Here is a 64,517-nt window from a genome sequence, read left to right on the forward strand (position 1 = left end):
GTGAGCTTCACTGTGTTCAGTGAGCTGAAAGCAACAATGATACAGAATAGAAGTATCAACAGTTATGTATCTTCAAAATACGACAAATTTTCAAAATTGAGCGCGAGGAAAGCACTTCCACAGAAATGCAAGTACAACAAGCAACATTCTATAACTTTCATGATCCTTAAGAGTACAAAAGCAAATAAGATAACTTTTCGATTTCCAGCAATACTAGCTGTATTCTTTTTCAGTCCCTAACATATCTGCAGTTCGACAAGATAAACCAAAATTCAGTGTTTTTGATGTACTCCAAAGCACAAAAGACAACAAAATTCTAATCTTTATATTATGTCATAAGACGGATCAGAAACAATAGACAATATATCTTCTGTCATTTAGATCATCCACTGAGATGTAACCATATCTGAAGTGTTATCTCCAGTCAAAACTCCTGAATGCACTAGTTTGTTTGGGTTCTATCCAAACCTCCCTGAAGGCTATGCAGTCTTAACTGAAAATGAAGAGTCCTGACACTTCCAAAACGTTTTCACCAAGATGGTCCAAAGTTAAGTTTATTCAAGTGTGGGCTCCACGGCTCCACCTATAAAAATCCTGGGAGTTAAAAGTCTTGAAAGACTCTGAACAGCTTGTTCCTCATCCAGTCATCCATGATAGCTACTCAGCTGCTCACTAAGTTAATAGATAACAGAATATAAGAGCTCCAGGAATTGAAGAGTTTCTCACAAACTAATGCACTACCTTTCTAACAGAACTTTACAATAACTTCACCAAGACTTCTCAGTGGCAATGAAAAGTGTGTTTTATACTCACTTAGGCTCATTAGGATAAGGAGTCATGTAGTTTAGATCATTTTAAATTGCATTCAGGGCATATTTGCATGCTTTTTATTTGCTTTGGTTTTCCTTGTATTTAATTCTAGGAGAAAATTTTCCTCCTCGTGTAGATTCAAGCTATAAGAAGTCATGCATTGGAAAAATTTGGAGGGTTTAAGGAGCCAAATTGGAAGAGGAAAAAGAAATGGATCATCTCATCATCAAAGTAGGAGGAAATAAGAGAAGAGAACCATCAGCTCATACCTTCCCATATGCAATCCAAATAAACAAATGAAAATCCCTTAGCCTAAGGGAAGCCAAGAAGAGATGACTAAGAGCAAAATGACCCTTCCGAGAGCCATTTTGGAAAAATAGAGCCAACAATTAAAGAAAACAACCATTTTCAGAGGAGTTGGTTGGCTTAGAAGAAATCACTAAGCTCAAAACAGTTGTTTCTCATGAAAAAGATTGTTTCATCCTGCTTCTTCTTCAACAGCTACTTTATGTTTTTCGGGATTTTCCCCCTCCCCTATAAATACCATTGTGTACCCTAGGGTTTAAGGAGAGCCTCTTTAGACATTTTTTACTGGTGTTAATTTTTTAGGTTAACACAAGTCACCTCAAGTAGTTTAGTTTTAGTTTCTAGTTTCAGTTTTCTTAAAATATGTATGTTTCTTTTCTTAATCTTCACGCACTTCAACCTTTTGTATTTCTAATCTTTGGGAGCCTTGATGTTTTCTTCATCAAATCATTCCAAGCAGATCATAAATATACAATTATAACTTTTGATTTTCCAGTGTTCACATTTATTATCAAAATTATACAATTACATCTTTTGATTTTCCATTGTTCACATTTATTTAGTTCATCTTAATTTTAAAAATCTTTACCTTTTTTGGCATTATATTCATCTTTTAGTTTGAAGTTCTTTCCCCAACATAATACTCCATATGCCAATTTATGCAATCTCATGCCAAGTTAAATAGTTTTCTTACATTATGTATGAGTAGTTCTCTTGGTCTAGGATTTGGATGACCCCTCATAGGGTTATGATGGTTATGCTTAGTTGATTTCTTGTTTAGCATTATACTTGCTTTGTGACTTGGTATGTTGAGATTGTGCCTTTATACTTCTTTTGTTGTATGTTTGAGACTTTGAGGTTGCCTAGTTGATCTATGTCAAATCTACATTGCTATGAGAAGATCTAAACACGTCAAACAGTAATCTAGAAGAAAAATCTAAAATCAGCATGATTAAGAAGTGCTAAAATTTGTAAACTACCCCATTACATGAAAATCATGCCTAGTCAAGGTACAATCATTTACATAATCATATACCAAAACAAACTGAAAAAGTGGGACCTAAAATGAGAAAATCATTACAATGACTATACTCATGCAAAGACTTCCATAAATTCTCTTAGTACAAGCATTCATGAATAACCCCATACATTATACGCAACTACATTGATGAATAATTTTACTACACTTTTGAATTTAGGAAAAATTGACATTTGCTACCACCGAAAGCACCCTGTGTCACATTTGCTACCCGTTTAAAAAAAAAAATTATTTTACTACCACCTAAAATCACATAATTAAAATTTCACCATCACTTAATGGAATCCGTCAAGATTCCGTTAAGTTAAAAAAAAAAAAAAAAACAAAGTAACCCAGCCACCCCTCCACCTCAACTGCCACCCCCTCCCCCTCCCCCCTACCGGCAGCCAGCGCCCAAAGCTTCGGCTGGCACCGGCGCGAACCCACCCCCCTCCTTTCCCCCACCCTACGCAACCAACCTCCATTAACGGAAACCACCATTTTTCCCCTCCCATCCATTAACGCCGAATTCAAAATCAAAAGCAATCCCAACAAAAACCCATTATACTGATAATGCATATGATCAACAATCAACAATGCAGGCGACCAAATAACCAAAATCCAGATCAATCTCCGCTTTAGTAATTCGATAAGTTGCATAGTGAAGAACAAAATCGGCAACAATCACTGTGATTCTCCGGAAATAAACGACGGAATCGGCCTTGTAATTGAAACCTTCATGAAGATCAACAATGGTGGGGTCAATTTTTGCGGCGAAAAGAGAGAGAAAGAGCCGGTGGTTTAGGGTGGTTTGGGTTGGTGGTTTAGGATTAGGGATGGCCGAAAGGGTAAGGGAAGGGGAGGGGGTCGATTTCGGTGGGGAGGATAGGGAGGGGGCGATTTCCGATGGGGGAAGGGAAAGGGGGTGGTTTCCGGTTCGGGGTGGGGGTCGGGGCAGCAAGAACAGGAAAAGGGAGGGGGGTTGGTTGCGTAGGTGGGGGGCGCCGGCGCCGGCAGGGGGGAGGGGGTGGCAGGTGAGGGGACGGGTGGCAGTGAAGTGGAGGGGTGGCTGCAAGGTGGTTGAATGGTGGCTAAACCCAACTAACGGAAACAGTAACGGCCTTAGTCATTAAGTAGTGAAATATATATTTTAGGGATTTGTGTGGTAGCAAAATAAAAAAAAAAATTTAAACGGGTAGCAAAGGTGACACATGATGCTTTCGGTGGTAGCAAATGTCAATTTTTCCTTGAATTTATCCTGACTTCTGTTTTGGGTAAAAAGTTTGGAGAGCATGACATCAGGTATGCTAGTTTCCTAGCTAAGGGCACAAATAAGCAACAGACAGACAGGTCCCGACAAAATGGGATCTTCAGAGTGAAAGGAGTGGATATATCACCCATCTTGAACACAGAAAAAATCCATACAATGGCTCTGTGCATTACTTCATTATTATTATATCAGTTATCAACAATACAGCTGAAATTAACTTATCAATTAGCTCATACGTTATCATGTCAGCTAAATGCCTAAGTTAATAATGCAGTTTAATTCATACAAAGGTTACCATAAAGCTTTCAAAATGTGGCACCACCATTCCGAGACTTTAGAACAACATTAACACCATTTCTATCCTCCTCAATATTGTAAATGAAACCATGTGCGCATGAAGTTGTACCTGCGCCTCCTTTATCACTGAACAATATCATTTGAGAAAGAACAGTGAGTGGCAGATTGGCAGTGAATGATAGCCCTCAACTCCAAACACAGCCAAATGTGTTCCACCTAATCCTGCAAGCACAACATAGATGCAAAGATTAACAAATGACAGTCCGCTGTAACCAAGTGTAGGCAATCAGGCTTTCTAGTTGAATCTAATTGTGTATACCTTTCAACAGAAGCAGATTCTCCCTTTGCTTTCTGAATTGCATCATGATCTATGGGTCTACAGGAGCTACCCATTTCGATCAATTAGCCAAGATTTTGACCGGAAACAAAATCACTGGTGTTCGATCTAGTGGTACTTTTATGGGGATTCTTTTTATTGCTGTAGGATCCCTATTCAAGATCACTGCAGTTCCTTTTCGGGCGGTTGTAGGACGGACGGCTGCCTATAAGTGGTAGCGTAGGGTGGGTGGTACCGCTCAGATTGCGGCCAATCTTCCTAACCGCGCGCAGGCCAGACCGGGCCGGGCTTAGAGCGCGTGAAACTCATCACTACCTCGTAAGGGCGTTGAGACCATAGCATGTTAAACGAAAGCGCCCCTTTCTCTCTAGTGTTGTCACACAGCTGCCCGCCTAGAAGAGCCACTACTCCATGTTGCCCTAATCTTGTTCAAATTAAAGCTTAAACCCAGCAGTCTTTGACATGTGAGACCTTCTGAGGTATGCCATTGTGCTGAGCTGCATTGCTACTGCAAATATTAAGGACTTGGTTAGTTCAAGCACTGATCATTAAAGCAGCACATTATCAAAAACAATCATACAGAAAACCACATCATCAATCTTAACCACAGCAAGATACACACAGAGGGACTGAAAAATGAAAGATGATGCATGTATGTTCAAGAAATCAATGCAAATTGCTGAATTTTCTTAGTCTCGTTAAAAATTTTGCCATTTCCACACTAAATTTGATTGTCTACGAGGATGAAAATCATGCCATTTAATTCTGATGTAATCAATCATTTCACATCGCCGGCAAGTGGTAGAAAGTTGAATTACCAAGCAATAGTTTTCTGATTGTTCTCCCTATAATTCAATCAAACTCGTGATTTTATATTTAATTTTCTGAACATATCTATCCCTAAGTAATACGAAATACTTCTCTTGGCTGTCCTTTTTTTTTTCTTTGGGTTCTTTTGCAGCCTATCATGATTCGGGATCAAAATTGTGACTTAATGATGATTAGTGATTGCCGTGTAATCAACACAAGTTTAGCACGTATAACATAGATAAATGACTGATTCAACAAATTATTCTTCTATTTTAGATAGGGGAGTCTAACAGTCATACAATGAATAAACCACAGTAATACACTTCAATGGGTGACCATTTCCAATTTTCCATCTCATAACAATCATTACTCCTAATCCACAGGAAGTCCACATTTGCAACAGCAAAACCACAGCAAATCTCATAATAATCAATCCTCGCTAAGAGATCCCTAATTTACCATAAAATTGGGAAAAAAAAAAAATTAACCAATCTTTTCATCAATAGCTCATCATCAAAACAATCCAACAATCATACCAACTCAATTAACAATTAACTCACTAAATACTAATTCACACAATCACCTCAATCAATCACTGGTTTTATTTGATAAACCAAAACCAAGCCCTAATTCTTAAACAAGTTCAGTGTTTGTAATTATTAACTAATCAATCAAAAAATTGAACCAAATAAATTACTAAGTAACTTACTAAACCAAATAAATTACTAAGTAACTTACTAAACCATCCAATTATCACAAAAAATTCACATCAAACCCTAGACAATCCCGTTATCACGAAACATTGAATTTAGCATAATTCAGAAGCTCTTCAACAACGAAAAATTAGGGGAAAAGGTTAAAGAATGAGTACTAACAGAAAATTGACGCCAATATACCAACCTTAATCCGATTTTCCGTATTCTCTATTCGTCGAAAGTTGCTGTTGATTGATTTTCGCTTGTTGTTCAACTTTGGAGGGAGAGTTCGATTTTCGCGCGCGTTTTTTTGAAAACATTTTATATACGTTCGTTTATTTCTAAGGTTCTACTTCTACTTATGAATTTATGATTTGTGAACTTGTGAGCTTATTGTGAGATCCATTGATGTAACAGGAAATATTTGGCAATCTTACAAGTTATTAAAAAGGGTTGTTGAAAGCTCGCATTTTACACGGCACCGCTCGTATTTTAATATGAAATTCCATACTTACCCCTCGTAAATAAATATTCACGACACTCACAACACTTATTTCTCATTTTTAAAACAACAACCCTCTCGTAACTTCACTCTCATTTCATCTCTCTAAAATTTTAAAAAAAAAAAAAGTAAAATAAAAAAACAAAAAGAGCCACAACATTGATCACAACAACAATAAAAATACTAATACTAATTACTCAATTAATCACAAAAATAATAATAATCATAATAAAAATTATAATAATAATACAAATATTACAGTAATAGATTTGATTAATTAATCAAAAAAAAAAATCGACATCCGTCCAAAAAATTTGGATCAATCTAGGTGGATCCACTTAAAATTTCCTATGGTAGATCAAATAAGGTGGTAGATCGAATATGGTGGGGTCGGATGTGGTGGTGTTGGGATTTTTTTTTTACCACATGGTAGTAAGTGGAGGGATCGGGAATGATATTATACCATTATATACTACAACTTACACAAAGGGCAATATCTTCCTTCCATGTCAAAAAGGTAGCGATGCCCTGTAAAATGGGAGCATTGTTTAGCAGTTCACGTTATGAATTCAACTAAATTTGGGTAACATTGCAAGGAATTTCTTTGACGAATGAAGGAGTAGACGCCTGAAAGTATAACGTCCTACTAAAAAGAAATTAATGGATGATATTTTTTTGTTATTTACACTAAACACAAAGTTGTAGTAGTGGGACATGGTCTAGTTGATTTCATATGTTATTTTAGATCCTTCTTAGTTAACTCGGTATTAACAATTACTTGTATATTTGAACCAAGGTTTGTACCATAGTTTACAATTTTTTCTATAACGTGTCGTGTTGTGTCATTCTTGTATTTGTGTTTAAAGTTAAAAGGGTTAGAGGATCTCAATTCTAACCCAACTCATTTAATCAACGTCTCATGTCATGTTGACATGTGTTAACTAACATGTGGGAAACTTTTAACACTAACCCGCTTTTTTCATGCTTAGTTCGTATTGCGTTGTCATGTCATAAGTAAAAGTGTTAGTCCCATTCAAAATATTTATTATAAATTCCATGTGGAGTATTTTATTGTTTATTTTTCCATAACCAAGTTGATTCATGTTAGTTTGTTGGAATTCTTAATACTAACCTAAATTGTTTAATTAGACGTGTTGTGCTATGTTAACCTATTAAATTAATTGTGTCGTAAACCTTGTCACTAACCCGATTTATTCGTGTCGTGGTAGCTAGGGTTTTCGAGTGTGGGGGAGGGCCGGTTAGGGTTTTCGAGGGTGAGGGGAGGGCTAACTAGGGTTTTCGATGGTGGGGGGATGTGCAGCTGGGGGTTTCGGGGTGGGGGAGGGGTTTATAGGGATTTTCGGTGGGGTAGGAGGCGAGGTAGGGAAGGAGGGGATAGGCTAGTCGTCGTTAGGCGTTGACATTGGGGGAGGAGGTGTGGGTACTGGCAAGGGGACGGAGGTGGTGCCGGTGGAGAGGAAGATTGGTTTTTTTCATTATTTTTAAAATAATTTAATTAATAAAATCTAACCATGTTTAATGATTTAAATAAAATAGTTATTATCTTTGGTAATTAATAATACAAGGTTAATAAAAATAATATTTCCTCTGTTTTTTTAGTTGACACCTTTCCATTATCACGCTTGCCAACACATGTTTTTAATGCTTAATAACTTCAATTATCAACACTGTAAAATTATAAAAAATAGATATTAATAAAATAGGGTGATGATATATACATAGCCCTAAGCATTAAATATACTTTTTAAAATGGATTTAAGTTGAGAATTCATGACAAAATCACGCGCAAATCGGTGTGATTAATGTAAAGTTAACCTTAATATTTCCTTTTTTAGCTCCTTATACATGCCCTAAGGGCTATGTTTATCATTTTCCAATAAAATATACATATAGACGATTCAAACAAGATCCCACATGACTATATTGTATTGTATCTATAAATCACAAAAGCGAGTTAAAGTGTAGTTTGTGAATAGTGTAAAAGCCAAACGGTGTCAACTAAAAAAAACGGAAGAAGTATATTTTTTTGCAATGTACCAAAGAGAAATATAAAAATTTTGCCAGTTTGATGTTACCAAAGAAAATTTGAAGAATAAAGATAACTTTTTGACAGTCAAATACCTTAATATGGAGATTAAAATTAAGCACAATCCATTAATAAAAGAATTGATTGGAAGTGATGTTAACTACGGATCTATCACGATCCCACATGGCTATATTTTTCATTATGTATAAAGTACAAAACATGGTCAAATACAAGTGTGTGAATAGTGCTAAATTCAAAACGTATCAACTAAAAAAACAAAGTAATATATTTGATCTAAGTCATGTAACTATCAAAGTGATGGTAGTTTTAGGGTGCTTCTACTTTAGAAACATTCTAATAATGCTTCTGTCAAAAAAAAAATTCTAATAATGCTGGTACTCCTAACTCCTCAAAATGAACTCAAACAAATTTCCCCAATTCTGAATTACACTCAACAAATACTCGCACCATATTCTAATTCTAATCTAAAATACAGACAATAGACACGCAATAACAGATAATCTCAGGCGACGCAGTAAATTAGGGTTTCTGATTCGAATAAATTTCCTTTAATTTAATTTCTGGGATTCAAATTGGGGAAGATCATAATTCAATCGAAGATAATATTTCCAAAATTAATTATATGCTTTTCAAATTCACTGAACAATATAGCAAAGGATGAGCGGAAACGAGTTCAGATTCTTCTTATCTTGCGATATTAATCTTCCTGTTACCTTCCGAATTGATCGTTTGGAAGGTACTTTGCCCCCTCTCAAATCTTCAACTTCAGGTACATAATTCTATATTTGTTTATTTTTGTTATTATTTTTTTTTGTTTGTAATTTTCTTCCAATTAGATTATTTAATTGCAGAATTCAATTGCTAAACTTCAGTCAAATTTGTTGAATTTCTATTTTTGTGTGGAAATTGGAGTACCCATCTTAATCAAGTTGTGTATGCGAACTAGGTTAGTTGGTTAAAGTATTAGGAGCGGAAATGAGTTCTTTGATCAAACATCAAATCCTGTCTAAATTACTGCCTTTATTCATAGAAGAAGCCTGAAAAATTTCATTCCTTTTTGGATTATGATACAATTTTAAAGCTCAATGCAAGGCATATTTATTAATTATTATGATACAATTTAGAACTTGTATTTGCTTTGAGATTATGGATATATTTGCGGAAGCAAGTAAAAGTTGTTTGATAAGTGATTTTGGTGGGGTTTATTGTAACGATTGCGAGCATTGTCTGTGTGTTTTTTATTAAAGCTGCTGTAGACACTGGTTATGCAGCTGAGGAGAGGAGGGGAGAGCTTTTTGTCGAATGTGCCTTGTACGTCGATGGTGCTCCTTTTGGACTTCCTATGAGAACCAGGTTTGACTGTCTTAATCTCTGATACAAAATTTAAGTCTTTATAGTCATCTTCATCAGTATTACAAATTTGGTTTATGTTACAAAAATTTGCATAGGGATGTTGAAGCTCCACTTGATGTTGTGTTGAATACTATAGAATGACCTGTAATGTTGCATTGATACCGTAGAGAAACATTTGTTAGTCTATATTATATACACCCTTAATTTTAAGCTCCAACATCCCTAACCAATTACTACAAAAACATTCCAGTATTCTTTGAACTAATCTTCCATAGTTACACAGAATTAATTCTGTTTACAATTATTTCTCAAATTATGTTCTGAATCTTCTTAAAGGCTGCGAATAAATTATGTCAAAACTCCGTTCATTTTTTTTTTGAAAAGAAGCTAATCATGTGAAACTGCATCTGTATATGACCATGTCAATAGTCATGGCATACCATGCTATTCTTGGATAGATGCATCTTACTATGCTGGGAGCCTGGAAATTGGCTGTGTAGCTTGGCTCAGCGCACATGAACTCCAATTGGGGCATGTGTTGCTTTATTGCTTTGCTTCTTTGCCTCGGGATCTTGAACCGTTGATGTCACTACATATTGAAGTCCATCTACATGTTTGGCTTGCTGTCCTGACTGACATGTCTTGTATGCTTGGTGAGAAAAGATGATGAGCCTTCTGATATGTTATTGATATGAAAATTTTGGTCATTTGGTGGATTATTCTGCAAGTTATTTAGTAGGGAGATTCAGTTAGCAATGATCTTGTTGGCATTTGCCAACTGGTTTGGACAACCTCTGATATAAGTATGATGTGATTTTGTTGCTATTCTTTGTCATCGAATAGCCTTCATTTGCTTACTTTTGTGAACTGCCAGTCTCTGTACCTTAGATTAAAACTCATTGCTTTTTAAAGGGTGATATACTATTGGCTCTAGGCAATAAAATAAGATGAGAGCTGAACGTATATTTACTTTCTAGGGTTTTATGTCATTCTCGGGTTTTGTTGAATTATATAACGAGTACTCTCAGTTTATTATTATTTTCCAAACCTTTTTTTTAATAGCTTATTCTAATAGATGCGAAGCAATATTGCATTCTGTTTGATGTTTATGCACATTGTTCTGTTACCTTTCTCTGTGAGCTAAACTGCAAATCTGAATTACTAAGATTTTAAATGCTCTTGTAGGGTGGAATCTGGACAATCTTTTTGCTGGAGTGAGCTAATCACATTGAGTACTAAATATCGAGACCTCACTGCTCACTCGCAACTTTCTTTCACGGTAATTTAGACCTTCCAATTTGCACACTTGATTGGTTTTAAGGAAAATTGTTATTGTGGTATGGTTGCTGTCATACTAAGTTTCTCACCTTCTCCTCTTTAATGCATAAGTGCATGCTTTTATATTCTGTGTATGCATTGGCGTTTGAGGAACCTTAAATGAGAACTGCAGATTTATATTATCTAGTTTGTACCTTTTTGCTTTTAAGTCAAATGTAACAAGGATTCGTGTCCTTCCAGGCTTTGCCATAGTCTTTTGTTTAGGATCAACCCAGCACGTTGTTTTGAATATTACACATCATTAGTTTGTGTAATGATGCTACTAAGTTTTAGCTCTTTTGAAGGTCAATCATTATAGTCATAGCTTGCAAGTTCGTTCATTGTTGAATTTCTAAATGCATTGCTTTATTTTTCATTAGGTCAAATTTCCTTTGTTGCACTTAGTCTTTTAGGTTTGGTGGTTAAATGGTTATTCTGTTTTCTCCCTTTGGTTCTTTGGAGAAGTATGCATTTCATTTTAATATGCCGTGGGTGTTCTTATCATTTACGTGAGATCTGTTTGCTTGTTGCTTTTTCTCAAAATGTAGGTATGGGATGTTTCTTGTTGCAAAGAGGAAGGGCTTATTGGTGGAGCAACCATTCTTCTTTTTAACAGCAAGAAGCAACTTAGAACTGGGAAGCAAAAACTCAGGCTTTGGCTGGGGAAAGAAGCTGACGGAGCATTTCCTTCTTCCACACCTGGAAAGGTTATCGATTTTATTCTGATTTGTATAAGTCACATGCTGTATTGTTTTTTTCTGTAAGAAGTTGACAATCTACAGAATTTATATTGCTTAGTGGAAAACCTGATCTTATAGGTACCAAGGCATGAGCGGGGGGAGTTGGAGCGCCTGGAGAAACTTATGAATAAATATGAAAGGGGACAAATTCCACGTGTTGATTGGCTAGATCGGCTCACATTTAAAGCAATGGAGAAGATCAAGGATCGTGAAAGTTGTGGAAGCAAGAGTTCCCAATTATATATTGTTGTTGATTTTTGCAGTTTCGAGCATCAGGTTGTCTTCCAGGTAAAAATCCTTAGTGCTGACTTTTGTTTTCATCCCTTTTGTTATTACTATGTCATATTGTCCGGAGTTTCGTTCTTTGCTTGAAGCTCTGTAAGTCTTCTTACTGAATGATACTGTCTTCTATTGACAGAATTCTGCTATGGTGGGCTGGAATGGCAAATTAATTACATGTCTATAAGCTTGCCTTTTCCAGTTTAAAACTTGTTTGGGGATGTTGCATTCCTTTCTCAGTAACACAACTAATTTGTTGGAAGAATACAATTATGGTTTGGAAATATTGTCTTGTCTTACACTCTTGTGAATTGATATATTCCTTGTTGTGCCCCAAAATTCGTCTTTCCATGTGACATATACTCCTGCCAGTTTTACATTATATATTAGGCACCCATATTTTTCAAGGTTTAATTTGGCCGGTTGATCTCTCTCAAACTACATTGACATAAATTATTAGATATTGATATCCCCAAGTGCCAAGTACATTTCATATTTTCAAAATTTATTTTTTTTGTATAAATTTAACAATATACAAGTATATTTTAAGAGAAACTAAAGGCTGTGACATTTTTTATATTCATGAAAGTGGTGGAGTCCGGCACTTCCTCAATATATTATATTAAAAATGGAAAAAAAAAAAAAAAGTAAATCACGAAATATCAGCTCTTTGCTTTTTAATTATGCTTGTTGCTTGTCATTGCTTTGTTGGATTTCTCTCAAGGGATTTTGCTATTATTATTTAAGAGCTTGAAATTTTTGTTAGCTGTTCAATAAATTCTGATGTTCCTTTTGACTGTTAAAGCTGAACGAGTAGTCTTGTACATTACTGTTTGTTAGTTTTTGGGCTCTGAGGCAACTTTAATCTTGATAGTTTCATCTTCATAACGGCCTAAAGAAGCTATTATGTCTTTTGGTTTTTAAAAATCACATTGTGGTTTCCTATAGTAAGAGTGTTGAGTTTATGAGATTTTAATTGTTTTTTTTCACTCGTAAATTTTATTTGTATATTCTTTCTGTTTATCACTTTACACATTTGTTCCCAACTTTTATTCAATCGATTGTTTTTCTATGCTCTTTTTCCTTTTTGGATGGTTCCTTATTACGATTCATGTTAGCCGACCCCAAATCATTTTGGGACTAAGACTTTGTTATTGTATAAGGAATATGACTGTACCCTTAAATAACAGTTGGTATGGTTTCCTTTCTTCATATGCAGGAATCTGGGCCAAATGTGTTTTTACCATCCCCAATTGGTGCAAATGAATTTGTTACTGTGTGGGATCCCGAAGTGGGAAAGATAAATCCTTCTGAACACAAGCAAATAAAACTTGCTAGAAGCTTAACTCGTGGTATTATTGATCGAGATCTGAAACCAAGCTCTATTGAAAGGAAGTAAGTTTTGATATCTGGATATTATTGTCAAGTGTATGAGTCTTTGTAATACATGTTGCTCTGAAAAGGAAGATATTGTGATACTTCCAATGCTTCATAGCTGTTCTTCCCTCCTCAAGGCAGGAAATTTTGTTTTGCACCCTCACTGCCATAACCATATAGCATCTGAATCTGGCTTGCAGCTGAAGAACCTAAAGATATACTACCTCTGTTTCACTTTGTTTGCAACTTAAAGGGTGCACGGACTCCTAGGCAAAATTTGTTTGTGAGTGTAAGATAGAGAGAGAAAGATAGGAATGCATGTGAATATGTGATGAGGAGAGAGATAGAGAGCAAGGAATGTCGGACTCGGGTATGGGTCCAAGTGTCGGACTCGGGTATGGGTCCAAGTGTCAGACTCGGAATATTATAAAATTAAGGATCCGCGGACACGTTTTAAAAGAGTCCATATTTTAAATTTGGACTCGGGGACATGGCAATTTTTTTTAAAGAAATTAGAGTTTAAGGTAAGTAAAAATAGGTCAAAGTAGAAGTTTAGAGTAGTATTTATTGTTCAGCTTTAAAAAAAATATAAAAGAAGTACTGTAAAAAAGAAAAGAAAGAAACAGTAAATAAATCACGTGAGTTTTCCACCCACCCCCACATTCACTATTTCAATTTTCAAGACTGCCTACCCCAACCACGTTAAAAAAATAAATAAAAGAAAACAGAAATTGCAGTTGAAGTTGAATGTTCGAGACTCAAAGAACCAGTTTCCCGTCGCCGGCAAAGAAATCCGGCAACTTCTTGGTGTCGGACTGCTCGTTTTTCACTTTCGATCAAAAACCCTAAGGTTTAGGCTCTTGGTTTGGTGAATCTGTCCTTCTATTTTAGATCTAGGGTTCAGATTGACGAGTCCACTTTTTCACCCAAGGGTTCGACACAGATTCCGTGTCCGCACCCGGGTCGCGTCGTGTCGACACCGGTACGGCTGGGTGGTTGGCCGAGTCCGAGCTTCGCAGATAGAGAGAAATGACAACCTAAAAAGGAAAGAAAACATTAGTTGCAAATAATGTCTAGTCTCCATTTTTGGCAAAAGTTGCAAAAAATATGAAACGGAGGTAGTGGTTGGCATTGTTGCTTGCAAAATAATTCTTCTGTATTTTCATTCTGATACTTGGCCATAATGTATACTATGCACATTTGAAAGTTTGCAGCACTGTGCTTCTATGTCCCTTTTTTTGTTGACACACATGGTAAAAATGTGCATTTATATGTATTAATTATACATGCTTTTTCTTACTTTTTTTTGGGTTTCTTACCTATTGCTCTTCTTATACACCCTTCATAACAAAATAAAAAAGGTTTATAACAATTTTTCTGTTTCTTTACATTAAGAGCAATACAAAGGATATTAAAATACCCACCAACAAGGACTCTTAGTGGAGATGAAAAGCAGCTTCTGTGGAAATTTCGTTTCTCACTGATGTCAGAGAAGAAAGCTCTCACAAAGTTTCTTAGGTGTGTTGAATGGAGTGATTTACAGGTCAGGACGCTGGGATCTGTGGCTTGTGTTAATCTGATGTTCTATCTTTAGATTGCCACATTCTACTATAGTATAGTAAGAATTAATCAGTCTCAGTGTTGGTGTGATTGATACATATTCAGGAAGCGAAGCAGACAGTTGAACTGATGGGAAGATGGGAGATGATAGATGTCTGTGATGCACTAGAGCTGCTGTCTCCTGTATTTGAAAGTGAAGAGGTCAGTGATGCCAATAGTTGATTTGTTTAGATATATAGATTTAGTTAAAACAATATCTGCCTTTTTTCAGATATACTCTAGGTCTCTAGGTCTCTCTTGATGTTGATGCATTCTTGTGGTACTACACACATAGGGTGGTTCCTTTTGTTTTTCTTTTATCATCTTATTACCTTGTCCCTCTTTCATTTGGGATAGGGGAGATTGGGTGTTTGCAGCCCATATTTATTTATTTATTTTTCTGTTTTTATTATTTTTTTTAATATTTTTTTCTACTTACATTAGTGAGCAACATTAAGCGTAATTGAACGAAGAGTGGAAGAGTGGGACCATAGAGGGGTTAAACGGGCAGAGAGAGAGACCGAAATTGACTTGGTTGGAAGAAGCTGGGAATATGAAGTATATGGATTTGCATGAGGATGAGGCTAGGGATGTCAATGGGGCGGGGCGAGGCGGGGCGGATGTTGGCCTTCCCATCCCCATCCCCACCTAATATTTTCATCCCCATCCCCATCCCCGCGGCGGGTTCAAAATTCATCCCCATCTCCGCCTCGGCGGGTACAACTCCAAACCATCCCCGCCCCCCCCCCCCCCACTTGGATATGCACCCCCGCATAGTCCCCACCAAAAACCCGCCTAATCCCCACCCAAGACTCGCCTAATATCCGCCTTTCAAATACACAATCCAACATAATTAATACGGATTACAATAAAAAAAAAATTCTTAATATTACTCACGTTTTTGTTTATAATATAAGTGTAGTACAAAGTATTATAATTAATATTTTATTTCACGTAATTATTTTATAAAATAGTATAAAAGTATATAATTTTGTTTTTAAAGATATATAAATGTGGGTGTTAGGTGGGGATGGGGCGGGTACAAAGTGGGGCGGGTACAAAGTGGGGCGGGTGGGGATGGAGCGGGTACAATTTAAAATCTACCCCCGCCCCATCACCCATAGCGGGGATGGGCGGGGATGGGGCAGGTCAAGTAGACGCCCCATTGACATCCCTAGATGAGGAGGAAATTTTTTGTCGATGACTACACGGAATAATCACTTTTGGTTCATGTCGCCGATTCCACTTATGGGATTAAGGCTTTGATTGATTAAGCGTAATTGATGTCTCTTAACAGGTTCGTGCTTATGCTGTGAGTGTTCTTGAAAGAGCTGATGATGATGAACTGCAGTGTTACCTTCTTCAGTTAGTCCAGGCCCTTCGTTTTGAGCGCTCAGATAGATCACACCTTTCTCAATTCCTTGTGCAGCGCTGTACTTTCTCGTCCTTCAATTTAGTTCTATGGATTATGTTTCTATTATGGATTGTTGACATGATTTGAAAATCTATTTGCAGCCCTGCGAAATATTGAGTTGGCTAGTTTTCTTCGCTGGTATGTGGCTGTGGAACTACATGATCCGGCATATGCAAAGCGCTTTTATTGTACTCACGAAATGCTGGAAGAGAATATGAAGGTAGGCATTTCTTGTTGTGAGAATAGTCAAATGCTTTGTAATCATACAGTTTTTGCACAAATAGCCATATATATATGAGCTGTCTTCATATGATTTACTACGAAGTATAAAGTTACAGAAAATTGGTGATTGGAAAGAATACCTTGTTATGATTTATATGAAGTTCCTTTTGTGAAAATCTTTGCATTTATGTAACCATCCTAAATATGTGGCTTTGGTAGAAATCTACGCTAGCAGTTCTTGAAAGACGTGTATGGCTGTACCAAAGATATATGTGCTTTTAATTATTTAAGATTTGAAGTATAGTCGAAAGAAATGCTTGTTCTGTGACTGATGTAGTATCTGTAAGCTGGTTGTGTTAATTATGTGCAATTTACAAGACCTAGAAATTATTGGCGTTCTCCTTAAGAAAGTGAGTTAAGTTTCAGGAAATGAGCTATGTAATATAAATCCTCTTTTTATTTTTAATCGGACCTTTTGGACTTTTTCATTCACATCCCTCTCTGACCATCTTTTGTGCTTTATCAGTAAGAAAAAATATAGTCGTGTGAGATCTTATTAGATTTGTCTTGTTTTATGCTTTTCTAATATCACTTTTTTAAAAAGTTTTTTACTAAATTCGAATTAAAGATATTAATGTCCGAAGTTTCGCATTTGCAATCGTGAAACTCCAAATAGTGCAACTAAAAAACAAGAAAGTATTTAGATATTATTGAATGTATGTGTCAGTGGGATTATGTGCTACATTATTTTGTAGACCGTTGTTACAATGTGGTAACTGGTAAGCAAGTTTTTGTATTCTTCTGGCTGGTTGTAATTACCCTTTATCATCTATGTGCTTGCAGCTATCAACTGCTGATACTGGAGGGGAGGATGGATTCAAGTTGTGGCAAAGTTTGGTTCGTGAAACAGAATTGACAGCTCAGCTGGGTTCTATAATGAGGGATGTTCGAAATGTGCGTGGTAGTACACAAAAGAAAATGCAAAAGCTTAGACAGCTTCTTTCAGGTCTTCTTTGTGAGCTTGCCTATTTTGATGAGGTATGAATTTAATTTCTTGGCAGAGCTTCTAATTTATAATCTTTGAAGCCTTGCGATTAATGTACCCATGTCAAAGCTAGCAGTTGCCTCTTTTGTTTAATACTGACATGCTTGTGTTGGTGATGAAGCCAATACGATCTCCGTTGCATCCCAAAGTGCTCATTACCGGGATTTTGCCAAATGAGTGTGGATTATTTAAAAGTCAGTTGCATCCGTTACGTCTGACTTTCCGAACATCTAGCGGAGAAAGCTGTAAAATTATATTTAAGAAGGGAGATGATATGCGGCAAGACCAATTGGTATACTACAGTTCTATTTTATTCTAAACCTTTAACTGATATATGAAGCTTATAATGTATGTACTATTTTGGAGGAATTATTGTTTTGCTGTTTCATTCTTATATTGTGATGTTACTTATTATTTTGTAGGTGATTCAAATGGTCTCTCTCATGGATCGATTGCTTAAATTGGAGAATCTCGACCTCCACCTTACTCCATATAGAGTCTTAGCAACTGGGCAAGATGAAGGCATGATGGAATTTATACCATCGCGTTCTTTAGCTCAGGTATTAAATCTTCCCATGTTTTTTTCCCTATGGCCGAGGAGCATGGCAATATGCTTATTCTGTATGTCTTTGTATTACTTGCGTGTTTGTAAACCATAATAGTTTAAACCTGCAATATAAAAATAAAAAGGCGCAAAAATATACGCAAACAATATATTTATTGATAATTCGTGGGGTTACAACTCTCATAGATCTATTGATTTCTCTCTCTAGAAAGGCTAGGGTTTTGATACATAATTATATAGTACAGGGCCTTGTTGACTTATTCCATACTATGTGCCTGCATGTTTGGTGGTAGGGAGGAGATGGGTTCTATGTGACTTTTTGTTCTATTTGAGCCTCCTAAACCCTAAGCAATCCTCTTTATATAGAGAGTTGTAGGTTAGAGGATAATAAAGTTATCACATATTCTCTGGGGTCGTAAAGTTATTGTCACATATTTGTGTGATATAATCTCCTTATTTTTACATGAATTTGACACCTACAATTGACAAACTTTCAGTGTCTACAGTGTTTTCCTGCATTTCGTAAGGCTCTGGGTTTTGTTACTTGAAATTTGAAACCTATTTAAAAAGTCTATTCTGTTTGATGTCCAGATTCTTTCGGAACATCGCAGTATCATTGGTTTTCTGCAGAAATTTCATCCTGATGAAGAGGGACCATTTGGAATAACTGCTACCTGTCTTGAAACGTTTATTAAGAGTTGTGCTGGTTATTCTGTTATCACATATATCCTTGGCGTCGGAGATAGGTAATTTATCAGCTTTAAAAAATTTTATTACAGCCTGAGCTATTAATTACCAGCTTTTAAATTTTTTTCATGTACTAGTTTATTCCTTGTGGTTTTGGCTGATATATACCTACTTTCTTGTAAGTGCTGTAACTTCTTTGGCTGTTCAGCTAAGTTTGGTTCGACAAGAAGCTGTTGGAAGCATAAAAGATTAAATTATTCCTTAATGAAGATTTTGTTTGTTCCCTTTTTTACGTTGAATATAGAAGTCTTAAACAGTAAAACCCTAAGCTTTGGGGCACTGTAATTATTTCAGGTTGTCCTATCCTGTGTTGTACATTCAGTGACTTGGTACTTTTTCTGTTGATGTTTCTCTTTCGTTACCTCTTTTTTTTATATATATATATATATATATATATATATATATATATATATATATATATATATATATATATATATTTTTTTTTTTATGGGTTATAAATTTATTGATATTTTTGCTTTGTAGGCATCTAGATAATCTTCTCTTGAGAGATGATGGACGACTGTTTCATGTAGATTTTGGCTTCATATTAGGTCGAGACCCTAAACCATTTCCACCACCAATGAAACTTTGTAAAGAAATGGTTGAGGCAATGGGTGGAGCTGAAAGGTATAAATTACATCTTTTTTACAAGTGCAAATTAATTTAATGCCAGTAAAACCAATCAAATGCAAACACATGCAATAGCTGTCTTGTGTTGGTGGCCTTCTTTTTGGTTCCATTGTCAAATTGGCCTACAAATTTAGTTTGCTGCTTTGCTATATATTTTTTGTCGCTTTAGGTTGAACTTTATGCATCAATATTTTTTAATCAGGGGTTAAAAATTTACACTATTTATTTTGTTCTTTCAGTCAATACTACACAAGATTCAAGCAATACTGTTGTGAAGCGTATAATATTCTTCGCAAATCCAGCAACTTAATTTTGAATTTGTTCCATTTGATGGCGGGTTCTAATATTCCTGACATTGCCTCGGATCCTGAAAAGGGTATTCTTAAGGTAACAATTGTTTCCATTTACTGTGTGGATCAACCTGATGGTAATTTCCTTACCAAGTTCTAAAGTTTCCATTGATGTTTCTAGCTGCAAGAGAAGTTCCGGTTGGACCTGGATGATGAAGCCAGCATACACTTTTTCCAAGATCTCATCAATGACAGTGTTAGTGCCTTGTTCCCACAAATGGTTGAGACGATTCATAGATGGGCTCAGTATTGGCGTTGATCTGTGTATTGATTGTGAGGCTAACAACATCAATGCAGATGCTAGGTAAGGTTCCTCAAGTTTTCCTCATCTATATAAATGCTGAACAAGATTCCTTGAGTTGGGCTCCTTAGGAATGAGGACCTAATTTGGTCTAGCAAATAATCCCATTTGAAAGAGAATCAATTTCCCAGACTTAGCCAGTTCTTAGTGGGGCTTTATTTATTTATTTCTTTTTTTTTTTTTGTGGGGTTGGGGGGGGGGGGGGGGATTTGAAACCTCTACTGTGTAATCCACTCACTCTTTTGGTTGAACCTGTCCTAAGCATATATGAATTAGTCAGCAACAGGACTCTATTAGTTTTATGGGCACTAGCTTGGCAACTCATTGGATCATCTCTGTCATGTCTCAGGAGAACGATCCTATGCAGTTAGATATTTGGTGCTGTCACTAGTGTTCAAAGCACACTCCTAGTGAGTTAAGACCATAATCAATTCCTGAACTTTGCCAAAAGTCAAGAGCTAGGTTCTTTTAATTAAGAGTTATATATTAAGTCCCTTTTGGATGAAAGTCAACGTTCGTTGCTGGGTTCATCCTTCATCCAAGTAGCTGTTTGTATACTTCATTGCCTCATTGGTACTTGTTCTTTCTAAGAAATTATAGATTTTCCTAGTTTTCACTATGTTCATTAAACTTCTGTAAAAACAACAATATTTACCTCAGTTGCCTAAAATTTAACTTCCTTGTCCAAGGATCATTGTCATCGTACTCAACAAATATTAACTTTGAATTCTTATTCAACTTTAGTTCTTCTTTCTTTCTTTTTTATTTTATTTTATTTGTTAAATACAAAACAGTCTTCTCTGTGATATGGAAATCTCAGGTTTCATTTAAACAGATCTACAAAGAAATCATTTCCAACCTGATGCCATTGAAACAAATCCAAATATAAAATTTCTTTAGCTCTAAGAAGCTATTTGGATACTTCAATGGGATATGGATTTCTTTCTTTTTCCTAGTTTTGCCCCAAGACTTGGTAAATTCCCTACTTTTGTGTCTTTAGAGGTGTGGTTGGTGGCTTTTGGTGTTTGATAAATGACTTTTAACCAAAATGAAAAAGCTTCTTGAAGTAGCCAAATCAAGTATTTTACTACATATATTGTAGGTTCAATTGATTCACTTTTTTCATTTTAAATTTGCAGCAAACAAATGGACTCGTAAAACTCTTGACAAATGGCTCAATTGCATTTTATCATTTAATGACGCATAGTGCCCATAGTACAGTATCAGTATTGGTTTTCATACTTGCAGTGCAGGATTCTAGATGATAATAACAGGGTATAACATTGTCCAAACTTTGATTCAACTCTTATTTCTAAAATGTTATGACTTCCATCCAAACATAAGACCTGACTCTGGCTTTTTAAAGTCAAAGGACCCAACCCTAACCCCGGCAAAGTACTTATATCATCTTAACTCCTCACCTAGTACACCTCATCTCCCATCCTCTTTGGTGATATTATCATCATACTTTCTTGTATCTGTCATATGTCAATGCATTTCTTGCAGATTAGATTGAATCTGTTTAAATATCTGTGTTTAATGGCTGGCTTGGGCTTTTCATGCTTCTCTAGATATCGGATTCATGCAAGATTTTCCGTCCTCTTCATATGGTAGATGGGATGCCAAGACGAGGAATGGAGGCAAATTTGTTCATAATTGTGCATTTACAGCAGGTGTTTTTATTCTTATTTAAAACTTTTTTCCCCCTCTTCATCTGCTTGTTCATCATTTGTACAGTTTAGCATAGCTGAATAGTTTGCTAATATTTTTAGAATGTAAAGAAAATCTTTGGTTCCATGTAAAAAGCTAATGAAAAAACATTTTAATCTTTTTGTCATGTGTAAATTTATAAGATCTTTTGGTGCTGTAAAGGTTATGAAATTTTCTACTCCGTACTTCTTCATAGATTGAAGATTGATGTATATAAACGAGTCCAGACTCAAATATTTTAGACTAACCATTTGTAACATTATTGAAGTTTTGGCATCTACTCCAATTTAACTTTTGCACATGACTAATCTAACATCAAATTCTGATTAAGGAAGTGATGAAGCTTCAATTTTTTTATTATTTTTTTTTAATTTTTATTTATTTATTTATTTATTTATTTTTTACGTTATATTTGATAAATTTTACAATATCGGATGTTATTTGTAAAACTTAAGATTATGAAAGTGCGGGTAGTTCAAGTGGTTAGACCTTCTCTTCTGATATTGTGAGATCTTAAGATTGATTCTCATCTCCACCCTTGTGGCTCTCTAAACACCAAAAAATTTAAGATTACATCTTGAGCTTATAATACAAGATTTAATCAAGTAAGAATTTTGATTCCTCAACTAGAACTTTGTAAATTTTAAACATATCAACTTTGACCATTAAGGGCTTGTTTCGATTTACTAAAAATAACTTAACTAATTGGGGCTGAACTGAATTGAATAGAGCTGAAATGAATTGTTTATGAGAGAAGGAAATTAGGAACTGAATAGAACTGAACTGATTGGAGTTGAACTGAACTGAATTGAAATTAAGTTGAATAGAACAGGCCCTAATACTAATTTTGATGAGATTTTTTATTTTTTGCAAAAGTAAGAAATTATACTCCATATTAATAACAATAAGAATCTATCACCAAGTTGCCCCTTCCATTTAAAAATTGTCACCATATATGCTTTGGTCCAAAGTAATAAAGATACTAGATTAAGCAACATCTACCAAAATATAATCCACATATTTTTAAATAACTAATATATAAAACTAAACTTTTAGTCAGGTTACGAGAAAGCGACTTGACATTTTAACTTTTCGCCAAGTGTCGCAACACGTAGGCAACAATTAATATTAGTTTTGACATATAGGATAAAAAAATTGGATAGATTTTATAAGATAAAAAAGTTAGTTTAGGATTATATTTTTGATAAAATTCCTATATTTCATATGTATAAATTAAATGATAAATTTCAATAAATATCATATAAATTCTTTAACTTCTCACCATGTTGCACACAATAATAAACATTAATATGACACATTGATATGTATAGTAGTCAACAAAATATAATTTTAGACAAAATAAAATCAAAATAAAAAAAAAGGTAGGTTACTAATTTAAGTTAAAGATGACTAATAGATTAGCAATATGGTGAAGGATATTGGAATACTTGGCTACAAAAGATTTCAGGTAAATATGAGGTTATACAAAAAGGATTTATACTTAAAAATGTTGAATTTTTTTTTTTTTTTAGGAAAATGTTACGGAGTACATATTTTTAAGCAAAGGTTGATAAAAGTTGTGAGTTGGGAGAAGCTACATACATTGCAATGGTACTAATAGTATAAAGTTAACAATCGATTGTTATATTGTACTTCACAATTATGGGTTATTTTGACGGTTTTGATTATAAATTAGCGAATTTCGATAAATTTATTAAGATTTATTATTATGATAAAAAAAAAATATATTTAGGATTTGGCTTAAGTAAGATAAAATATGGGATTCAAAAAAAAAATGTAAATGTACAAGGAGAATTAAATGTTTTATATATTTAAGAAATAAATAAATAAATAATAAATAAAAAAACACACAACTTATTAAGGCTCTAGGAGTCAATATAATCAAAACTTTATGAGTGATGGTAATACATTTTTTATTTTATAAATATGATTATCAGTAATCCATGAGTAGCAAATCCAAGAGTATATAGTATATAAATCTATAATATATATTGCGCTTCTACAAAAATCAACGGTATACAACGTCACAATATCCTAAATCAAAAGGGATAAATATATATATATAGAGATAAAATGTTTAACTTATTAATAAACAACACGGACATTGCCCAGGGCACAAAACTAGTGTAATTAAAAAAGTTTGAATCTTAATTTATGTCCGGTACTAAGCCCCGAAACCGAATTAGCCCAAAGGGTGAACCAAGAGGAACAATATATATATATATATATATATATATATATATATATATATATATATATATATATATATATATATATATATATATATATATATATATATATATATAGAATAATATTTTATATAATAAAAAATATGGAAAATATGTGAATATTTTTTTAGGAAGTATATCACAATTATATGAATTGGTAAATATTTTTTTTTTAAGGAAGTGAATTACAATTGTATAAAGAAATGATTTTTTTTAGGAAGTGAATAAATAAAATTAAAAAAAAAAGTTTGGAGGAAAAAACAACAGCACCAGAAAGTGACACGTTTCATTTCTGGTGCCTGTTTTAGTATTATGTTATATTGATTGATTTGGTGCTCGTTTTCCTCCAAGGGTTTAGAATGTAATCGTACATTTAGAGAAAATACAAGTTTATCAACATGATAACAAAAAGTGTTTATCAAGTGACAAAATTATAATTAAATCAACAATTTGTTTATAAAAAATGGGTCTTACAAATGTTTAATTACATAAGTGTTATGCTAACTAGATTTTTGTTGATTTATTTACCATTTCGCTACTTGATAAATAAATTTTTATCAAGGTGATAAATGGGGGTTTCCTCATGTATGAAATACTAAATAAATGTTTCTCTATATGGGGTCTGATTAGCTTATGTGCGTTTCATTTTTTCTTAAGAGATTGTTTTTAGGGTAAAATTAGACTGCATCAAGAAAATTAAGACTAACATATATGACAAGAAATATCTTGTTTTTTCGTAGACTAGTTCTTTCAGATTATATCATGTATTTTATTTTTGTACTTTTCACCAAATAATCAAATTAAAGTACATAATGCAAACTATTTGAAATCAAACAATGAATTGTTTTTTTTTTTTTTTTTTTTTTTTTTTTAAATTTTTAAATTTTTTAATTTTTATTATTATCTTGATATAACCTTAGAGCGTATTTGTATGAGTCTTTTCCCCCAAAAGTTTTTAAGTCTTGGCAAATCTTGATTTAATTTAATAAATTTTATACTATTTTTAAGAAGAATAAAAGAAATGTTTTTGATCTTTTTAAAAGTTAAAATTTAAAAAGTGGGCTGACATAATTAGCCACGTTTATCATTTCATGCTCAAGGCGACTAATTGGAACTGATTGCCCAAGCACATACAAGAATAAACAAACTAGGTAATCTAGTGCACAACCTAGTGCCACATAACATCTAGATCTACTACGTATAAGATATCAAATTAATTGTAGCTATAATGTGCTAAGTGTTAGAATCCAACTCCTGTTGATGTATTAGATGCCATTTAGGTGCTTTCCTAGATTATAGTTCTTTATTTTTTAGGCCTTAGGTCCCATATTGTGTTATTGTCAGTTTAGTGTTCACTAGGGATTTTATGCATGTACTACATTAAGCTCTTTAGAGGGCGAATGATTAATGAAATCTTCAAGCCTTCTACCAAGTGTTGTCTTGTTTTTATGCTTGTTTGTTGTTAGACCTTTATAGATATTGTGTCTTACTTGCATAATAGCTCCCCTCTACACCAACTTGATGCATTAAGAACTTGCGGTTCGGACCCGGTTATGTCCGCCTTGAAGTATTGGCCGTCACAAGCCCCGACCACCCGCACTCCGTCGCCCAAATAGACGAGAGTACTCCCGAGATTCAATTGCCTGCTTGTGTTGCTTCGTGCTCACAACCCCTCTTCCGCACAATGCTAGCGTTCTTGCCACACCACACCACACCAAACCAATCCAGTCGTCATATACAATATATCTAAATTCCAAACTTGAATCATCTTTGTGTTATTAAAAACCTCAATATTAGCTAATCAGTCTGCGATCCTATTACCCTCCCCGACATGGAACACATAGGAGAAAGTAGGCAAGTAGTAGTTATAACGTTCAAAGGTCAAAGAAAACAATAATAAAAAAAAAAAAAAAAAAAGTTCCAATACAAATCAAAGTTCAAATTGCATTGACCAATTGAGCACCTATCTAAGGCAGAGCTGACCTGAAATTGTCTTTCCATAACACAATTCCAACGTGACAACCATGTGAATATAATGACTATATTCTTAAATATAACCCAAGATCCCCCATTTATTTACCACCCTTCATTATTCCATCACATCTCTACAAATAATAAAAAACAAAATACAAAAAAAAAAAAAAAAAAAAAAAAATCACACATCAAGGGGCAATTCAGTAATTTCACACCAAATAATTCGGTACCCCTCCTCTTCTTATAATATCCCACCTCCCTCTCTTCTTCTCCTCCTCCTCTCTCACTCATATTCTACGCTATCTTTCTCTCTCTACACCATTTTCTCTCTCCTCGCTTCACAGGTTCGTTTCGATTTCCTTCTCTTTTGCATTCTTTTCGTTCTTCGATTTGATGTACTCGTTGTTTTGATCTTCGCATTGAATTTTTTAGGATTTGTAATTGGTTATTGTTCGAGAATTATTTAGGTTTTTGAGTGATTTAATAGATTTCTAATGTGATTATTGTTTCAGCATTTGATCTGATTTTCAGTATGTGTTGTTAGTGAATTTGTGAAATCATGCATTCTCATTGTTGGTTTAGATTTGAGAATTTCTCGTCTAGATGTTTGATTCTTAGTGTTGATTTTAGGATTTGTGATTTTGGATTGTTTATTTCAATGATCTGAGGATTTTGTGGTGTAAATCTTGTAGATCTGTAAATTTATTAGAATTTTGAAAATGGCGATTTAGTTTTGTTGTTTGCGAATTTGAATTTAGCTTGAAAATGATTTGCGATTTGGTAGTTATGACTTTAAATTGGTGAAAAACTTTCTGATTTCTGAGATCTTTAAGTAATGCGCAAATGTTCGTAGTTCCGAAGCTTAATTATGCTTGAATTATGTAATTTTATGGTGAAATCAGCTTGTTTTCTTTGATTTTTAGTACTTGCAAGCATTTTTGTTATGGCGATCTGACATATATGTTGCCTGAATCACATGGATCCGGGAACTTACAGCTAGATTTTGAATTTCGAACTCGTGATCAGAATTCCGGGTGATCTGTAGTGCCTGATACATTTTCACTTACATTGTTTTGTTAAATTATGCATCTGATTTTGTAAATGAGCCTGGTTTGTTTATTTCATATTGGTGCCGGAATATTGATGCATCTATTTTTACTGAATGTAGAAGTTAGTGACTAATTCAAGGGGAGAAATATGGGGCTTACATTCACTAAGCTGTTTAGCCGTCTCTTCGCGAAGAAGGAAATGAGAATTCTTATGGTGGGTCTCGATGCGGCTGGTAAGACCACCATTCTTTACAAGCTCAAGCTCGGTGAGATTGTCACTACTATCCCCACTATTGGTGAGTCCTCTCTCTTTCATCACATTTTTTCTTGATCTATGTTAAATTTAACTGTCATTTATGGTGTTAGATGGCCGTGGTTGAGTTAACTAGGTGTATCTTTTTTTGCGTGTCAATTCTGGTAGTATCGAATTGTGGATCCTGTGCAATCTGCATCCATCAATCATGAGTGGCTTTATTTGGGGGTGTTGGAAGCATATGATTGGGCTGGTTTACAATGATTTAACTACGTTGCTTGGACCTCTGAGATGCCAGTAGACTTTTATATCATGTGGGGCAGTCACTTAATAGCATTGGGTTTAATCGTATAAAATATCTATTTCCATGCAGCTTTTGTGATGTGTGTGGTGAAGTTTGCATGGGACTTATTATACACTATGTCTGTTGCTGTTGGTGCTAGGGTCTCTATATTGGTCACAATATTGCTAGAAATGGCCATTTTTACGCCTTGTAATACAAACCTGCTAGCTTCAATTGTACCTTTTAAACAACGTTTGTGATGAAGTCTTTTCAATCTCGACAATGTAATTTGTAACACAATTTTATGATAAATAAGTTTGAATGACGGAATATTTGAAGGTGGGAGACCATATTTGCCAAAGTACTTTCTGATACGTAGGAGTTGTGCACAGTTCCGAGTTCCTTCGGGAAGAATATTAGTGTTTTAGGCAGGTTGTGTTCCATGGTTGAAGGCCTCACAGCCCCTTTAGGTAAAATATTAAGAGGACACGTGATGACATTCTCTGCTGCATGTGTATGATAGATCCATATTCCATAATGTTTATACTGCACTACTGCAGTGTAATTGAAATGTCCTGTTCCTGAGCCTTGACTAAAAAAACTTGTGCCCCAAATCCCAAATTCCCAATACACTATAAGTTGTAGTCTGAGCAGTGAGAGGTCATGCTTTTGCCAGCCAAATAAGCAGGAGGCTAAACCTTTGTTTTACATGGGATAATAGTCATCAATTGCTTCAATTATTGGTACTTTCTAGTGTGATATATTATGATATTGGTATACTAGGGTATGTGCTAGTTTGCAAACTTTATTGATATATCTGGTATTTTCACAGCATTTACTACTTTTATAAAACCGTTTTGCTGCTTGTATGTTCAAAGAGGATGTCTATTTTTCCAGGATTTAACGTGGAAACTGTTGAATACAAAAACATCAGCTTCACTGTCTGGGATGTTGGGGGTCAAGACAAGGTTTGCATACTGCCTTTCACATACAGATTTTTGTTGATCAATTGTGCATTTAGTATCTATATATATGGATTGTATCGGCTTGCTAATTTACTGAAGAATAGGATTATCCCCCCTCCCCTTTTTTATCATCCTCCTCTCATTCCCTTCTTATAGTTAAAGACCTCTTAAGAGCTGTTTCTGACTAAACCAATGTTGCAGATCCGTCCATTGTGGAGGCATTACTTCCAAAACACTCAAGGGCTCATCTTCGTGGTTGATAGTAATGATAGAGACCGTGTTGTTGAGGCAAGAGATGAGTTGCACAGGATGTTGAATGAGGTATGACTGATTGATTCAATAGTAGTATCATAGATACATAGTATGTTATGGTAGGTGGAAGAGATTCTTTCACGCCAGTTTTGAAGTATATTATAATATAGATGCTCTCAAACATGTTGAGCAACTACCACATTATTTTAATTTTAAAACTTATTCTGCCCATTTTAAAAAAATGAATCTATGAAACTTGGATTAGACCTGAGTTGTGACATTTTTTGGCTCAGGATGAGTTGCGTGAAGCAGTGTTGCTTGTGTTTGCTAACAAGCAAGATCTTCCCAATGCAATGAATGCTGCTGAAATTACTGATAAGCTTGGCCTGCACTCTCTCCGACAGCGTCACTGGTAAAACTCTTTGAGGATCTGCTGCTTTACTGAATGCTATGTATGTGTACTTTAATTAAAGATTCATATCAAATGATTAAGCTGATTTTCTTCTGTTCTCAGGTATATCCAGAGCACTTGTGCCACCTCTGGTGAGGGACTTTATGAAGGATTGGATTGGCTTTCCAACAACATTGCAAACAAGGTAGATATGCCACTTTATTTATCTGATTGTTTTGGCTATTTTCAATGCTCTTTAACCATTTTGCGATTTGCAACGGATCATTTATTCCGGTTGTTTTAGGTATCTTTAAAAAAGTGACCATGATTTTAAAAGAAATAACTTTATTATTATTTTTTTTATTATTTTCTTGAATACTACCATGCTGTTTGGTTATTAATATCTGTTTGTTCTATTGATTTCAGGCTTAAGGAATTGAGATTTTGTCATGGACTGTTGGTCCTGGATGCAGGGGTGAACATTATCTATGTCGCTTCGTTTTTAACCATTTTTACCTTAGAGAACTCAGTTTGTGGTTTAATTTTGTGGACGGCAGCTATAAGCCTTTTGCTTAGAGCTTTGCAATATGGATATATGTTACTAAAAGTCTAATAGCGTTGAGCGTTTGTTTGTACTTCAAGATTCTTTGGGTTCCCATTTGTGAATTGCAATAGTTGTAACTGAAGTTAAATACTAGGCGTCTTTTCGTGGCTCCTTATAGTAGTGATCCAGCTTAGTGATTTTGTATTACTTTCCTTAAATCAGTCCACATTATTCGTTTAATCTTTTGCCAAGTAGTTTATTGGCTTTGTGCATCTGGATAATGCAATCTGTATTATCTGGAAAGTACAAGGCCAGTTAGCGATTGGTTAAGAATTTGCAATATTTTTTTTAGTGTTAATTTTGTTTTTCACTACATTGTTTGTGTTAGCGACTGAATTGTATGGCGTATCTTTTACAGATGTATGACATTTCTATGCATTTCAAAAGCTCTGTAATAATTGTTATGAAAGTTTTTCTGACTTCTGCGCTCAGGTAGTCTGTTGGTTGTTGCCATAGATTGATGCTTGAAGAACTTTTCATCATCTTCTGATTTCTGATGCCCAAATGTCTTTTGCGGTGCTTCTGGAATCAACAATTAACACAAGATCACTTTAAGTGTTTCTGTTTGTTGCGGCAGTAGCTATGGGATCTCACATAGTCGAATGTATCTAATACTAAGAGCAAATTGAGATCTTTTCCACTAACATTGACCACACCCCCAGCGCAGAACTGCTTCTTATAACCCGTGTCAGCTTCGAGGCAGCTAACTTGGCTATATTGCTAAAGCTAACTGAGCCCCATCATAGTGTCTCACATGTATCAAAGCAACAGCCCTGTATGGTTTATCAACCAGCCGACCACATCTCTGATCCCTCTTCTTTGCACAAGATAACACGTCATTATTGATTGTGCTTGCTCTCGTTCACTCCTCAAAAGTCGTCGCCCAAGGAATTCTACTGATTTATTGCTTGAGTTTTTGTGTTTCCACGATTACATTATTTCCACATTTCTCTGTTTAACAAAATTCAATTTTCTGTTCTACATAGGTTTTAAGCTCTAATATTCATCTATGCATATATAAAAATCTTAGTTGGTTATTCTACCAAGCACAATCAATGAAAGCTTTGATACCATAAGTGGGGTCGGCTATTCTCAAGTGCCCCTTTTGGAGCAAACAATGCAACCCTTGGGGGGTTATCTTTTCAGACTGAAATCCCTTGCCATTAGTCCAAACACTTGCAGTTCTGAAACGTACACCTGTACAGGTAGCTTACATATCTACTTGCATTATATACTATACGTTAAATGTATGAAATGTGTTGCATATCACACCACACAGACATCTTGTATTTCATTTAATCCAAACAAAGATAAGAGACTTCTTTAAGCATAGTACCTAGTTCTGTTGTAGTTTAAAAGCTGCAACATAACCTAAATTACTGAGAATCCTAGACAATAATAGATTTGAAAGGTTATAAAATACCATAGATGATTAGAAATCCATCAAATTGCAGCCATCTTCCTCACCTTCATCATATTCATCCATGTATTCTGGTTCTTGGAGATGATCATCTCCGAAAAGAAATGGTGCAGCTTCTCTGCATCTCAAGTTTGGTGGATTCCTGTCATTCATGTCAATGGCAGACATAATCTTGTCTTTTATGCACTTTTCTATGGTTTCTTCTTCAATGTTGTCCATCTGCATGCCAAGTAGACTGAAACATTCACTTTGAAAGGTGGTGTCATCTGAAGAAAGAATCAAGCCAGCAATGCTTCTTGCAAGATCAGGGGAATGATTGTGAATCTGAGAAACATAATATAGAAGACTAAAAGTGAGATTGTGTTCATTCAGCATGCTACTAGTAATTGAAATTTTTAGCTTTGCTTGTGTTCCAGAGATATGTGATGTTATATATGGTTAGCAACTGCTCTCATTAGGTAACATTGAGCAAATCCACTTTTATTTTAGTAATACTGGATCAAAATTTAGTCATACAAACGTATTTTTGGCTGCTACTAGAAAGGAAAAAAAAAAAAAAAAGAAAAAAAAAAAAAGAGTAGATCCAACAGTTGGGAGTGTTTGTAAAGGTACCTTGAGAGCATGGTCACTAAGAAGAGCTCCAGTATACCTTTCCTTCAAATCATCAAGTGCAAGACTAATGGCTTCCTTCACAAGCTTTGTCTCGAGTTGAGTTCCTTGCCTTAATGGTGGTACTTTTACCTTGGAAACAAGTCAAGGAACAACAGTATAAAGCATGATACATCACAAGTGATGCATGTAGCTTCTGATTACTATTGCCTAACATAACAACAAAAGTGCAACACATATTGCTTGTAATGGATATTGCTTATTATAACAATGAAGGGCAATGTCGATATGAGTATATGGTGGCAAGTTCTCCCATTCAAGTAATAGAGAGTTCTCTTCATCTGCAATTCTTCTAGGAGTCAGTCCATAGTTATTCCATTTGATGCTTCTGAATGCTTTGGAAGCTGACTGATGGATTGAACATGGCGAGAAGTCTCTGAAATATATAACCTGTCAAAGAGTTCGTGTTACACAAATGTTGTAAACCCGTCCTGCATTCAGCTCATAAGCCTAGACATACATACTTCTTTGTATCCACTACAAAATTACTAGAGATCTTCTATGACAGGATTTATAATAAAGCAGTAGTGGATTTTGAATTGATGTGTGAAACAGAAATTTCAGAGCATGTTTTCCATGATGTTTCAAAGTACATGTATCAGAAAATGATAATATTTGATATATTTTACAGTTGTTATGCAGTTGGACATCTATGAAATGTAATTGAAGGATTATTTACTCATAAAAGTACAGTGCTTTTTAGGAAACAACAGCCAAACTTCAACAACAAGCACGACAAAGTGAAAAACCAGATCAAAACTTCGCTTAGGATCTCCAAGAGACTTCATCAGGTCATTGCATGCACAATAAGCATCTCTAATACTACGTAATTTTATCCAACACAGACAACTGACCTCTGTTTTTGGCTCAAAAGCCTTCAAACATGATGGATCTGATGAATCCAATAGCTCATTTTCACTGATTAAAATTACAGCTTCCACAGAAAATACATCATTACCATGCTTCTGTTGGCATGCTTGTCCATTACCCACCTTCAGGTTGTCCCTGAGAAAAAAAGAGAAGCACAACTTACCATTACAGACATACAGAACACACACACACACACACAAGTCTTGTCATATCCCAATTTCCACTAGTGTTGTTTCTTTTCTCCTTTTGTTGAAAAGATGGAGAGCCCCTATTTCATCATAATGGAGGTACCATAGCATGCACATAAATATTTGTTCACCTGCTCGAAAAGCAAGACAGACACTTTTCACTTAATTTTCTATGTTTACAAACATAGTCCTCAAGCCCAGATGCTAGCTGTAGTACATTTGATGATTCTGAATTAGGTGATGTCAACTCAGTAGCCAGAACAGCATTTTCGTGTTGTAATCCATGTCCATCATGTGATTCAGCCACCAGCTCAATTGCTATGTTCTGGGGGTCAAGACAGAAATGAGTATTTAGTTTTCCTATTAAATTATTACAAACAGCAGAACTTTCTATTGTAATGTCTTAAGCTGGTCTAAATATAGAGAAAATGGAGTTAAACTTACATTTATCTTTAAAATAACCATCTGCAGAAACAAGTAAATATAAGTCTTTATGTGAAGAAGAAAAAGGGCAAGCAGATAAACATGCTCCCATAGTCAATTTGAGTGAAAGATGAAGCCAATTGCTTAAGAAAAAATAGAATCTCCAGGAAAATTATCCTATTAAAGAACCAAATCATATTAGTCATGATAACAAAGATACAAGAAATTGTCAATTATTTGGAGATAACTAAAAACAGATGAAGACTTCACGGAAATGCAGTGTACCTTTCTGAGAAAGTAAGTCATATCTTCCAATATTACTTCCATCTCCTCAGCAGAAGTCACAGACACTTCAGTTCCACTGAAGAAGAGACGAATCAATAGAATTATGAATTCACCAAACCATGTATACAAATAGGAAAATTAGAGTTTTTGGCAGATAAACAGACCTGAAAATGGCATTTTTCTTTGGGCTTGAAGGGAGCTTAATTAGCTTTCTGTTAGAAGTGCGGTCTTTTAGGTTTACCTTGTAATGGTAAAGCTCAAAATCACCAAGGCCTGCAGATATGGGCATTAATTACTTCATGCTGCTGGCTGAGAAACAGCAATTTATTTGGCATAAAATAATAATCCTAATAGTTAGGCTACATCTCAGAATTATATGAAAATTATTGCCATTTTAAAACAATAGCATACATTCTAAACAGCCAACTAAAATTTTAACCCTTTTCTTCCAGTTATCCTGATTTTTTCCTTATTGTGTCTACATTATCTACAACTGTTCAGCAAAGAGCATTGTGATGATTGGTGTGGAAAAAGAGGCAAAGAACCCAAGTTCCTTTCCCTATAAGTCATGAAACCTTAGAGAGAATACCGCAATCACATTATGGAGTACTTTGTAATGGAAATACACATATTACATACAAGTACAAAGTAAGAAAGCCGTGGATTATTATGCCAAGTTCATCTTTACAGAAGTAAGAAACACATAAGAAAACACTTTCAGTTGGCTATTTCCACAAAACTCAAGCAGGAAATCATCATTAGACAATATCCAGAAAAATGTTTAGCCACACCAGTAATCCAGAATAAGGCCGGAAATGAAAAAAAGTGATTAAATGAGTTAAACTTACTTGTGGTTGTGACTGAAAGTATACCATCTGCATCATAACACAAACAGAACCAAACAAGCAACCATAAGTAGACATGAACATCAAATATCAATATCAGTAAGGCCCGTGCCTCGGAAATAAATTAGTAAGGCAGCTCATAATACTCACCCCACTGGGAAAATCCATTATAGCCTAATTTCAAGTCCTGAAATTCCTTCAAGCAACTTCCAGCCCCAGTATCAGAAACTGTCAACAAACAAATAATACAGTACAAAGAAAATTAACTTCCCATCAAATTAGGCTCATCATAATCTTTTTACAACCATTAGAGGATAAAAATTACAAAAACATAAAATAAATTGCATAAATAAACTCTCAAAAGCAAGTTTTTTTATGGTTTTTTGTTCTATTATTACAACCTATATCATACAACTTTGAGATCATAAAAATTGGCCGCAACACACGGAACGAGCTTGTAGTTGAACAAATACTTTCACATCCATTTAATTATTTCACATAGCTATAAAACGAGCACAAAAACAAACAATTGGAGAGCATAACAATTACAATATTATAAACAATTACACAAATAGAGAAATTGTACTTGAGATTTGAGTGAGGAGTGAATTGGAAATCGTGATTCGTCTGACGAACACAGATAATCGGCATGGATCTCCGGATAATCGACATCTTTGGATTGCAAGTGAAATCAACTGCAGAAATTTGAAAATCAAACCAAAATTATGATTAATTTTTGAGGAATTTGATTTGGAGAAACAAAAATGAAGTTTACAAATAAATTAATAAGTGAGATGGAGGAATTACTTCACCATTAACGAAATTTTACCTGTTTGCAGAGGTTCGTCACCTCCATTAGTGCAGCTACCAAAATGATGGATTTCGCGCCCTAAATTTTACACTGTGTACGTGTACTAGTATAAAATTATATACTCCTACAGTGTTAGTATCGTGGCAGCGTAGCTTGGTCTAATAGTAAGGCCGTAAGGGTTTGGTCTCGTGAGTCATGAGACTCGTGAGTCGTGACTAATAAAGTTATAGAATCAAATTTCACTAACATTTTATAGGGGTAACTTGTGATAGATGAGTTAGTATTATATATTCCTGGACCATGTACTCCATAGTCCATACATAATATATTTAATCTTGTATTATTTTGCTAAAATAATAAGTTATTTACTTATTTACTATAACAACAGGTATGAAAATACAACATGACATGTATAAAATAACATGTACTTTGTAATATGTTAGGCAGATTGCTTGGAAGTACACTTCTTTGTCATGATTGACACTCGCGAATATACATTGTTGCATTACAATTTTAATAATGTCACTTTGGCATAGTTATATGGATATTAACTTTTTTAGTTGATTAAAGTTTTGCAGGTGGTATAAAAAACTTGCAATATAAATCTCATTTACAGCATTGCTTTTATGACTCTCGTTACACCATTTTTTGTGTACAATAGTATTGCGATATTAACAAATTCTGTACATGGTTTATGAATATTATTTTGAAGAGGAGTAGAGTATTGCCATAGTTTAATAGAAGTATAGACTTTATGGTGCAAGAAATTGAAGATAACCAAATTTAAGCTAAAAACGAGATATTTCAAAGCGTGCAAATTTATACATTCAAATTAAAAATCGCATTTTTAATCATCATGGCATGAAAGTGGAGAAAACCATTTCATTAGCTATGTAATACTATGAGTGGAACCAGAGGGGGTGCATTATCAATTAAGGGTTATGGTTTTGGAGTATTTCCTTTCATTTTAAGGGTGGGATAAATAATCTTTGCAACGTATTATTCATTGACAAAGATTCAAATGATGACGACTTGATTCAAATGATGTCGACTTGATGATACATCACATTTTGACTATGAAGAGGATGATGTGATTGATGTCCTAACAACCCATTCACTATATAATAACTTGTGCATTAGTTATCATTGACCTTTGTAAGTTGTTTTATGCCCACATTAAAATTTTAACCAACTAAACTCGTTGCATTCACATTAATATAAATATGCAATTTCGTTGGAATATATTAGAGCAAGTTTAGCCCAAGTCTTAAGACCTGGGGTGACATCATCATCATCTTGAGTCTTAAGACTTATGTTTAAAACTTCTTTCATTTTTCTTCTTAAATCTCAAGCAAGTCTCAAGTTGAGTCTTGAAATTCCAAGAGTCAATTTAAGACTTGAGATTGGGACTCACACCAATTTTATTTGTATTATCCTTTTTTTTTTTTTTTGTACACTTTTCTACATATAAAGAGATATATATATATATATATATATATATATATATATATATATATATATATATATATATATATATATATATATATATATATATATATATATATATATGAGTCTTAGGGCTAAAGTGATAAATTTAGACAAGTCTTAACAAAGATTTGATGACATCATTTTCAATGGGGACCATAAAAAATGATGTCACATTCAAGTCTTAAGACTTGAGGCTAAACTTGCTCTTTAGCATTGAAAACTTATGTACTTGGGATACACAATCATTATATTATTGGATGTTAGTTGTACCCTTTTATTATTTGGCAAACCCTTTTAGTGTTTTTTTTTTTGGCAAACCCTTTTAGTTTTTTTTTTCTTTCTTTTTTTTTTCTTTAATAAAAATAAAAAAATATCATAAACGTTGCACCATTTCACTAGCCCCTCCTTTTCTCTCTAATTCGTACGGAAAAAAGGGGGTAATCCATCTACTTATTTCAAAACAAATCTAGTAAGTATATTATTTTGATGCATACAAATCTCCAATAAATACAGACTAATAATGTAGACGATATTATAATTAGTTACTATATTATTCAATAGTGAACATTTTCAATTTCAAAGAGGTGTCAAAACCACACTCGATCAAATTCAACTCGATCCGAAATCGACCAAAAGAATACCCGACTAAGATTTCAACTCGCATGGACACTGGACAGAGAAATTTAAAATGACTCAACTTTAAAACTTGACTCGACCACCAATTGGTTGTTGGTGCAGTGTTGATTGGGACTGCACTTGGTAGGGAGGACCCATATTCAATCCTCCACAACAACAATGGGGAGGAAATTGTAACCTAACTACTCAAAACTGATCCCCAAATCTGAATTACCCCAAAGGGTAAAGTGGGTGGAACAACAAAAAAAAATAAAAAAATTGACTCGACCCGATCCGGACATCCGAATCCAAAATGACACTTCTAACCCGAATAAAAGTCGTTGAAGAAATGAGAGAAATGGCAGCCCATAAAAAACATAATTCCACGTGGGCCACGAGTCATACAACTATCATCAATTTTTCCAACAAATATACTTCGTATATTTCCTTCTCAATATTATCACTCTCCTAATTCTACACATTTTCTACTCAAATTTATCCCACCAAATCTAATTTCTATCTAACATTTAATTTGGAATTTATTTCTTAATTTCACTTGTGATAAGTTAGGGATTAGTTAGATTGAAGTTGGGGGATAGAAGTTGGAAGATCGCAAAATTTAATCAAATTTATTCTTCAAATTCATCATCAAATTTGATTGAGGATCAAAGTTGACACTTTTAATGGAGGATCAAAGTTGCAGAAGGGTTGAAATTGATGGAAATTCAACTTCTAATTCTGAGCTCGATTCTTATGATCATAATTCTCCTTGGGCTCTTGATATTGGAGGTTTCTCTCTTTTCTCTTACTATGATTTTTTTATATTTTTTATTTAATTTTATCATAATTCGAACATGTTGTAACGTTGAAAACTAAGATTATTAAGTTTTGATGCTTTGATGGTTGCTAATTATTAAATTATTATTCTGTGATTAGTATAATATTTTGTATTTTTGTAAAGTATAAGAATGTTGTGATGAACTGGTAAATGGGTTTCTTTGGATTATGTTGATGTGATTCGATTAATCTGAGCTATCCCACGTGAGCTGTTGATCATAAGTTTAAGTTTAGAAATATAATAAGTTAATTAGAGCATAATTTAGTTTCTAATATCAAAAATAGCTGAAGTTAAATCATAATAAAATAAATTAAGTTCAACAAAAATGAGTTAAATTTAGTAAAAATAGTTCAAATTTTGCAAGATTGGGAACAAAAATTAATTGAGGACATCATGCCTAAGTTGGCTAGCATCCTAGAGTTATTACTTGGGCCGATAGGGTTATATTAAGCTATGATATGATAAAATCAGGAAACATAAGTTCACATGAGGAATCGAGTTCAAGTAAGTATAATTTAGTCCATGGTTATTCTTATAAGTGAAAATCATGTGATAAAACAAATACTTAGGGCCTGTTCTCATCGGATTAATTTCAGTTTATCTCAGCTCTAATAAGTTTATCTCAGCTCTAATAAGTTCAAGTTCAGTTTATGTCTAATGATATTGCTAATGATATAAAGCCAAATTTCATAATTTTAAGCTTATATTACAACAACGACAATAATAATAATAATAATAATAATAATAATAATAATAATAATAATAATAATAATAATAATAATAATAATAATAATAATAATAATGACTATTATACGGTTATACCATATTTCACTTAATGACTATTATACCATATTTCATTATTTGACGAGCTAGGAGTAAAAATAGGATCAAGTTAGTTTTTAAATTAGACCGCCCAACTCTTTGGTTTTTTTTTTTTTTTTTTTTTTTTTCATTTTGAGAATTTTTTAAAAAGTGTTTTGTGTTCTTTTGTCATATTAATATTTTATTTTTTAGTTATATAGTATATGTGTTTAAAATGTTTTGGGTTCCATGTTTTTAATATATTTTTCATAAATATTTTAATTATATAGTATATTTTTCTTATATATTTTAATATGTATGTTTGTATATACACATATATATAATAATAAATAATCAAAGATCATTAATCCGTAGTTAAAAATCACTAATTAATAAGTTCAGTTCAGCTCAGCTCTAATAAGTTCAGTTCAGCTCAGCTCATTTCAGTCAATAAGACAAGCCCTTAATAGTCAATACTATGGATTATGTTTATGTTATGTAATAAAGTTGAAAATGACAATATTTAGTTAGACATTTTTAAAGGAAAAAGATTTGGATCTGTTGCTTCTTAATAACAAATAAATGATGCATTTGGTTTATCTATTGGAATGGTATTGGTATTGGTTACTTCTTAATCATTTGCTTCATATATGGAATGGGATCACTTTTACTTTTTTTTGTTGTTGTAATCGTATTGACTTTTTTTGACTGGCCAAATATTGAAATTATAATATAATTGTATATTGCTGTAATATTCTTTAAGATGTTGTAATCACTCTAAAGCACAATTACATATCAAAGGAAAAACAATCCTAAAGGGAAATACTATGGAAGCAAATATGACAACAAGAAATGGACTTCTTTGGTTCAATGTTTTTCAAAACTCTGGATGGCCAAATACTTGAATTTTATTACTTTAGGCAAAAATTCCAAATTTCCACCTTGAATGTACAATTATCGAAATTCAAATAAAAATATAGACTTGGAAAACAAATTGGGAAGATGATCTGTGAACAGAGGAGAGAGAAAGGGTGACTAGAGAGTGAATGATACAGGCTGCAGCTTTTCATTTTGTACTACTGACTGCTGAGGGTAAAGGTAATTGATACCACTTAGTTTGGAAGGGTAACAAATCGAGGGTATTGCTTACCTTCTTGAACAGAATAAATTGGCACATTTACCCAACCAATTATTGTTTACTAGTGATTATCAAACATACCCTAAGTAGGTTACGACCAAAATGAGACATTTGATTGGGCCTAGGCATAATCCAACTATTGTTTACTAGTGATTATGGATTCACAACTTCATTGACAAGTAGTTCTTGTCATAGTTTAGGGTGTTTATATCCTTTATCCATCATTTTGAAACAAAATTGATTGACGGTCTAAATTGATTGACGGTCTAAAAGGTAATCTTCTGACTGGCTTAATTAATATTCCTTGGAGCTGTCTTTGCATCTTTTCTCTAGATATATTCACTTTATTTGGAAATCAATCTGTCGCTGCCTATCGTTCATCAATGGAATGTGTGTGGCTTTAACGTAATCACTTCTGATGCCCTACCTGTTTTTGTAGGTACCCTTATCAAATTGGTTTATTTTTCAAGAAAAGATAGTAGTTTGGAGAGTGTTGGAAACGGTGTCCAAGTGGAGGAGGTTGGACTTGTAACTAGGTCCAAGAAATATCCTATCCTTGACGGCAAGCTCCATTTTGCAAAGTTTCAGACCAGCAAAATAAATGAGTGCCTGGACTTTATCGAATCGAAGCTCCTTCATGGCAGCTGTATGATACTGTTTTCTTTACCAAACCTTGTCTATCTATCACTTTTCCCTGTCCTTCAATTTGTTGTTTGTGTATACTTGTAGCTTGATGAACTTTCTATCAAAGCTGGTTTCTTGTTTTAAATCTTCTGTGCATTGATTGAATTAGATGTCTGAAGATGTCCCTAAAGGCAGACCTGGCAAGGAGCCAAGCTAAACTTAGATTATGCTCAGCTAAACTTGAAGTCTAAATTTCATTCTCTTGGGTTTTATTCTAAGTCTTTCCCATGGAAAATTGGCTAGGGTAATTGGTTGGGGGTCAGTGGGGTATTTATGCTTTGTATTTTCATGCATGTTGGTGCATTACTAAGTTTGTTGTATAAATATTAAAGTGCTTATGTAACGTTTTGACCTCATAAAAGTGCTTAAATTCACTTCATGGAGTGGCCAGTACTTGTAATATCAAGCCAAACCCACCTATTCCTGATTTCCATCCATTCTCATACTATCCTGAATGACAAACTTGTGAGTAGATCCTTAAGGACTCTACTAATTATTTATGCCTAGTGTACAGACTTTAGTAAATGATATTTTTCTTCTCCCCGAAAAAGCTGTAGTCCATCATATATGATTCACAAATTAATTTTATTAATCTGATCTAGAGCTACCCATTTGTGGTGTCTTTTCTAAGCTACTTTTATTATCACAAATTGATTTCCAGCTTATAGAGCAACTTCTTTTCCAGGTTCTTCTTTATGTGCTCTTAACATTATGCTAGCCTGAGCAAGTTGTTATATTTGACCAAATTTCTAACATATTGAGGTGAATCTAGGTTGCAGTCATCAAGAGGTTTCAGACAAAAAACAATTGTTAATCAAGGTAAGGATATTTTTCTTCATCTCTCTTTCTATGTTTAATATTTCCCTTGTTTTTGCTGAAATTTTTATGTTTGTGGATGGTTAAGCTATTCTCTTCCTGAAATGCAGCTCAATGCTATATTTTCCACTAGGTTATATACGTATAGACTTGAGGGCTATATGACAAAATTCTTTAATGAAAAACATAATAAGTAGCAATCTAGCATTATTGCGGTATCTTGTGCTTTATGCAGTTCATTCTTTAGAGGAGAACGCTAGGGGCGTGGCTTTACCACGTCTAGTCCCTCCGTAGCTTAGATTTATTTGTTTTTGTTTGCATTTTCTGTTTCTTGCTTGAACTCGGTTTGTTTTTGCTCTGCTTTCTTGGTTTTTAACCTCAATCAATCAATCAAAGCCTTAATCCCATAAGTGGGGTCGGCTTGGTTTTAAACCTCAAGTGAATAAATAAAAAAAAAAAAAAAAAAATCACTTAATAAATGGCTTTATGGACTTTAAGGCTATGTTTACTTTTTCTATAAATCCCTTATCTCAACCTATTTTTAGTTGAATTATAAATTAGGTAGCCTTTGTCTGAATTTATTTGAACTTTAACTCATCAATAAGTTAAGAATCTTTTTCTGCAACCTTCATTTCTAATCTAATAAAATTAAAGACCATATTGCAACAGGCATGCTTAAGGTTATAAACCAAAACAACATGCAGCATCTGTATGAGTTTGTCAAATATACTTCCCATTTGTATTTCCCACTAAATAGCTTTTTCTCAGTTATGCTGTGAAATTATGCTAACTGTTTATTGTTGTTTGCAGGCCACTGGTGGCGGTGCCTATAAATATGCTGATCTTTTTAGAGAGAAGTTTGGAATCAGGCTTGACAAAGAGGATGAGATGGACTCTCTTGTGGCTGGTGCTAATTTTTTGCTAAAGGTGAGGATTTGTGTATGTGATAAGCTGAGAACATTAATGATATGCACTGTTACAACAACTGCTTTGTGTGGCATTTCCATTTTTCTTTTGTTTTCTGCTTATCTATAGTGACAGGGGCTAAGCCTGAAGTTAGGTTTTACGGCTTCTACTACTCTATTTAGATGAGCTAAGGCCTCAATGTTTTTCTCAATGAGAGAAATCAAGGGGTGGAAGTAGTGTTTGTCCCTGCCTCCCTGGGTAAGATGAGCTCCTGAATATGGGCTGATTAGTTTTAACTGGATAGAATTGAGCAAATTTGTTTTGATCAAGTTGTAATGCTAACTGGTTGTCCCAATCAGCCAATATGGGGTTGTTACTAAGTTTACAGGTGATTAGCTGATGCAGGCTGATACAACCAATATGGGCTCTTAAAAAAGCATGACAGGACAAACTTGTCATTTGGCAATGAGAAATTACATTTGCGTGATCGACAACTGTTTGCATGACCACGACTGTGCTTTTAAGTTTGTTCCTTCTTGTGCCATATAGATTATGGCCAGTTTTCATATTTCCTGCTGTCATGATTCACATTGTGCTCTCTACATGTTCCCATTCCCTGCATTTTTGCTTAGATTCTTTTGCAAAAACAAGCCTTCTTAAATGCTCACTTGTCTGTAGTCTTCAAAATTATGTATCTTTAGTTCTTTATTGAATAATTTTTATATTGTTTTTTTTAATGAAACAAGTATAGAATATGATATATGTGGACTAAGAGGCTAACAATGGCGAAAATGTTCATAAAGTATGAATATGATAACACGTTAAGTAGCTTGTATTTTTGTCCACCTTGTAATGTATTTTACTTCACACTTATAGTGGACATCATCTAAATTATCTGACATGAGCCATAGGTCCGTTTTAAGCTAAACATTAGTTGTTTCCTGTACTCTTAACTTGTACCACTGTCTTAAGGTATTGTAACTGTACTTTGATAGGCAGTCCCTCGTGAAGCTTTCACGTACATGGAGGGTCAGAAAGATTTTGTGCAGATTGATGCCAGTGATTTATTTCCCTATCTCCTTGTCAGCATAGGCTCTGGAGTTAGTATGATTAAGGTAATAATCATACAGGTTAAATTTCTTTGCTGATATACTCTGAATTTAATTTTGCATTCATAAGTGGGGAGCAGCCGAACAGTTTTCAGTTTGTCATCTGTTTCTTCTCACTTTTCTGTTTGTAACTTGTTAACAATCAGCTGCAGCTTCCTGCTTCTAAATTTGAGTATCAGTTCTCTTCTTTAGGTTGATGGGGATGGAAAATTTGAGCGAGTTAGTGGGACAAGTTTAGGTGGTGGCACCCTTTTGGGTATGGGAATGCTTTTAACAAATTGCCAAAGGTAATCATGAGATTGACTGTCGCACATATTTTTTTTATAAAATATTTTGGCTGTTTTGCCTATCATGTATACCGGGCTTATTATTAGAGGATTCTTCTGTACACTGTAAATGTGCTGAGTGATTTGTAAATATTCGTGGGATCATGGTGAGATACTGAGATGTTTGAAAATTTGCTTGATATATAATTAAATGCTTTGGTTTTGGTTCTATAATCTATGTTTTGGTTACTTGATTAGCTGAATACAATTTTTACAATTTCCAGCTTTGACGAGTTCCTGGAGTTGAGCCACAAGGGAGACAATAGAAATATTGACATGCTTGTCAGAGACATATATGGTGTAACTGGCTATTCTAAGGTCTGTTATTTTAATACTTGGTATACATGTGATTTCATTTTCCGGTAAGGTTGTTCTGATTATGTGGTATGCTCATAATCATATTTGGAATTATCCTTTCAAATTTGGCTAGAATATTTGGGTTTTCATATCCATGATTAGGATTTCAATGGAAAAATATGTAATCACTTTTATCCTGAACTAGTTGATACGTTTCTTTTCGTGAATATGCTATGATTTTGATCTATATATTAAGCATTATTGTAGATTGCCTGAGCTATTACTAGATCTCTTTTGGCACTTATTGTTGCTGTGTGTTAGGAATGAGACTTGAGAGTATTAGTAGTTCCTCTGCAGACCAACTGATTGAATGAACGCATATGTTTGGACTTATAACCTTATCAAGTATGGAAAGGGGTGGTATAGTAGATCCTTCCTAAATAGTCTACAATATCAATCTACTTCCTATGTTCATACTTCTTTTGACATATTAATTAAATTGGGAATTTTCTGGTTTAGTGTGGAGGATGAATTTTTAACTGCAAAAATAAATTAATTTGGGAGGATGGGTTTGTAACTGCAAAAATAAATTAATACGGAGTATGGTCTATATGTCACTGAAAAAACTTTCTCAATTTTAGTTGTGGGACTGTTGTTGTTATAGTTGCCCCATATGTAATTTGAATGGATATGATAAGTTAACCATGCAAAGGGCTTGACTTGATTTTCTTACTGCTTTTTCTCTTTTTGATGGCTGAATATCTGTTCATCTTACCATGACAGCTTGGATTGTCAGCAACAACAATAGCGTCTAGTTTTGGCAAGGTTAGTTTTGATAATAAAGAGTTGAAGGACTATAAAAAGGAGGACCTTGCCCGATCTCTGTTACGGATGATTTCAAACAACGTTGCACAGGTGAATTTGTCTAAGATGCGATTTCCTTAAATCAGTCTGAAGTTATGATTGTTCAATCTGAATTCTTTTGAATAGCTTTTATAATGTTAGAATTATTGTTTACTACGGAGTAGCTTTTCATTTATTACGGCCTTGGGATGTTTGACATTCTTTATACTTATTTTTTATTTTTTTCATTCATAATTCATAAATTAAAAAATTCGATATAGATGTGAGCTTGTAGCTTTTTTCATTAATATCTCAAAAATAGAAATTTCATTAATATACAAGCTTTGGCTACTTGTTTCTTTGGTACTTTAGTGATTGATAGAAGTTTACTCCCAGTATACATTTATTACTTTATTTTTTATTTTGCCTTATAGATTGCCTATTTGAATGCGGGGCACGGGCAACTAAAACGGATAATCTTTGGAGGATTTTTCACTCGTGGTCATGAATATATTATGGAAACAATATCCGATGGAGTTCAATACTGGTTAGTGACGAAATGCTTTTCACTCAATCTACATTTTGCTTGTTTGATGGTATCTTTTGTGTTGATATCAATTTTCATCAAATTATTGTGTGTTGATGGCTTCAAAACATTTGGGATTACATATCTATTCTTTGGGCAGTCGTTTTAGATTTTTTAGATATCTGTTGGACAATCGCTACTTCCTTGCCCTTATCTAAACTTATTTTCTCTTGAAATAAATTGCTTCAAGGTGAAGAGAACATACCCTTTATAGGTGTCCTTATTTATGAGCCTCACTTTATTACCTGAATCTAAGCACAATCAGGCCTATTTCTAGAAGTCAATTGGTTCATCTCCACAAGTAGCTAGAATCCTGTTAACACACTATGGACATTCATGAGTCATGACTTCCATGTCCAATTCTTTCATGGCCTATATCATCGATCAAATTTTTACAGATTTACTCCATTTTTGGCTTCTCCTTGAGATCCTCAGTTTGGGCTTACTATATGAGGGAATCATTATCCTTGAGATCCATTCTGGCTTCTCCTTGAGACCAATTAAATGTTGCCCTTTTAAATCAACTTAAATTGCATGAAAGCAGGTGTGGGATATAGATAATAATTTGAAATTTTGTTGTCTTTGCTGTGGAACTTCTGTTATCACAATTTCAGGCCATTTAGTCATTCAGGTAATATTTCCGCATTAAAAAGCTGTAGTTTAATGTTACAGTAAAGTGTGCTACCTGTAGATGAGTTGATATTGATTGTGCAGAATCCTAATATTAGTAATATAGGTTGATGACTTGATTTGAATTTCGATTGCTGCTTTATTGCTGTGATTTCTATTTATGAATCCTCTTTACAGGTCGAAAGGTAAAGCAAAGGCCATGTTTCTGAGGCATGAAGGGTTTTTGGGAGCATTGGGTGCATTCAAGAGCTATGAGAAGCATGGCCTTGGTAGCTTAATGGGGCACCATCTAACTGAACAATCGCCTGTAGCATCACCTCGCTGAGATTAAACCAAAGTTGATTGGTCCTTCGCTTGTTGGATCGACAGACTGGAAGCATCAGTTTGGGCATATTGATTAGGATACAATGAAAATAACCAGAAATTAGTTTCGGGGTTACATGTGGCAAATTTTCGCTTGCCTTGTTATTAAATTATAGCAGTCTTGGTCGTGTAAGTTGTAACATGTCATTTAGCTGTAATATTCATATCAACATTCTCATTTGTACATAAAAATTAAAAACTTGATATTATGGCCTATATAACTCAACAAGGTAATATATTGGCTTTTGAAATTCTTGGGAAATCATCTGTTATATATGTTGCCCAAACGAAGCTTAGAGGATGCTGCTAAACTATACAATCATATTCTGGCAACTCAGAAGTGTATATAACACATCGGAAACTACTGCCAAATCTATATACAGGAAATGACTTTAAATCACAGATCTTGGCTCATCTAAATTCTTAGTTAAACTTAACTTTGCATCTCTCCAAGTCAATCAAGAGTGTATAATCTCTTCCGCTGATTCACAGTATCAAATCGTAAGCTCTTCTGCCGATCTACAGTATCAAATCCAATGCTGTTGAATAATGTATCTTATCTACTTTCAACAATACAAACAAGATTGTTTCTAAATATTGTGCTAAGAAGCATACTCCTACTTCTTTCTGTAAAGCATAGCATTTCTTCTCCGTAAGGCCCATCTTTTCTTAATATCCTGTACTTCATCTATCTTCACTTCATTAGTGATTTCTAGAACTAGCTTCTCATCACAATTTGAACTTACTGCTGGAGAAATGCCTTTAACCCGTGCAACCTCTTCAAGCAAATAATTCATCAGCGTCTCTGAGGTCTTTGAGGTGATTCCCCTAAGATACCACGAAATGGGAGGGGGAGGAACGATAGCTGGTTGAAGAAGTTGCTCTAGGCTAACCCTCGATCCAATCCTTCCTTTCCCTCCTGTACATGAGCGATACTCTGACAAAGTTTTGGGTTTAAAGGGGGAGCAGATTTTCTCATCAACAAATACCGGCTCTACTCTCCAGCAACCTTCAAACTTCTTCATGAATCCCGTGTTAATCTGCTTGAATCTCATCTAAGAAATCCAAAAAACAAAAAGAAATTAAGATTATGTTCTGAGACTGATGACAGTAAGAAACATTCTAAGACAACAGAGGGTAATATACAAGTAAAAACTTACAGAGTGATCCTTCCTATTTTGATCTACCAAGACATGGACTGATATTGTTCCCGACAACCAAAGGAACTTCCATATAGCTGCTTGCTCCACCTCGACCACTTGTCTAGAGCCTTCATCAACCAACACTTTCCTAGATACAACCTCCTGGAAAGCCCAATTTACTTTCATCAACGGAAGCAACTATTGCAGAGCAAATCATAGTTCATTTCATAACTTATTAAGCGAGCTCATATTCCTAAATTATCTTCTGCCTATGGAAATTGACCAGTTGTTCTTATCACTGGCATCTCCATTACCACTCACCTTGATATTCCTAAAGACTCTCTTGCTGTCAGGGTCAGTGACTATGTTGTACACAGCATCTGGTGGCAACCCGACATCGAATTCCACATGCAGGTTGCAAAGTGATCCTACAGGTACAGTAACCTGTAAGAAAATAAATCATTAGTTGTGACTCAATTGCATATCAACTCACAACACTGAAGTCTGAAGAACTGTAAAGACAATCATCTTGTACTGTCAGTTCAAATACAGAAATCTGAGGTAAATTATTCAAACTACTTGTTTGTTAATTACACACATAAGGCTTGCATATATAGAATGTTTTATCATTGTAAAACATCTAAACTTATGACCTCTTCTTTATCAATTCTCACATTTATTTCAGGTGGTGGACTACCCCAATGAGGATTTGCTCGCCAAAGTTGCAGCTGCTTCTGCAGATCAGCCTCCCAATCAGTCGACGATTTCTCTTCCTTTCTGACAACCTGCTGCGGTTCAAATACACCCTTTCCCTCCTCTACTTTCCCCTTTTGTCTGAGATGTGACTGTCAAAAAACATTCAGTGTTACACATGAACAATAATGAAAAAAGGAAGAAAAAAAAAACAGCAAAATCCATTAAACTACATGATAATATACTAGCAGCAGTTTTATTAACACTGAATAACACGTGATTTTGTCACAAACTGACTACCATTTTCGGAAATATATTTAATGCTTTGATCAACTAAACAGACAATACAATTACAAACCGAGTGCGAATTCGAGCAGAACAACCAACCTTAAAAAAATTCTGCATTCTTTGAGGGGCTTGTGTGAAAAACTTAGGAAATGCAGGATCAATCAGCATAGAATTCTGATTCCTATCAGTAGTTTGGCTTGTTGCACTCATCTTTGTCTCCCCCATTATTACCTGAATTTCATCATACACACATACATACTTTATATTATACAATATACTTTTTGTGAATACAATTTTTCACATGGGAATCACTTATTTAGCAAGCAAACGGTTTCCCATTTCATTTCAATGGAATCTCAATTATATCAATAAATTCACTAATTCCACCAAAATCATCATTTGGGTATCAATAATATTCCTCAAAAATCATATAAAATCACATAAATATACAAATTTCAATCAAATTCCACCATTACTTAGAAAACCCAGGTGCCATGTATACAAAACAAAACCAAACAAATCATACCCAGAAATTAAAATTTGATTAAACAGCTGTAAAAGCTTCAATTATATTGGTTGTCACTAATTAAATATTACTAAAAAAACAAACAGAAAATATAAAAATGGATAGGATAGAGAAAATTAAAGATAAGGAAGATAACAGAAGTGACTTACTGAATGGATCTTTGTTGATGGCAGAATATACACTTGGGATTATATAATTGAGATTGAGAGAGCAAAATTAAGCACGAATTTCTCAAGAAAAAAAATTCGTACTTTGTTGCAATTTATGCGGAGTATGATTTTTAGTAACCAATTTGACAAAAAAATGATTTATTGGAAGATAAATTGGCACGTGTTGTGTATTTTGATTAGTTAAATTTGCCGGCAATTTCTCGGAAATTTAGCCTCCCTAATTGGAAATTGGACGGTTTGTAAATTTTGTGCTAGAGTTGACCAACAAATTGCTAGATTGTTATAAAGTTGGAATTATGTGAATTTCTGATGACTTATACCGGCCATCCATACACTATTACTCCCACATTGGATATAAAATTATAGTATTGATCAATCTGTCTCGATTTTATCGTTACACCAGGTTAAATCCCGTATCATGTACGAGAATTTTTAATAATTAATTTTAAATTAATATTGTATAAGTAAATTTACATATGTAAATATTATAATGGATTTTAAAATATGCATTTTGAGTTTTTGACAATATACTGTATTGTGAAAGGATACATGCATACATCAAATGATCAAATATTTTATTTATGTAAATAAGAAATTTTGTTTTATACTTAAATTTATACTTGACAATAAATATAAGGATGCATCAAATCTTTTATTTATGTATAAAATTTGTTTTTTATATGGAATTTTTTTAAAAAAAAAAATTAAAAAGATAAGAGACACACCAGAAAATGACACGTGTCATTGTTGGTGTGTCTTTTAGTATATAGTAATTGATTGATATAAGGATTTAATTAAAACATGGAGTACATACTAGTGAGATCATCCCATAAAATGAGATGTAAATCATGTAATAATACTAATAATGAAATAGATGTAAATGAAAAGTGTAACAATTAAATTAGTACAGTTAAAAGATGTAAATTGACATGCCAACTAACCATTTCATTTAAATCGGTAATGTAACTATTGAGGGTTGAGAAGAATACCCCTTTTTTTTTTTTGAAACGCTCCAAGAGCATATATTAGAAATAATAATCAGCCAACATGAAGTTGAGCAAGGGAAACAACACCTTGCGGGAAGCTATCAACATACAATTGTTCAATACCATCAGGTGGGTATTGTCTAGCCATAAGGTGGGCAACACAGTTTCCCAGCATCTTAACATGAAAACAAGCAAAACTCTCAAACTCCCTACTAAGATAACGAATATCATCAATGACAAGGTCCACTGGTGCTAGATATACTTTCAGAAATAACAGCAGCATCCGAATTGATTCAGAACAATACCCCTAGTTGCTACTTCTATTCGTAAATTTTGTATTGGGATGGAAAATATAGTTCGTGGCCTAGTGAATGTAACTCCTTAAATATTAAAGTGAAAATATTTTTTAATTTCTACAAGGAATTAAAGTAAGAAAAATAGTTATAATATTATTCGGATAAAAATAAAAATTATAAGAGTACCCCTAAACTCTGTATATATATTTTTTAATTGTGATTTTGTTTTCAAAGTTTTTTCAAGGACACTAATTTTCAGTGATTAAAGTCATGCAATATCTACAATTAAAAATTAACGGTAATGAAAATAGTTTTAACAAACTCAAACAAATTAATCAATGAAGGACTAAGAATCGAAGAAAATAAATATAACAATCGATGTTGATGGCTCAACACAGATTACATAATTGTTTTTATTAATGTATGTGTGTTTTTTTATTAGTAATTGCACATTACTAATAGGTTCAAATATGTATAAACGAGTTAGTACCTGTCAAAAAAAAAAAAAAAAAAAAGGTTACTCCGTAGTTACTAATCTTATCATCAATTATGTAAAACTTAGTTGCAGAAAAGAATAGAGTCGGACACTAGTCAGGAGGTAGTTGCAAGCTCACATGTCAGGGCTAGTGAGTCTCGTGCTCAAATAAACCATGCCTATAGTAGGCTTGTGCTGATTTTCATACTCTATGAGTAAAGCCGGCTCGCATCATGCTAGGGAACCTCATATACCCTAGACCTCTAGGATCTAAGGTAACCTGGTGAGCTAATGGTAATTTTAAAAAATTCAACTTAGGTACAAACAATATATCAAAAATTCAAATGTATCATTTACTTTGTTTTTTGAAACAAAATGTATCATTTACTCTAAATTAAGAGTTTGTTCTTTTCAGCTTATTTTCAGTTCAATTCAGCTCCAATCAATTCAGTTCAGTTCCTAATTTTCTTCACTCATTAAATATTCAGTTCAGTTTAGTTCAATTCAGCTCCAATCAAATTTTCTTCACTCATTAAATATTCAGTTCAGTTTAGTTCAATCTAGCTCCAATCAGTTCAGTTCAGTAAATCAGAACAGGCCCTAAGCAATAACATAATATTGGGTAACTCAATATCCACTAACTATCATAGAATTGCAGGTAAGAAATGAAAATGTCACAGTTTGTTAAAATACTGGGATCCATCTCATTCATAATAGTCAATCATAAATTACATTGACTACTTTCAATGAAAGTATGTTGAAAGTACAATGTGCAGATCAAGGAAATCTCAACAACCAGCTAATGCACTCCTTGCAAATAACCTTATTCATAAAGCATCATTAGTTACAAATCACACACAAGAAAACAGCCTGATAATCCAAAGACCCTCATTAGGCTCGCCAAAGAGGTGCATATCTAGATTTTACGACAAACATCACCTTCACAGACATATCCTTCCTTGGTCTCTAACTTGCCCTCGTCACCCTCTTCTGCACTTTTCTCGTTCTTCAAGGCACATTTGGGATCGAGATCAAAGTCACACTCCTTGCAGTTGAAAGACCAACTATGCCCTTGATTATTACATCCATCACAATAATAACCATCTCGACGAGTCTTCACCAGCATGTGTTCATGAAGCTCGTGTTTCAGTGTCTCAGGCCACCCCTTTGCCATCTCCTCAATTTTTTCTTTTAAATTCTTTATGTGATCCTCAGTGAATGGGAATGCATCTGCCCCATGAGCTCCTACAAGCTGTCTGGCTTCAGTAGTAATTGTTCTACCTTCTGGTCCAATTGCCACAAGACATGGGATACCTCGCACTTTGAACTTACGTGATAGGGAAGTCTTCCTCTCATCACCAAATGGGAGGGCCAACCAAGGCATGTCTGCATAGTACTCGTCAAATGAGGACTGGTCGCGATCACTGGAGACAAATATGATCTCAAATGCATTCTCCTTTGCCTTTATTTCATGGTATATTTCGATAAGCTTTGGTGTAAAAGCTCGGCATGGGGGGCACCAGTGTGCGGAGAAATAAATAAGAACATATTTCCCAACAAGCTGAGATACAGGCACCTGAGCAACAATAAGAAAAACAAAACATTAAATACTGAAGTGAATAGCAGAAACTTGAACTACATATGCAACTTTCCAATTATGATCCCTTAAAGTAAGCAAAAAAAAAAAAAAAAAAAAAAAAAAAAAAAAAAAAGAATCCTACCTTAGAGCCGCTTTTGTCAATGACATAGTCCTTTTCTCCTGAAACCAGAATTGATTCGAGTGTCTGTGACAAAAGTTTGGCTTTCTCAATCTCAGCAAGCTCAGCCAGCTTCTCTGGAGTAAAAGGATAGGCTGCAGCACCATGCTCATCTATCAGTTCTGATACATTTGGATTTAGAGTTTTTCCATCTGGCCCAATTATGACCATTCTGGGAATGGATGCCAGTTCAAAGTAACGAGCAAGCTTTTCAATCTTCTTATCCTTGAAGGGCAAGGCAAAACATGGCAGTTGTGCCAACGCTTCCTTAAATCCTTCTTCATCATCATCATCCAAATAGATTAATACAATATCAAAGTTCTCGCCTTTCTCCTTGAGTTCCTTGTGAACCTCCGCCAACTTCTTGGTGAAGTCAGTGCAGGGCTTATAGGAGCCTACGCAGAAATAGAGGCCAACCATTTTTCCTTCAAGCTCACTCACAGAAACCTGATGGGAAATCAAAATTTATTTAAGCAAATGAATATCTAGGAAAGGTAACAAACAGAGTAGATATACCAAAATTTACAGTAAGTTAAGATAATGTGAAACAAATCTGAACATTTCTGACTTCCAGAAACAAAAGTACGTGACTCGCACTCTCATTTAACATAAGGATTTCAATCATATCTTTTCCTAAACGTCCAAATTCACTTGGTGTGTAACTGTGTAAGCATGACCATCAACTTCAGTACAAAGCATCAAACATCTTAGTTTATCTAAAACCCTTTGAAAATCCAATTCAAAGGACATTTTTGCTGTAGTTTATGAATTATATTGTCATAGCCCATAGGAGATTTGATATATGGAGTAGATTTGAGAACAAAATTCCTTCTATTTGTTCTATACTTTCCGAGTTTCAAAATCTAGACTCTAAAACAAATACACGTAACATTGTCAAAGGTCTTCAACAACATAAGAAACCAAGAAACTAAATTCAACAGCCAGGTGGATAAAATGAATCATACCTGCTTTTCATCACTTGAAATCACATAATCTCGGGATCCATTTTGCAAAAGAGTTTTCAAGTTTTGGTTTCTCTTTGCAGCCTCTTCCTCCTCTTTCAATTGATTGATTCTTTCCTGTGTAAACGGGTATGCTTGCGCACCATGTTCCATGACCAATTCCACCCCTTCACTGGTTGAGACTTTCCCATCTTTATCAAGGATCACAAGATGAGGGATTCCCATCACACTAAATTTTTCCCCCAAGCTCTTTTTTGTGTCTTTATCAGAAATCGGAACAGCAAGCCATGGCATCTTAGAGAAGTAACCCTGAAAGGATTCCTCATCTCTATCTGATGAAACAAAGACAATTTCAAAGTCCCCCTTTTCGGAGAGTTCTTTGTACGTTTCAATCAAAGTAGGGGTGAAACCACGGCAAGGTGGGCACCATGATGCAGAGAAATACAGACCCACAGTCTTTCCACTCAAATCATTGATTTTGACCTACAATAATCACCAAATACCACATCAAAATATGATTGACGGAACTTCAAAACCAACAATAGAACACATGCCCACTTAAACATAATCTTAGCAAATCAAAATCATATCATATTATCCATAAACAATTAAATTGACACCAATATACATTTTAACTGACCAACTTTACCAATCCAACAAAAGAAACATAATCATCTGAACTTCAATAACCTATACCAAAAAAACTTGCTTCAATTGAAACTTTGAAAGTCAACCATCTCCAAATCATAACAACATCAATAAACAATCAAACTAACCACCTTCAGGCAATCATATAATGAAATACAAACTTAAAATTTTGCTCTATACATTTGCTACATTGAAATTAAATTGACCTTATTTACATAAACCCCAAAAAGTCAACCATCCCAAAGCATAACAACATCCATAAACAATCAAATCAACCCCCTTCAAGCAATCAAACATGAAAAACATAAACATAACATTTTTCTCAGAAACATTTAGATTTGCTAACATTGAAAATAAATTGATCTATGTACATAAACCCCAGAACAGGGTTAATGAAAAAACCCTAATGATCATCAAAAGATTCAAAATACCCAAAAATTATGTATAATTTATATTTAACCCCGGAAATAGGATAATGATTAAACTTTCTACCAATCAAAAATTAATAGAATGAAAATGCAAAATCAACTTACAAGAAAAAAAAAAAAAAAAAAAAAACTCAATAAATTACAAAAAATTGGAATAAATGAACCTTCCCCTTACAAAAGCAACTAAAAGTTTAAAGCTAATAGAAAGGCGAAATTTCATAATACCCATATCATTTTTTTTTTTTTTTTTTTTTTGAGGAACTCATAATACCCATATCATCAAGTAAGCTAAAGTTAATAACTTTACAAATTAATCCTTAAAAAAAAAAAAAGAAAAGGGTAAGAGAGAAAGGAGATTACCTGGTCACCATTGTTGCGAATGAGAAAATCTCTCTCCTTTGTAGAAAGAAGAGCGCTCAAATCATAAGAATCAGCCATTTCACACTTAAATTTTGCAGAATTTGTGAATTTGTAATAATTTATTGGGATTAATTGGTAGAATGAATGATGATGAAAACGGTGTTTAATGAGTTTATATAGAGTGAGAAAAATAGGGAAATATTACAGAAATATAGCGTGGGTAAGAACAAAAAAAGACGACTCGAAGTCAATGCAGCTTGCTTATTCCTCAATCCTCATCATTTCCTTACTAATGAAGATGAAAGTGACACGATAGAAACTTCTAGGACGGTTCAATATATTTTAATCAAGATGAAAGTCCGTACTCCGTATTATTTAATTTAATTTACTACTTGTGTTCCATAGTTCATCTTAAACCATTTCTATTGGTGAGACTAACATCAATCAATATCAATATCAATCAATATATATATTAAAACTCATGGCAAGACATGATGTTTTGCCATGTGTCAACAATTTTGCCATTTGGCATATGATGTGTCGTCGCCAAATCATACCATAGCATTAATTATTGAAAAACTCTATGCATTAACTTTCTTGTATTAATATTAAATTTAATTGATAAACTCTTCATATGCATGGCATGACAATTTATTCTTATAATCAAACCAACTCATACAAGCAACAAACTACTTAAGCTATTATATTAAATAAAAAAAAAAAAAAAAACCACCACTTAATCTCTCAATGACAAACAAGCCAAAATATCTATAGATAGATTAAAGTAATAAATTTATAATGACCCGGGGCATCGCCCGGGCCAATAACTAGTTAAGGATTAAAATATAAAATGAGTTGTTTTTTTACCTGTAGGGGGTGTTTGTTTAGAGGGATAAAAGAGGGGGAATAGGATAAAAGAGCAGGGATTTAAAAAGTCTTTTGTTTGATTAGAGGGATGGGGATTATGAGGGGGGTTAGGATGGGGATAAGAAAGGGAGTTATCCCTCCAAATCAATCAATCAATAATTCAATACTAAAATAGACACCGGGGGTGCCACATGTCACACTTTGGTGCTGTTTTTTCCCTCCAAAATTTCCCTTCCTTTTTAGCCGAAATATTTTTTAGAATATTTTTAATACAATTATAATAATATTATTTCAAATATTTTATATTATTTTTGTAATAAATATTTCCCTTTTTATTTGGTGTTCTTAATTCTTCCATAAACATTTACCTAAAATATTAGTCCAATCCTTTTTTTAATTGATTCATTCATATAATATATATTAGTGAGATTACTTTAAGCCGATTATTATTAGATTTTTAAAAAAATAATAATAAAATTAAATTATTTATATAATTGATATTAACGAAATCACTTAAATTTTTCAGCATGTTTTGTGTGCGACTGGTCACACCATATGGCGTCGATTATAAAAGAATAAAGTAAACTTTATAACACTAACCGGACAACTCCTGTAATATAATTATATATATATATATATATATATATATATAACATGATATTATATACTTCGTAGTAATCTTTTGTTGCCTTTTAATATAGTTTATGATAATATAATTTCTATATAATTGATGGGTATATTTTATCAAATTTTATTTGTTAAATTTAATATTTTTTTAAAAAAAACTGAATTTATTGTGTATGGCACGGGGCCTAAGCTAGTTAATAACTAGGGGGTGGTATAAGGGATGGGGATTAAATTTAAGGAGTAAAAGACATTTCTACCCTTAATGAAAGAAAAAGAAAAAAGTGAGTGAAGAAAGGATAGTAAGGGTAATTGTGTATTTTTATTAGTTATTCTAATTTAATCCCAACCCAATCCAAACAATGGAATACACTATTTTATCCTTATCCCATCTATTAATTCCACCTTCTTATCCTACCTTTTTATCCCACTTAATCCCATCCCTCCAACACTCCTTAATTTCCACCCTCAATCAGTTTTTCAAAATCTCAAGTCAAAGAATGAATGAGCAAAAAACTTCTATTTTTTTCTCCTCCAACACACCTAGAGGTATGATGGATGAGTTTGAACAAGAACCAAATATTACTGCCACTTCTGACTTAGGCAAATATTTAGGCTTTCCTTTATCTCCAAAAAAACCATCAAAGAGGAAATTTCAATTCATCATTTATAAGGTGGGGAGAAGATTGGCTTCATGGAAAGCAAAATCTTTAAATAAGGCAGGGAGAGCCATTCTAATGCAATCCACTCTCTAATCAATTCCTAGATACTATATGCAATCCCTTCTCTTCCCTCAATACATTTGCAAACATCTAGATTCCATCTATTCTAATTTCCTTTGGGATGGACAAAGTGGTTCAAAAAAATTATCTTGGATAACTTGGGATAAAATCTGTCTATCCAAAGAGAATGGAGGTCTTGGATTTACAAGACATGACCATCTAAACTCCATCTCTCTGGCTAGACTCTGCTGGGCAATTTTCAATAATAAAGGTTGGACTTCCTCAATTCTCAGAAAAGTATATTGATTGCAAAACCAACCCAACCCCTTTCCATAAAGGCTAATACATATGGAAAGGAGTGGGGAAAGGTTGGAACCTTTTCCAAAGAAGCCTTACATGGGAGGTAGGAGATGGTAAGCTTATTGATTTATGGGAAGACAAGTGGTTGATGCACAAACCACTTCGCAGCTTCCTTACTGGCCCTATTCTTAAGGTTGCTAAGCTTGGAGACCTCCCATTCTTAAGCTCCCAAACTAAAGAACAAATTGAGCTGCTTCTAGCCTTCCCCATCTCTGATAACCTATTCACTCTCCTCTCTGCCACATCCCTTTCTTCTTCTCCTGACTTTTCCTTTTCCATGTGGACTACAAAAACAAGTTTGATCCCTATCAAGCAAAAGTTGAACTTCTACAATACACCCATCCTGAGCTTCAACCTTTAGATGTCAATTGGAAAAGAGTGTGGAAAGCACATACTTACCCAAAAATAAAACTTTTCCTTTGGCGTTTGTTATGGGATAAAATTCCAAAAAATAAAAACCTCCACTATTGTATTCCCTCCATTCAATCATTTTGCCCCTTCTGCCCTCTTATAGAAGAGACATGTGATCATATCTTCAGATTTTGCCCCAGAGCCATGGAGTTCTGGTATTTGTTCCCCTGCCCGAAATTTTTTGAAAGTACCCTAACTTGGTCCCAGTGGTTGATGTGCAATCTTGACTGTAATTTATCATACAGTAATGATATACCATGGGATGTGGGTTTTTGCTTTGCATTATGGCACCTTTGGAAGAGAAGAAACGCTTGGATCTTCTCAAAGAAAACATTCTTATCCTCTATGTAATCAACCAGTGCTCTTGGGCTGCTGCTGAATACTTCTACTCAAGAAATAAATCAGAAAGTCTGAAGCCCATTCTCCCTGCCTGGTCTCCCCCCCCCCCTCCTCTTTTTCTTAAAATCAACTGTGACGCTTCCTTTCCCCCTGCAACACTTCAAATGGGGTGTGCAGCAGTTTGTCGCAACAACCAGGGAGAATGGGTTGAGGGATTTACTTGGAAAGGTTATTCCCCTACGAGTCATGATGCGGAATTGAAGGCTATTGAACTCAGTCTCCAATGGATTAAAGATAGAGGATGGAATAATGCCATATTATGTTCGGATGCTAAAAGAGCAATCGATGAAATCACAGTAGAAACTACTATTGCTAACAATACTGCTTGCATTACAAATTGCAGGGCCTTGCTATGGGAGCTCCACCATCTGGATATGCACTTTGAGCAGAGAAGCACGAATGGGGTGGCTGATATTTTGGCGAAGGAAGCTAGGTGCAATGTGGGGGCGTTGAATGAAAAATGTATTGATTACCCCCCTGTCTGTATTGGTCAGCTTGCTAAGGATGCAACTTCTACTTCTGTGAACTCTACTTTTGTTTCAGTTGGTGATGTCCCAGCGCGAAACAATATGTCTATAACTAACTCTATGGTTTATTAATTAATTTGCACCTTTCCTTCAAAAAAAAAAATCCCATTCCTCCTACCAAACACCCCGTTAATGGTGATACCAATTTAATAAAAATAAAAATAGAACTTAAATAAATTACAAATATATTGTTGCAATTGGTTCAACCACAGACTCAGGACCACATTCGTCAAACGTTGTTCCTCCGTCCATCGTCGATGCTGGGGTGGTGCCATCGACTGTCGACGAAGGTTCTCTCCTGCTTACCGACGGTGATGAGGTGACACCGCCGACCGATGAAGGTGTCGATGACAATGCCCGTGCAGACGAGGTTATCAAGGACGTCGTTGATGGGCTGGATGTTGACGATGATGTAGAGGATAATGACGCCGATGCTTGAAGGCCATCGCTTGTGATGGTTCTGCTTTAATTATGTAGTTTTGCTTCCTGTTTTTTGTTGTTGATGAATTTCTTTTGCTTTGGATGTTTCTTATATTTTGTTCCACTTGGAGGCAAGTGGCTCTTTTGGACATCGTTGTGACTTTGTCATAACCATTTCTATGGTACTTTGTCTTTTGTTTTTATCTGTTCAACGTATGTCTTTGCTCTGCATATACTATGTTAAGTGTGAAACAAAACATTTTGCAAGCTAGAAAAATAATTAAGTTAAAACTATAATAAAAGGAAAGATGTAAAACTTAGCAAAAATAATTAAATTTATTTATTAAATTTATTTCAAAATACGCTAAACAATGTAATAGACGAAAGATGTAAAACTAGCAAAAGTAATTTTTCGACTATTTATTCATTGGTCTTTCCAATTACACAAGGTATTCGTTGAAGACTGCGTATACTTAAGTTTAGGCCTTTCGTTGCTGCCAATGCCCTTTGCGTCCCAGCGTCGACGCTGAACATTGAAGACTAAGTTCATGGTTCAGGTGTCGGGTGTTTGGCGTCAGACGCTAGGTCAGATTTTCCTGGGCTTCGTTTTGCTTCGATGTTTTCGTTTGAATGGCGGCTTTCCTCATCTTTTCAAAGGATGTCAGTGTAGCCGACGTCGATTGTTCTTTTCGTTGTTTACTGATGCTTCAGGTCATGACCGAAGTTTCCTATTTTCATCACTGTGTATTTCATCGATCAGTGTTCTGCAAGACCAACATGGTTAGAATACCGTTGGCCGGCCCTCAGCTCCGATGCTTAAGTCAGTACTCGTAGTAGAAATAAGAAATCAAATTGAAATGAATCAAATGTAAGATTGGAGGTTTTACCTTTTCGTCGACCGACACTGCTTTGATACTTTAGAAATAGTAATTTCAGAGATGAATTGCGTTCCAACTTCTTGGAACAAATTTACCTTGTTGATCGCACAGTCGATAGACGTCGTTGCTGATGACTTGGGTGATCTTGTACGGGCCTTCCCATGAGGGGGCCAATTTACCATCGGCGGGGTTTTTTTGTGTTTTGGAACGCTTTCCTTAGTACCCAGTCACCTAACTGGAACGTCTTTGCCTTGACATTTTTGTTGAAGCTTCTTGCGACTATTTGTTGTTGTGCTGCCATTCTGATCAGGGCTGTTTCTCGCAATTCCTCAACTGCGCCAAGTTATCCTCCATTTCTTCCTGGTTCCTATCTTCTGTCATGAGTCCAAAGCGGGACGTTGGAAAGTCGACTTCCACTGGGGCATCGCCCGTGCTACACACTAGTTACACATTAAATTACAATCAAAATCATTAGAAATTAAAAGTTACCCGGATTAAAATTACCATAAAATTATTTAAGTTATCTTTAAATCAATTGTCTTACAATAAAGGTGTAAATAACCTTATTACTACTTGTTTTTACTCTCCTTCCCATTAAAGTTGTTCGGCAAAATAGTCATTTTGTTTTTTATCGGTTTATATCTTTTATCCTTGTCCTTATATCATCCCTTAAATATTATTTTGAGGAGATAAGTGGGATTTTTTCCCTCATCCATATGACATTATTAAAGAACATTAGAATTATAATTTGAAATTTATCAAGCCGCTTAGCCGCACTTGAATTGCATCGACTTGCGCACAACTGGTGACCTTTATTTTTGGTGTAAAAGGCGTTGTATGGTCAATGTAGATGAGATTCGATCCTAACTTTTGGTACTATACTTGAATATCATAAAACTTTAGTCAAGTTAGTTGGCATCTATTCTAGTGGCTAGTATGTGTTACAATTAGCTAATAGGATTAGAGCCTGCAATCAAGATAAGCTTTATAGTCCATTGAAAACCATGTCAACCTTTACTGTTATAACAGAGGAATGAATTCACCAAACAGGATCAATTACATAAACTTATGAGGGCAGAAGAAACTAAAGAAAGAAAGAAAAAGAAAAGCTCTCAACAAAATTTACAATGCCTCACTACAACTGATGCAACATCAAGGGCTTTACTAAAATAGCACCTTGATCTGCCTTTCTCTGCTAGTTTTCCTCAACTCTTCACAACATAATTACAGACATAAAGTAAAATTATAAATTTTAGGTCTTAAGAAAATGCATCAATACAAGTTGTCATGATGCACTAACACACACATGATCATTCCACCCAGCATTTGAAGTTTCATGATCCTTCAAATTATGATCTCTGAATCCATTAACCTCTGTCAGTGCACATTTTGGGTGTAGATCGAAATCGCATTCTTCACAGTTGAAGGACCATAACTGTCCATCTTCCTCACAACCATCACACTTATATACATTACGCCTTGTGAGCAGAAGTGTATGCTCTTCATGAAGAGCATGTTCCACCTTCTCAGGCCACCCCTTAGTCATCTCCTCGAGTTCAGATTCAACTTCTTTCAACCTCTCATCGGTAAAAGGATAAACCTTTGCCCCATGAACCATAATGAGTTCCCTGGCTTCCGTTGTGATGGTTTTCCCATTAGGTCCGATCGCGACCAATTTAGGAGCCCCAAAGACCTTGAATAAACGACTTAGATAAGCCTCTCTCTTGTCACCGAATGGAATAGCTAACCAGGGCATTGCAGTAAAGAACTCGTCGAAGGAAGTTAGGTCTTTGTCACTGGAGATGAAGATCACTTCAAAGTTATTATCTTTTGCCTTTATCTGTTGATAAGCTTCAACAAGTTTTGGAAGAAATGCTCGACATGGAGGGCACCAATGTGCAGCAAAGTACAAGAGTATGTTCTTCCCTACAAGCTGGGAGACAGGAACCTGCAGAAATTAAACTAGAAGAATTAATTACACGGCATTATTATGACTCAGAGTTCAGATAAAACTTGGAAGAAGAATCAAATCAAAGAACTCACAAGATAAATTTCCAGGGACTCAGCAATTATACAAGTCAGATATAAATAACTATAGCAGATTAAGCAAGAAGTAATTTCTGACTTCACCAACATTGCTGATTTGTTGGTATGCCATATCTATAAATAATTTCAAGCTTTAACATAAGATAATAAGATAAGCAATTATCTGAGCCGTATTACTAAATATCATTTAACATATTACCTTTGTGCCACTTTTATTAATAACAAAATCCTGCTTCCCTGATACTAGAATGGAGTCAAGGGTCTGAGCCTCTTGCCTTGTCTTTTCTATCTGTGCAAGCTCCTGAAACCTCTCTGATGTAAAAGGGTATGCATCAACTCCATGATCTTCTATTGTCTCTTTTGCATTAGTATGAAGGGTTTTCCCATCTGGTCCTACTATCACCAACGTGGGAAGAGCTGAGAGATTGAAATAACGGGCCAGCTTGACACAAATCTTGTCCTTAAAAGGCAAAGAATACCAAGGCATGCTGGCCAATCCCTGGCTGAATAGTTCTTCATCGTCATCAAGGGAAATTAAAACAATCTCAAACTTCTCCCCCTTTGCCTTCAACTTCTTATAAACATCTACTAGTACTGGAGTGAAATTCATGCATGATCTGTATGAAGACAATGAGAAATATAGACCGACAGTATTGCCTTGAAGCTCAGAAACAGAGACCTGCATTTTTGCAGAGCAAGATGCCTTCAGAATTCGGAGGAAGAAATGCAAAACAACTGGGAGATGCTGTAGCTAGGGAAGCAATACTTAATGATAACTGCTAGTATCGAATTTGGTTTTAGAAAAACCCATCCCCAGTCTGTACTAAATTTACTTTTCAGGACAAACGTGACAACTTTGTCCATGTTAGAGGACCCTGAAATCAGAACCCTTCTACGGAGGAAGGTAATCCTATTTCTGCCACAGTTGACACAACTAATGATTTATGCAATACAAACCCCCCCCCCCCCCCATTGGACTGAAAAATGCCTTCAGAATTTGTAGACTGCAGTAATTGTATATTTCAAGCTATAATTTTCTAGCATATCTTACACTCTAAGATTATTTACTATTTCAACCAAGTTAAAAACTACTAACACATTCTAATTCGATGTGGAGTACCTTTTTACCATTAGTGGAGAGCACAAAATCTCGAGAACTAGACACCAATATAGACTTAAAGGTTTGTTCCTTCCTAGCCGTTTCCTCCTGCTCTTTCAATATCTTGATTCTTACTGGAGTGAACGGATACCCTTCAGCTTCATAATCACGAATAATATCAACACCATTATCCATAAGAATCTTACCATTTTCATCTAGGATTACAAGGTGTGGAATTTCTTCCACCTTGAACAGTTTATCTAGATTATCACAAGTTTCTGAATTAGAAAATGGTATGGCCAGCCAGGGCATCTTCGAGAAGCACTTGTCAAACGATTCATCATCCTCATCTGCTGTGATTATAACAACCTCAAAACCTTTTTCCTGAGATTTAAGCTTATTATAAACCTCAACAAGAACTGAGGTAAAACGGCGACACTGCCCACACCAAGATGCTGCAAAGTATAGCCCCACTTTCTTTCCTTTCAAAGTATCAATACTGACCTGCATACAAAGACCATACATCAGATTGAACTCAACAAAGAAACTGGAGATGACATCAAACAAAAATCACAAACTTCAAAAACGAGTGAGTAAGCAAACATTCATGATATTTATTAAGTTGAATTCATTAGTTATTCTGATTTACACCATTACATTTATTTTATATGGCTAGCCCCTACAAAGAGACCAATCTAAC

General features: G+C 34.5%; 7 protein-coding genes and 1 long non-coding RNA gene across 9 annotated transcripts in view; 3 read left to right on the top strand and 5 right to left on the bottom strand.

Moving 5' to 3' along the window:
- Nucleotides 1-3,589: 3,589 nt before the first annotated feature.
- On the bottom strand, nt 3,590-5,925 carry LOC145581735 (uncharacterized). The gene is made up of 3 exons (XR_014099672.1): nt 5,749-5,925; nt 4,021-4,546; nt 3,590-3,923 (listed from the first exon to the last, which is right to left on the bottom strand). It is a non-coding gene; the product is annotated as an uncharacterized LOC145581735 (long non-coding RNA).
- Nucleotides 5,926-8,449: 2,524 nt separating this feature from the next.
- On the top strand, nt 8,450-22,034 carry LOC145582818 (phosphatidylinositol 3-kinase, root isoform-like). The gene is made up of 18 exons (XM_081639843.1): nt 8,450-8,882; nt 9,361-9,466; nt 10,652-10,745; nt 11,332-11,490; nt 11,602-11,811; nt 13,022-13,197; nt 14,575-14,722; nt 14,845-14,940; nt 16,076-16,211; nt 16,294-16,412; nt 17,258-17,452; nt 17,581-17,751; nt 17,882-18,019; nt 18,616-18,770; nt 19,255-19,398; nt 19,641-19,788; nt 19,873-20,055; nt 21,624-22,034. Exons 1-17 carry the CDS (start codon nt 8,771-8,773, stop codon nt 20,008-20,010), a joined length of 2,445 nt encoding a protein of 814 aa, XP_081495969.1. The 5' UTR covers nt 8,450-8,770; the 3' UTR covers nt 20,011-20,055; nt 21,624-22,034.
- A 4,175-nt stretch (nt 22,035-26,209) lies between these two features.
- Nucleotides 26,210-29,962, top strand: LOC145582820 (ADP-ribosylation factor 2). Its single transcript, XM_081639844.1, has 7 exons — nt 26,210-26,329; nt 27,154-27,330; nt 28,468-28,538; nt 28,737-28,856; nt 29,081-29,199; nt 29,302-29,383; nt 29,605-29,962. Exons 2-7 carry the CDS (start codon nt 27,183-27,185, stop codon nt 29,608-29,610), a joined length of 546 nt encoding a protein of 181 aa, XP_081495970.1. The 5' UTR covers nt 26,210-26,329; nt 27,154-27,182; the 3' UTR covers nt 29,611-29,962.
- Nucleotides 29,963-31,071: 1,109 nt separating this feature from the next.
- Nucleotides 31,072-35,391, bottom strand: LOC145582823 (type 2 DNA topoisomerase 6 subunit B-like). Its single transcript, XM_081639847.1, has 12 exons — nt 35,312-35,391; nt 35,069-35,177; nt 34,633-34,710; nt 34,486-34,512; nt 33,802-33,910; nt 33,623-33,713; nt 33,374-33,379; nt 33,061-33,254; nt 32,726-32,876; nt 32,046-32,261; nt 31,815-31,943; nt 31,072-31,526 (listed from the first exon to the last, which is right to left on the bottom strand). Exons 1-12 carry the CDS (start codon nt 35,336-35,338, stop codon nt 31,215-31,217), a joined length of 1,449 nt encoding a protein of 482 aa, XP_081495973.1. The 5' UTR covers nt 35,339-35,391; the 3' UTR covers nt 31,072-31,214.
- A 2,473-nt stretch (nt 35,392-37,864) lies between these two features.
- Nucleotides 37,865-46,995, top strand: LOC145582821 (pantothenate kinase 1-like). The gene is made up of 10 exons (XM_081639845.1): nt 37,865-38,185; nt 40,613-40,819; nt 41,630-41,676; nt 42,484-42,600; nt 43,575-43,694; nt 43,881-43,975; nt 44,239-44,332; nt 45,095-45,226; nt 45,589-45,701; nt 46,548-46,995. The coding sequence occupies exons 1-10, from the start codon at nt 38,080-38,082 to the stop codon at nt 46,693-46,695; spliced, it is 1,179 nt and encodes a 392-aa protein (XP_081495971.1). The 5' UTR covers nt 37,865-38,079; the 3' UTR covers nt 46,696-46,995.
- On the bottom strand, nt 46,952-49,822 carry LOC145582822 (uncharacterized). Its single transcript, XM_081639846.1, has 6 exons — nt 49,532-49,822; nt 48,956-49,087; nt 48,550-48,720; nt 48,197-48,319; nt 47,894-48,037; nt 46,952-47,788 (listed from the first exon to the last, which is right to left on the bottom strand). The coding sequence occupies exons 2-6, from the start codon at nt 49,079-49,081 to the stop codon at nt 47,351-47,353; spliced, it is 1,002 nt and encodes a 333-aa protein (XP_081495972.1). The 5' UTR covers nt 49,082-49,087; nt 49,532-49,822; the 3' UTR covers nt 46,952-47,350.
- Nucleotides 49,823-51,989: 2,167 nt separating this feature from the next.
- LOC145582824 (putative nucleoredoxin 1) lies at nt 51,990-55,710 on the bottom strand. The gene is made up of 4 exons (XM_081639848.1): nt 55,465-55,710; nt 54,032-54,511; nt 53,031-53,513; nt 51,990-52,885 (listed from the first exon to the last, which is right to left on the bottom strand). The coding sequence occupies exons 1-4, from the start codon at nt 55,540-55,542 to the stop codon at nt 52,226-52,228; spliced, it is 1,701 nt and encodes a 566-aa protein (XP_081495974.1). The 5' UTR covers nt 55,543-55,710; the 3' UTR covers nt 51,990-52,225.
- Nucleotides 55,711-61,690: 5,980 nt separating this feature from the next.
- Nucleotides 61,691-64,517, bottom strand: part of LOC145581736 (putative nucleoredoxin 1) — a 4,302-nt gene continuing 1,475 nt past the window's right edge. The window contains exons 2-5 of one of the 2 annotated variants that reach the window (XM_081638766.1): nt 64,024-64,321; nt 63,839-63,951; nt 62,918-63,397; nt 61,691-62,620 (exon numbers count right to left, since the gene is read on the bottom strand). In XM_081638766.1, the coding sequence (XP_081494892.1) occupies nt 61,958-62,620; nt 62,918-63,397; nt 63,839-63,951; nt 64,024-64,321 (1,554 nt within the window). In that variant the 3' untranslated portion in view covers nt 61,691-61,957. Of the gene's footprint in view, nt 62,621-62,917; nt 63,398-63,838; nt 64,322-64,517 lie in introns of both variants that reach the window. The other variant, XM_081638765.1, reaches the window with a different exon arrangement.

This window comes from Chenopodium album, chromosome 15, assembly GCF_948465745.1.
Source record: "Chenopodium album chromosome 15, dcCheAlbu1.1, whole genome shotgun sequence".
In the NCBI taxonomy this organism is placed as follows: domain Eukaryota; kingdom Viridiplantae; phylum Streptophyta; class Magnoliopsida; order Caryophyllales; family Amaranthaceae; genus Chenopodium; species Chenopodium album.

Bases quoted from the DNA above. Each gene is read 5' to 3' on its own strand.
- LOC145582822 (XM_081639846.1), bottom strand. From the start codon at position 49,081: ATGGGGGAGACAAAGATGAGTGCAACAAGCCAAACTACTGATAGGAAT. The intron at 48,320-48,549 runs GTGAGAATTGAT...ATTTTCTTACAG, and splicing joins GTCCACCACCTGAAATAAAT to GTTACTGTACCTGTAGGATC. The intron at 47,789-47,893 runs GTAAGTTTTTAC...TGGATTTCTTAG, and splicing joins AAAATAGGAAGGATCACTCT to ATGAGATTCAAGCAGATTAA.
- LOC145582821 (XM_081639845.1), top strand. From the start codon at position 38,080: ATGGAGGATCAAAGTTGCAGAAGGGTTGAAATTGATGGAAATTCAACT. The intron at 38,186-40,612 runs GTTTCTCTCTTT...CTGTTTTTGTAG, and splicing joins TTGGGCTCTTGATATTGGAG to GTACCCTTATCAAATTGGTT. The intron at 44,333-45,094 runs GTCTGTTATTTT...TTACCATGACAG, and splicing joins GTGTAACTGGCTATTCTAAG to CTTGGATTGTCAGCAACAAC.
- LOC145582820 (XM_081639844.1), top strand. From the start codon at position 27,183: ATGGGGCTTACATTCACTAAGCTGTTTAGCCGTCTCTTCGCGAAGAAG. The intron at 27,331-28,467 runs GTGAGTCCTCTC...CTATTTTTCCAG, and splicing joins CACTACTATCCCCACTATTG to GATTTAACGTGGAAACTGTT. The intron at 28,857-29,080 runs GTATGACTGATT...TTTTTGGCTCAG, and splicing joins TGCACAGGATGTTGAATGAG to GATGAGTTGCGTGAAGCAGT.
- LOC145582823 (XM_081639847.1), bottom strand. From the start codon at position 35,338: ATGGAGGTGACGAACCTCTGCAAACAG. The intron at 35,178-35,311 runs GTAAAATTTCGT...AAATTTCTGCAG, and splicing joins TGACGAACCTCTGCAAACAG to TTGATTTCACTTGCAATCCA. The intron at 31,944-32,045 runs GTTGCACTTTTG...CTTGTTTCCAAG, and splicing joins ATCCATTACAAGCAATATGT to GTAAAAGTACCACCATTAAG.
- LOC145582824 (XM_081639848.1), bottom strand. From the start codon at position 55,542: ATGGCTGATTCTTATGATTTGAGCGCTCTTCTTTCTACAAAGGAGAGA. The intron at 54,512-55,464 runs GTAATCTCCTTT...TGATTATTGTAG, and splicing joins TTCGCAACAATGGTGACCAG to GTCAAAATCAATGATTTGAG. The intron at 52,886-53,030 runs GTAGGATTCTTT...ATTGTTGCTCAG, and splicing joins TTGACAAAAGCGGCTCTAAG to GTGCCTGTATCTCAGCTTGT.
- LOC145582818 (XM_081639843.1), top strand. From the start codon at position 8,771: ATGAGCGGAAACGAGTTCAGATTCTTCTTATCTTGCGATATTAATCTT. The intron at 18,020-18,615 runs GTATTAAATCTT...TTTGATGTCCAG, and splicing joins CATCGCGTTCTTTAGCTCAG to ATTCTTTCGGAACATCGCAG. The intron at 19,399-19,640 runs GTATAAATTACA...TTGTTCTTTCAG, and splicing joins GCAATGGGTGGAGCTGAAAG to TCAATACTACACAAGATTCA.